This window comes from Mobula birostris, chromosome X (genome assembly GCF_030028105.1).
Source record: "Mobula birostris isolate sMobBir1 chromosome X, sMobBir1.hap1, whole genome shotgun sequence".
Taxonomy (NCBI): Eukaryota; Metazoa; Chordata; class Chondrichthyes; order Myliobatiformes; family Myliobatidae; genus Mobula; species Mobula birostris.
The window spans coordinates 69,196,130-69,268,218 of NC_092402.1; the positions used below are offsets into that span (position 1 = coordinate 69,196,130).

The following is a 72,089-nucleotide window of genomic DNA, read 5'->3' on the forward strand; positions in this document are numbered from 1 at the left end:
GCACCACACAATTATGTACTTGTAAGACTTTACAATATATACTTTTATGTATTTTTCAGTGATTACTATAAAGGATAACGTAAAGGTTACATTTATCTTCATGTTTACTAGTGTTTGTAACCCATAGAGATGAGGAAAGTAAAACAATCCTACACAACTTGAAATTGTGACAATTTTCCTCTCATGTTAATAGACAAATGTCATGTTGTGTATTTGATCCACAGCGTGTGGCAACTCACAATAATAAGAATATTCAAAGTCTGTAATAGTTTTATCCAAACACCAAAAAGGAATTTATTCACATAAAACCTTGATTTTTAAACCCTCATTCAGTACTATCTATTCCTCTTCTCCACAGCATACAACTTCATAAATAATAACTGTTGGCAAAAGAAATAACTTGCTCCTAGTCTTATTCTGTTGGAGGCATCTGATGTGATGTCCTAGGGTTTGTTTTTAATTTTTCCCAAGAGACTCTTCAAGATAATATAATCAAAAACTAAGAACCAGTTGCCCTACTATTCACTAAAGAACCACACTAACTTATCATTCCAATACCTTGCTATAGTAAAAATTTCACAATAACGCCAAGTTACAAGATTGCTGTTCTGGCTCTGATACCTCCATTTGAGTACAAATTAAAGGGAATCACCTCTATTTGTCAATTTTGGAATGCAGTGGTAGGATCTGAGCTGAAACAAATCTGACCAATTCCAAACACAAGAGATTCTGCAGATGCTGGAAATCCAGGGCAACACACACAAGGTGTTAGAGGAACTCAGCATCTATGGAAATAAATAAACAGTCAATGTTTCAGGCCGAACCCCTTCATGACTGCAAAGGAAGGGGGAAGATGCTGGAATAAGAAGGTGGGGGGGGGGGGAAGAGAAGGGTTTTCCTCCAAAGGTTATTAGAGGAGCAACACCCTATAATTCCATCTGGGTAGCCTCCAACCTGCTGGTATCAACATCGAGTTCTTCAACGTCTGTAGTTTTTTTTTCCCCCCTTTCCCTCTTCTTCATTTCCCCACTCTGGCACCCTCTTGCCTCTTCTCATCACCTGCCTATCCTTGGTACCCCTCCCATAAGACATAGGAGAATTAGGCCATTCAGCCCATCATGGTTGATCCTGGATCCCACTCAACCCCATACACCTGCCTTCTCACCATAATCTTTGGTGCCCTGACCAATCAGGAATCTATAAATTTTCACTGTAAATATACCCACATACTTGGCCTCCACAGCTGTCTGTAGCAGAGCATTCCAGATTCACTACTCTCTGGCTGAAAAAAAAATTCTTCCTTCTCTGTTCTAAAGGGTCACCCCTCAATTTTGAGGCTGTGCCCCCTAGATCTGGACCCCCCATCAAGCATCCTCTCCACATCCACCTTTTCTAGTCCTTTCAACATTCGGTAATTATCAGTGAGATCTCCCATGGTCCATTTTCCTCTATCAGAGTCCTCCTTCTGCAGCCCTTTGCCTTTTCCACCCATCACCTCCCTACTTACTTCATTCCCCTCTCCCCCACCCACCTGGTTTCATCTATTACTTTCCATCACCTTATACTCCTTCCCTCTACCACCTTATTCTAGTATCTTCCCCCTTCTTTTCCAGTCCTGATGAAGGGTCTCAGCTCAAAAAGCCCAATGTGATGGGTATGACTCAAACCAGTGAAGAGCTTCCCCTTAACTCTAACACTATGTCAGGCTTAACTGTATTTAGATACAATACACACTGTCAAGTGACCCTTCAACAAAACAGTAGTGTTACTTAAACCATTTTACCCAGCAAATTTTTAACGTGGACTTAAAAGTAAATGAGAGTTCAATAGAAAGTGCAAGCTTAAAGTTAAATGTTCTTTATTGTTGTAAACACAAGGAATTCTGCAGATGCTGGAAATTCAAGCCACACACATCAAAGTTGCTGGTGGACGCAGCAGGCCAGGCAGCATCTCTAGGAAGAGGTACAGTCGACGTTTCGGGCCAAGACCCTTCGTCAGGACTTCGTCAGACCCTTCGTTCTTTTTTGTTCTACATTGTCAGGATTCCATACAAATAAGTGCAAAGATTTATTTCCTTTTCAATTAAATAGTCACTTGAACGGTATTAAGCTCCAATGGTCAGGAAACGTGTATTAATCGAAACATTAACCTGTTTAGAAGAATTTCCCAAGGGCAATCACAGGGTAAAAACTGCCAAACACAGCATAGCAAACAATATGTACATAATACTAATCCAATCAACTTGTAAGGAAGCCGTTTGCAGCACTGGTTGATCATTTTAATAATATTCTTAAATACAACAAAGAATAAACATATCAAAATAGTCTGTGGCTTCATTCTTACATTTACAAATAAACTACATGGAAATGGTAGAATAATTGAACAAATGAACATTGAGCACTGAACTTCAGAATTTGAAAGGGACGTTAATGTGATGACCGGTCTTCTTATGAGGAGGTATCGAGTTTCAGTGTGACACCTGAGAGCAAGGGACTCGGAAAAAACAGAAAATGTTGGAAACGCTCAGCAGGTCAGGCAGTATCAGTGGAAAAAGGGAGGAAGGGTTAATGTTTTACATCTCTGATCATTCATCACAATTGAAGGGCACCACAGAACAGAGCTCATGAAGAGGAACAGAGCCAGGGAATAGGAAATGAAGAGAAAAAGTACTGTCCTTATACATAAAGATCAACTGTAGATTAATTTATCTGGAGACAGGGTGCTGACTAAAAAAAATTTTGAAGTGCAAGACAATAAGAGAAAACAATGTAAGATATTAGAAAACACAAATGAAAAATGATGTTTCTAGGACCCAGGTATGCGTAAAAAGTTAAAGCAGAATTGCAGAGAGGGAGAGAATAGAAGATCTGGCAATGCAGAAAAGGCACCCCAGTAGCTCACGAAAATAATAGAACAAAAAGGTAGGGAGTCACCCACGTTGGTCGTGTAGACACAGAGGGATTCCTTTTCCAAGAAGCTGGTCAGAGCCAACCGCATTCTTGGAGGTACCAGTATACCCACCCTAAATTACCAGCACACACCATCTGAGAGAAAATCAAAGCAGTGGTTTAGTTTTGAAATTAAGTGACAACTTTTAATGCAAAGGACTGTAAAATATGGAGTAGAAAGATGAGAATATGTTCTTGAGCTTGTATTGAGCTCAATGGAACAACGCAAGAAGCCAAGCGCATAGAGATCGAAGTTGGAGTAAGATGGAAGTTTCAACAAATGACTGTAACCCAGTTCAAGTCTTTCCAACACCCCCACCCACTGTGCAAACAAAAACTAACCATCTCCCTTGAAAATATGTTTGCAATCCTGAGCCGTAGATCAGGTTTCAAATTTCTTACAGTTGAATGGAAACACAAATGAATTCAAGCACTGTGGTTTAGAGGCCGAATGGAAATCGTTCCTTTGGAATGTGGTGAGATAATGACAAAAAAAGTGAAGATATTTTTGGTAATTTGGGGTCGGGGGAATGTGAGATCGTGTTAGAAGTGGTAAAGACTGATCTGTCAAATAGTGGTGGGATGCAAGATAAACAGTAATAGTTCTGAGATAGCTAAGTGGGTAAGTACAGGAAATAAGATGGATTTGGTTTTAAGTATTCAGTATATAACAACACAATCACTGCTGAGAAAAGTGGGAAGACACTTCAGAAGCTCTGGTACATAAGGGTGGCATCAACTGGGTGGATACAACTTTAAAAAAACAAAAGACTCAGTGGAATATATAATTGAAGTAGCTATGAGAGTCACTGGGCTCATAATAATCAATGGAAAACTATTAGTCAGATTGGAGATAAAGACATTTAGACAGAGAACATAAGTGTCAAGGATAGACTGTGTCAAAAAATGTAAGCAAAATGTAAAGGTAAATTCATTGATTTATGAATTTCTCCAGCATAGACAGAAATAGAAGAAAAATCCTGGGGATACAGTACATCAGGGCAGACCACCACTGGAGGAGTATTCAATGGGTAATTTTTAAAAATCTAACACAGTGAAAACACACGTGGGTTCTCCTGGTTACTCCTGTTATTTGGGGGAAAGTGTGAAAGAGTTCAGCCTGAAAGAGTAAATAAAGTGGGGAGTCAAGAGACTGCAGATGCTGGAAACTGAAGCAACAATCTGCAAGGAGAAACTCAGCATGTTGAACAGCATCTGTGGTAAAGGAATGCAGGTGGTGAATGGAGACCCAGGTTACTGATCAAGCAGGTAAATGGGTTATGCACAGACCATCCAAATATTTTTTTAACCATGAGAATCACACTAGTGAGGAGGTCTTTTAAGATCAATTTATTGGATAAAGGATTACAGGTGCCAATGTTATAGCATAGTTCACCAAGGTTGCAGTATGTCACATCTTTCATTGAAATTTGTAAAACAAAACACGTGAAAAAGCATGAAATTAATTTGAAAATTTCACACAAATTACATATCAATTACACATTTGTGTTGTGTTTTTGGTCTTTATATTCCAGAGAAGTCTATGTCTCATTGAAATGATACCTTAATGTTTGTAAGCTAACAAAACACTATTGGTTCATAATGACCATTTAGCAAAAGAATTCTCTCACTTTATACACAAGACTAAATAAATCTTGAGCAGAAAATTAGCTTACTTGGCAATGCTGATTTTAAGGGGTAATTCACATTTTTGTTCAGTGCATCATCCATTGCCAAATTATTGGTGAACTTCATGCCAAGGAAAATTTCAAAAATTATACAAATATCTGAAGTTATTGATACCTCCCCAACCCAACAAATGTGAAGGACAAGAATTGCCAATATTGGAGCCAAAGATTATTTTATAAAATGATAGCTCAACTGTTTTTCATAAACAGACAATATTAAAAGAAAATAATTAAGTTTTGACAGAATTTAAGACACCTCGGAATCAATTTTATAAATATGCATAAGAAAACTATAAGAAAATTATCTTAAATTTTGAATTTTTCCTGACCCAATAGTGATAAAGAGATTCCTGTTTTATGCAAATATGTCATATTCAAACACGTTACATTCACCAGGATTCTGTGACACATTAAATAATGCTTTTATTCACTCACCTAATTTAACTGAATATACAGACTAGTTTGAAAATTCCTTGAAAAGGGTCCAATATCTAGCATTTACACCATTTTAATTGGTGCTATCACCATGATATATGGTATTTACTTAGTTTACTATACTGTTGTCCATATAGCTCTTAAACAAACTGGAAAGGGCTTGGTTTTGAATGGCTCTTGAATGTTTTACAAGCATACCAACAATATTGTATGTGTTAGTTTCAGTCAAGGGAATCCTGGATGTTCATAATGGTAGCATAAGGAGCTGTGGGAGAAAGTTGTCCAGAGAAATGTATATTCCTTTCCCACCCTCACTGGCTTAATACAAATTACAGCAAAGCAGCTGAAGAGCTATTACAAATAACTAGTAGAATAATAATGGGAACATTGCAAATGAATTTGATCATTTAAGTTTCTTTCAATTGTGCAAGATTAGATCATTGGTTCTAATTTCTCGACCACACAAGAACCTGACAAGCATCACGTGCATATCTGAAAAGACTACACAGCTACTATATACAAGTTGAAGATAAGGTTAACAGAAAAGCAACAACTGAGGGTAAGTGCCCCCAATAACTAGCTAATTAAACAACAATGTAATCAAACTTCGGGTAAAATGTCACAGCCACTCCTTTAAAATTGAGCACCTGGTCCAATGAAATTGAATTGTTACAGTGACATCAGTTAAATTTCAATAGTGAATAAACAAAAGCCATTCACATTTAACTAATTAGAAGATCATTTTGGCAAATTTCAGGAAAATGAATCATGTGGTCAGAACATTGAATATAAAATCCCAATGGATTTTTACCATATCTGTGGATTTTCAAGAGTTTCAAAGTTTAAGAAAAAAGATAAACTGTGTTCAAAATGTCTTTAAGGGCATTATCTGGTTTGAAGCCAACTAGCCAGGAAAGGAATGTCCTGCTCCTAATGGAGATGGACACAAGCTTGAAAGGGAGAAAAGATATTTTCAACATGAATGTGCACATTCCCTACCTGCAACAGTTCAGCTCAGCAAACTTAAAAGACGGTGTGCAAACACTTCTATTCTGGCCCCAGGTAAGACTGTCTTTATAATTACCTTACGGTATACTGTAAATTATCAGCTCTACACAATTTATCAAAGAATTTGTACATTTCTTGAACTTGCATACAAATTACAATATTTGGATTAAATAGAATATGCATTTTCACACAAGGATTTGAAAAAGATTTGTATTGCTGACCCAAGCTGTATGCAGAGGAACTGTTTTTGACACTTGTTTTTCATCCATTTTACTCAACTATCTTTATCCAGTCCCATCCTCATTTATTGTCACCAGTCAACATTAAGAAATGTGCTTTGCTGCTGTTTTGGTGCATTCACAGCTCAAGAGAAGAGACGCCAGAGCAACAACAGCTGCAGGCTAGATCCAGAGTCACTTTCTATCTACAACACTTGACCTCATGACATCCTTCCTGAATATGTGTGTTCCCCATCCACTTCCCATTTCTACCAATAAACTAATTCAAGTAAAATGCCAAACCAAGGACATTTTTGTTTAGGGCTCTGGTATCCAGCAGAAAAAGCAATTCAAATTCTTTTAGCTCACATTGTTCTTGCAGCTAGCAAAAAGGTAAGAGTTTAATCTTATTATTGTGGATTTGTGACTTTTTCATACCTTGGGCACCCAGTGCAACAAGAATGACAAAGCTGAAAGTACACTTTAGGTTCAGTCATTCTAATAGCTTCAAAACTAATTAGACACTTTGGTAATGCAATGCATTTTTCTCATATTGTGAAGATTAAATTGTAAAATCTGATGGTTCAGAAAGTTCAAAAAAGTATTTGTATTTAAGCGAGCGCCACCTCATCTTCAAGATGCCCCAAAAATGTTTCACACTGAGAATTACTCTGTGGTGCAATGGCCACTATATGGGAAATTCAGCAGTCATTCAGCGCCAACAACAGCCACAAAAAAAGTTTTCCATTACTTCTTTTTGCTCATTACTGCCAGAAAAACTTACAATTTCGTCTGCTGCTAAACTTCAGTTTTGCGTCAAGAAAGCAAATAGACAAAGGAGAAAAGTAGATCGGAATATTTGCGCAGCATCGCAGCCCAGTGATTTGTTCTAACACAAAACCTTTATAGAAAAACTTTTGTGTCATTTGCACACATTTTAAGTTAAGTTAGACAATGGATTTACAAGAGGATGAGGTGAGCACAAATTATGAGGAGTAAAATAAGTGTTCAGAGTATGCAATGAATTGAAGAGGAATATTTAATCAACATAAAAATAAATTATGGGTCAGAATCCAATTTGGCTTTGGCGTGCATATCTATATAACACACATCATGGAAAGCAACATGGGAACAGAATCTCTTCTAAAACCTTTATGTGTTTCTTTGATCATGGCTTCTCAGTGAGGAATTGCTGTAATTCTCATACTCTGCGAAGCAATTGGATAAGTAACCATTGGAGTGGTGGCATGGCTTATGGTAATTCCTGGCAGAGCTTGTGCAATTGATACTGCCACTGGTGCAACAGAGACAGCCACCGGAGCCATGGAAACTGGAGGTGCCATTCCCTGAGCAATGGTCTGGGCAAGTGCCGCAGGGAGAGAAGCAATTTCAGGATTAAGATGCTGTGCTGTTGGTGCAGCATTGGTAGGTGCTGCAGCAGAAGCTGCAGCAGTTGCCACTAGATCTTGCTGGGTGACGGGTCGTGGTTGAAGTGCTTGGCTGCTTAAAGTAGTATGAGTCTGTGCTACACCATGGTTGTAATTGGTCAGTGTGGCCACAGTTGGTGCTGCCAGTATTTGCTCTGTTGCTGTGGGAGTGGAAGTCAGCGTCACCACCTTAGTTTGGTTGCGGAAATGTGCATTTTGCTCCAAAAGTACCTCATTAGTTGCCATCAGATTTGAGATCTGTTTTTTAAGTTCCTCAACACGTTTTCGAAGCATCAGATTCTCCTCTTCTAGAAATCTATAGTCCACTGGACGCGAATTTGAGATACTAAAATCATAACTTTCAAATCGTAAGCCATCCACTCTTCTCCTCTTTAGTATATGGTCATAATCAGTATAGCGATCAGAGTCATAAAGGTCATCAAATGGGTCATATCGCCGCACTACAGGAGAAAGCACTTGGTCTCGTGCCAATCTCTCTAAGGTTCTGTTTTCATACTCATATTCATCACGTTTTAAGTGCCGAAATTTACACTTAGATCCTCTTTGACAGTCCCCTTTCAGGTAATCTCGGCAGATTGGAACCTCGCCTTTTTTAAAGGAAAGGTCAGATGGTGAAAGGCCAAGACCCATGGCTACTGTAAGGCGCAGACGTGGGGGAAGCTCCCCTGATTTTTTGTAATGTTCCTCATCTTCCTTTGTCCCATGAATAAACTTGCAGTTGATACGAGTGCACTCCTTGTTCTGATAATCATGGCAAAAGACAAACTCATTTTTTTTAACGCCCAAGTCGGATACCTCATTAATGTCAGGGTGGTAGAACTTGCAGCGCTTGCCACGTTTGCAGACATTGCGCAGGAAGTCACGGCAAATATCATCTGAGCTGTGGCCAGCCTCGTCATTACCACTGTTAAATAAATTATCTTTATCCGGCATCTTCACAGACTATTATTGTTTCTCAGCAACTGTACATTAAAACATCTGAAAAAGAAAATCAAGGTATGTCTTTACAGAGAAGGAGGAATTAACCCACAAAGTAAACGTTACTTGAACTACTGCATTTTGAGCTCAGCAAGCTGAACAATGTTGACTGGGAACAGAGTTTGGCTGGTGTTGACATCAAATATTATAAGGTTAGTTGTAATACACTTCCCCTTGATCATACCCAAGATAAATAGGACCCATCATACCAGTGACACAGTTTCATTCCCCAATAATTTATCCCTAGGGCTTAAGACTGGGAATATATTGGGTGCTTCTCCCTAGTAAATTTCAAATTTTTGTGCAATTACTTAGGCCCATTAAGGTTCTGTTGAAAATTTGCCAAACTTATTTTGTTTTGAGGTTACAACCAAAAGAGTAAAAGAGTGCTCCCTTTATCACTGTGGGATACATTATACAACTGCTGTTAAATGAATGCCAATGTAAGATTTTTGGAAGACTAATTTTTAGGTTAAAGTTTTCCAGTGTGAACTGTTAAATATATATCACTACTAAATGTATACACATGCTTTCAAACATAGCAGGCAGCAATCACATTGTTTCTACTCACCAACCCCCACCCTCCACAACTCCGGAGATACAGGCTTGATACAGTTTTAGGAGATAACGAATCCATCTTCAGCCAACAAATATTTCCTAATATAATGGTAGCAAGTCCAATGATGGTGCAAAACTGATATAATGAAATAAAATGAAGCCAACTTGCACTGATTTAATTACAGTTGCCCTTCAGCCAAAGTAAAGGGGGAAGGAAACATAACAAGAGCTCCCATTTCTGATTTCAACACAATGATCCCTGCTGGAAAGTGTTTCTCCACAGATTTGGGCTTCCCAAAGTATTTTTGAATACTTAATTTCCAATTTAATGCTTGAAATCGACATTCATGCCACCAGGCTGGGGGCTACCCTGATGGAATATAAGGTGTGGCTCCTCCTGAGGGTGGCTTCATCTTGGCATAAGAGGCTGCCATGGACCAACATGTCAGAACGGGAATGGGAATCTGAATTAAATTGTTTGGCCATCAGAAGGTTCCACTGTGGGCGGATGGAGCAGAAGTGCTTAACAAAGCAATTTATGACGGGTCTCACCAATCTAGAGGAAGCTGCATCATGAGCACCAGGCACAATGGACAACCCCAGTAGATTTGTTGCCTCACCTGGAAGGACAGTTTGGGGCCCTGAATGGAGGTGAGGGAGGAGATGAATGGGCAGGTGTAGCACTTCTGCCACTTGCAGGGATAAGAGCCAGTTGGGAGATTAGTCAGGGGAAGTTAAGTAAAGATATGGTTAGTGGTGGGATCCCTTTGGAAATGGTGGAGGTCGCAGAGGATGTGTTGGTGGTTAGCAAGGACAAGAGGGACTCTACCACCGTTAAGGCTGTGGGAAAATGGGGTAAGCACAAATATCCAGGAAATGGAAAGATGCGGGTGAGGGCAGCATCAATGGTGGAGGAAGGGAAACCCCATTCTTTGAAGAAGGATGACACCTCTGATGTCCTGGAAAGGAAAGTCACATTCTGGGAACAGATGCGGTGGAGATGAAGGAACTGAGAAAAGAGAATAGCGTTTTTACAGGAGATAGGGTGGGAAGAAGTATAGTCAAGACAACTATGGGAATCGGTTGGTTTATAAAAGATATTGGTTGACAGCTTGTCTCCAGAGATGGAAACAGAGAGATCAAGAAAGGTGTCAGAAATGGACCAAGTGAATTTAAGAGTAGGGTGGCGGTTGGAGGCAAACTTGATGAAGTCCATGAGCTCAGCATGGGTGCATGAAGCAGCACCAATGCAGTCATCAATGTAGCAGAGGAAGAGTCGGGAAGCATTACCAGAGAAGGCTTGGAATTTGGATATTCTACCTAGCCAAAGAGGCAGGCATAGCTAAGGCCCATGCTCGTGTCCATGGCTACCTCTCAAATCTGGAGAAAGTGGGAGGAGCCAAAGGAAAAATTGTTGAGGGTGAGGATTAGTTCTGCCAGACGGAGGAGTGTGGTGGTGGAAGGGAACTGGTTGGTTCTTTTTATTGTGAAAGAACCATTACCTGCAGTTGTAACATGTCAGCAAAGTAAATCATTAGTCCTTTGCTCTCATGCCTCAAAATGAATGTAGATTATCAAGACAGCAGGAGTTACAAGGTGTAGTTTGACTGCTTCCAAAATTAGCCAAGACCACTATCGTAGGAACATGATGGACTCTATGTGGCCCATGAATCATGATTCCAACAGCTCATGCGGCAAACAATTCGGGGTCATGACACAGAATTTGGAAAACACTATGTAGAGATAGTCATACATAGGCTGTGGTCAGATGTGATGCCACCCACTGCAAAATGACCTACCAATAATTACTCATCTTGGTTCGCGTACAAGGAAACCCATCGACTGGGAAAGATGAGACAATCGGAAGTTTACCCCAGGAAGAGTCTGCACTTTTAGAAGAGACAAAATTGAGAATAGGATCCAATATTTGCAATAATGATCAAGAAGTATTAACCTAAGAAAAAAGAAAAGGTTAAAACATCATAGAACTAGAAATGCAATGAAAGGCCAAATGATTAAAATGGTGAGTAACAGAAACCCAGTAAGAAATTTTTTTAAATTACCTTTGAACATTGCTTTGATTTTTTGGTATATCATTTCTCAAAATAGTGGGCACATTTGATATTAAATAAGAAATTCACATGAAGTCCCAGTTGCTCAGCCAGACAACTGAACAAACCCATATAGCTGAAAAGCCAAAGTAATTAAAACATCCTCAGTACCAAATATATAGCTTCCTCCCTCCAATTAACTATAGACACCCAGAATGTTATAATTAATATGATTGAATCTGGACTATTAACAAAATTGCTGACTTTCTCAGAGCATTCCAAACTAGTATGATGAATAAAGTGTGACATCAGTAGCTCTCCAGATATCTACAGACATGATACATCACCTTGTAAACTGTACTGTGTGGGGGTGGGGGGTTAGGGGGTTGATTTTTGTAAATAAAATATTTTAAAATAAAAAAAGATCACACTGCTTCATAAAACAACATGATCAAAAAGTTTTATTTTGAAAAGGCTGATGGTAGGTATGGAGGTGCAGAAGGTAGCTTTACTCTGCTGACATTCAGTGCCACGAACAATTCTTGTTTAACATCCAAGTCACATGTAATTTGGCATGGGGTCAATAAGGTCAGAATTCGGAGAAAAAGAATCTTAGATCTGAAATTTAAATAGTAGTACCAGTTTGGATGGACCTGAGAAACACAAGGGGCAAGACGTTTTGATAGTTGCCTATAACCCTAAAACAGTAGGCAGAGCATGATACAAATAAGGAAATTTAGATGCTCACATAACAAGGGTAGCACATAAGTCACGTAGGACTTTAATCCACATCTGCACTAGGCAAACCAACATAGTAGTATTGATGAGGAGGATAGGTTCATGGATGCATCCAATATAACCTTCTCAATCAGTACATTCAGGGAATGGGCTATTTTAGATCTGGCATAAGAAACATACAAAATAGAAGCAGGTACATGCCATTTGGACCATTACACTTGCTCTGTAATTCATTAACATCATGGCTAATCTGTTACCTTGGCATCACTATCGTGCATAAACTCCATATCCCTTAGCATCGAAAAAAATCAATCTTTTATCTATCCTGAGTATGCTTTGCAGCCCTCTAGGTACAGAATGGCAAAAATATGGATGAATAAATTGCTTGTCATCTCAGATCTAAAGGCCTGACCTCTTATTTTGAGACTGTTGCATCCTAGCCAGGGGCCACATCAATTCTGCACTTATCCTATCAAGGCCTATAAGAATGTGAATGTTTCATTTTTATGAATTCAAAGCAAGTAAAAGCCTAATCTAGTTAAGCTCTCCTCACAGTAGGAACCTGTCATCCCAGGAATCAATCTGATAAACCTTTGGTGCACTTGTTCTGTTGCAGGTATACTTTCATTAAGTAGGCAATACTCTCGCTGCAGTCTCACGAGGACCTATATGATTTCAGTAAGAAATACTTTATTCTGAAAATGTGAAATTGTCCATTTTGTCAAGAAAAATTTGTAAAGGTATATAATTTAAATAGTTAAACACTGCAAAGCTCTTGAAATGCAGAGGGATCTGGGTGTCCTGGTACATGATTTGCAAAAGGCTAGCATGCAGGTATAGGAAGTTTCTTGGAAAATTTAACAGAATGTCATTATGTATTGTGAGGAGGATTGAACACAAAACTAACTTCAGTTATGTGGGGAATTGGTGAATGCAGAGAAGGTTTACTAGACTAATATCCAGATTGGGCAGGTTGTCCTACAAGATTGGACAGGCTAGGCTTACATTGCAATTTAGAACAGGGGAAAAAAATGACTGAAATAGATAATGTCTTAAGTAGCCTTAATGTTTCTCTCCTATGGTAATCACAGTCACTGTTTAAAAATAAGGTGCCACCTGTTTAAGGCAGAGATAAAATGAAATTATTTTCTTGCAGAGTCATGCGCAAATCTTTGAAACTTTTTTTTTTTTTTTTAACAAAGAGCAATGAAAGCAGTCTTTGAATATTTTTTCCAAGATAGACATTGACAGATCCTTGATAAGCAAGAAGACCTGGGTAGGAAGAGTGAGGAGGTCCTGAAAGGCGAGTTTAGGGAGTTAGGCACCAAGTTAAAGGCCAGGACCTCCAGGATAATGATGTTAAAAGTTCAAGCAAATCCACTAATAGAAAGGTTGTGAGTGGTGGTAAAAATCTTCTGAGGTGTATATATTTCAATGCTAGGAGTATTGCGGGGAAGGCGGATGAGTTGAGGGCATGGATTGACAAGTGGAATTATGACGTTATAGCAATTAGTGAAACTTGGCTACAGGAGGGGCAGGACTGGCAGCTTAATATTCCAGGGTTCCAATGTTTCAGATGTGATCGAGGCAGAGGAATGAAAGGTGGGGGAATAGCATTCCTTGTTAGGGAAAATATTACAGCAGTGCTCAGGCAGGACAGATTAGAGGGCTTGTCCACCGAGTCCTTATGGGTGGAGCTGAGAAACAGGAAAGGTATGGCCACATTAGTGGGATTGTATTACAGACCACCCAATAGTCAACGAGACTTGGAAGAGCAAATCTGCAGAGAGATAGCGGGCAACTGGAGGAAACATAAAGTTGTGGTGGTAGGGGATTTTAATTTTCCATATATTGATTGGGACTCCCATACTGTTAGGGGTCTAGATGGTTTAGAGTTTGTAAAATGTGTCCAGGAAAGTTTTCTAAATCAATATATAGAAGGACCAACTAGAGGGGATGCAATATTGGATCTCCTGTTAGGAAACGAGTTAGGACAAGTGACAGAAGTCTGTGTAGGGGAGCACTTTGGTTCCAGTGATCATAACACCATTAGTTTCAACTTGATCATGGACAAGGATAGATCTGGTCCTAGGGTTGAGGTTCTTAACTGGAAGAAGGCCAAATTTGAAGAAATGAGAAAGGATCTAAAAAGCATGGATTGGGACAGGTTGTTCTCTGGCAAGGATGTGATCAGTAGGTGGGAAGCCTTCAAAGGAGAAATTTTGAGAGTGCAGAATTTGTATGTTCCTGGCAGGATTAAAGGCAAAGTGAATAGGAATAAGGAACCTTGGTTCTCAAGGGATATTGCAACTCTGATAAAGAAGAAGAGAGAGTTGTATGACATGTATAGGAAGCAGGGAGTAAATCAGGTGCTTGAGGAGTATAAGAAGTGCAAGAAAATACTTAAGAAAGAAATCAGGAGGGCTAAAAGAAGACATGAGGTTGCCTTGGCAGTCAAAGTGAAGGATAATCCAAAGAGCTTTTACAGGTATATTAAGAGCAAAAGGATTCTAAGGGATAAAATTGGTCCTCTTGAAGATCAGAGTGGTCGGCTATGTGCGGAACCAAAGGAAATGGGGGAGATCTTAAATAGGTTTTTTGCGTCTGTATTTACTAAGGAAACTGGCATGAAGTCTATGGAATTAAGGGAAACAAGTAGTGAGATCATGGAAACTGTACAGATCAAAAAGGAGGAGGTCCTTGCTGTCTTGAGGAAAATTAAAGTGGATAAATCCCTGGGACCTGACAGGGTGTTCCCTCGGACCTTGAAGGAGACTAGTGTTGAAACTGCAGGGGCCCTGGCAGAAATATTTAAAATGTCGCTGTCTACAGGCGAGGTGCCGGAGGATTGGAGAGCGGCTCATGTTGTTCCGTTGTTTAAAAAAGGATCGAAAGGTAATCCGGGAAATTATAGGCCGGTAAATTTAACGTCGGTAGTAGGTAAGATATTGGAGGGAGTACTAAGAGACAGAATCTACAAGCATTTGGATAGACAGGGACTTATTAGGGAGAGTCAACATGGCTTTGTGCGTGGTAGGTCACGTTTGACCAATCTATTGGAGTTTTTCGAGGAGGTTACCAGGAAAGTGGATGAAGGGAAGGCAGTGGATATTGTCTACATTGACTTCAGTAAGGCCTTTGACAAGGTCCCGCATGGGAGGTTAGTTAGGAAAATTCAGTCGCTAGGTATACATGGAGAGGTAGTAAATTGGATTAGACATTGGCTCAATGGAAGAAGCCAAAGAGTGGTAGTGGAGGATTGCTTCTCCGAGTGGAGGCCTGTGACTAGTGGTGTGCCACAGGGATCAGTGCTGGGTCCATTGTTATTTGTCATCTATATCAATGATCTGGATGATAATGTGGTAAATTGGATCAGCAAATTTGCTGATGATACAAAGATTGGAGGTGTAGTAGACAGTGAGGAAGGTTTTCAGAGCCTGCAGAGGGACTTGGACCAGCTGGAAAAATGAGCTGAAAAATGACAGATGGAGTTTAATACAGACAAGTGTGAGGCATTGCACATTGGAAGGCCAAACCAACATAGAACATACAGGGTTAATGGTAAGGCACTGAGGAGTGCAGTGGAACAGAGGGATCTGGGAATACAGATACAAAATTCCCTAAAAGTGGCGTCACAGGTAGATAGGGTCGTAAAGAGAGCTTTTGGTACATTGGCCTTTATTAATCAAAGTATTGAGTATGGAATGTTATGATGAGGTTGTATAAGGCATTGGTGAGGCCGAATCTGGAGTATTGTGTTCAGTTTTGGTCACCAAATTACAGGAAGGATATAAATAAGGTTGAAAGAGTGCAGAGAAGGTTTACAAGGATGTTGCCGGGACTTGAGAAACTCAGTTACAGAGAAAGGTTGAATAGGTTAGGACTTTATTCCCTGGAGTGTAGAAGAATGAGGGGAGATTTGATAGAGGTATATAAAATTATGATGGGTATAGATAGAGTGAATGCAAGCAGGCTTTTTCCACTGAGGCAAGGGGAGAAAAAAACCAGAGGACATGGATTAAGGGTGAGGGGGGAAAAGTTTAAAGGGAACATTAGGGGGGGCTTCTTCACACAGAGACTGGTGGGAGTATGGAATGAGCTGCCAGACGAGGTGGTAAATGTGGGTTCTTTTTTAACATTTAAGAATAAATTGGACAGATACATGGATGGGAGGAGTATGGAGGGATATGGTCCGTGTGTGGGTCAGTGGGACTAGGCAGAAAATGGTTCGGCACAGCCAAGAAGGGCCAAAAGGCCTGTTTCTGTGCTGTAGTTTCTGTGGTTTCTATGATAGCAATCTCAGGATTGCTACCAGTGCCACGTGCAGGCGGGTTTAGAAATAGTAAGACAGCGCAGATCAACACGTGGCTGAAGACGGTGCAGGAGGGAAGGCTTCAAATTTATAGATAATTTGGCAGTTTTCCAGGGAAGATGGGACATGTTCCAGCGGGACGGTTTACATCTGAACTGGAAGGTGACTAATATTCTTGCAGGTAGGTTCGCTAGAGAGGCTCCAGTGGATTTAAAGTAGATACAAGGGGGGAGGGGAACCAGAGTGTAGGAACAGATGTAGAGGAGAAGGAAGGAATTATAAGCAAAAAAAGTTGGAAAAACAGACTTGTCAGTTTTCAAAGGAGGCAAGTAAGATGGTGCTACATAAAACACTAACTGGAATGTTAAAGATTCTTTTGAACAATGCTTTATTAAGCTATGATTCAAAAACAAGGAAAGCAAAAGTTATAAAATGATAAAAGGACTCGTGTCAGAAATCATTTGCACAGAGATCAAGAATTGAGTTCTTCAAGATATGAAGACAAACCCCTTTGTATTCATTCAAGAGGTGGTGAGATATTCTGAAGTGACTGGAATTGTGGTTTTCTACAAAACATGCTGCAAGATCTACCTTCCTTATCTGGACTTCCAAGTGCATTGCAAAAAGCCTTCCCAGAATACACAGAAGTATTCCACTCTTTAGTACTCTTCCCTTGCTGACTGTAGTCAAACAAGCCAACCATATCCAATCCTGGCACATCAATCATTAAGAATTCAATGAATCATGTAATAATATTTACAACATTTTTTGGAAATAAAAAATTAAGAAGTTGCTGTAAAGCCCCACATTTTTGTAAAAATAAACAGCACACCAGAATACAAGATCCACAAAAATGTCAAAAGCATTTGCTTGAAAATTGAAACCTGTTAGAACTTGCTGGCAGTGACAAGCTGACTGTGCACACTGCTGACCTTTGTGGCACAATTAAACTTACCCCTTCTGGAATCACTTATGGCAACTTGCGTTTTTTTTTAAATCTTATTACTTCATGGGATACAAGCATCACTGGCAAGACTAACATTTACTGCCTATACTTAATTGTCCTTGAGAAGGTAGGAAGCAAGTCTTTTTAAACTTTTGCAGTCCTTCTAGTGAAAATATTCCCACAATGTTTAGGGTAGGGAGTTCCAAGATTTAGACCCAATAACTTTGAAGGAACAAGTCATGATGGTGTGCAAAATGGAGAGAACCTACAGTCAATGGTGTTCTCATTAGCCTGCTGTCCTTTTCCCTTTCGGTATTAGAAGTCATGGATTTAAAGGTGTTGTCCAAAACTGTCCTGATCCAAAATGATGAGTTTGCATGTAGCAGAAGGGCAGTGAGCTAGGTAATGCTGTCATGTGGCCAAGGTGGGCTGATCTGCCTCCCTTGCCTGTATTATTGTCTTAATAGAGTGCATGAAGCCTTCTAACAGAAAACAAAATATATTCTTCCAGGACATGGAGTCATGAAATGGCTAAGAAATGGCAGCCAGCTAAACCACATATCCAGGCTTGGCTGACTGTCAAATCTGTCAAGAATTAAAGGCTTTTGAATGCCACTAGCATTCAGAAACATTCAAAAGCTATTAAAATAAATTAAACAACACAACACTTAGCACACCCAATTAATTCAAAATATTATAAATTACCTTATACTGCCTTGGTCCCTTGCAGCCCCATGCTGGGAAATTTACAGCAAATTTGCACTCTGCTGCTGGATTCCATGAGGAGTCGAACATTTGAGTGCAGCCACTTGAGAGGTCAGTAAATTCGGGGCCTGTGATTCTGCGCCCTCATTCCCTCACTGTGAGATTCATTGTAGCAGAAAGAAGGTGTCAGCTTTCAACGTGATGAAATGCAATCCCCATAAATTTAACAATCATGTTTTTATAATGAAGAGTTCCAATGGTAACAATAGCTTGAAACATGGAACCAAATGGTTGATTATGAATTTATCTGCATTAAAAATGCTAACATATGCAGATTTGTTTGGCGGGGGGAGAGAAGACAAATCCAAAATAATACGTGTCATCCTGTGCTAAATCAGGGTTATGAACTGATGGTTCATATGAGTGAAAATTCTATGAGCGCCCTTTAAAATTAAACTTACACGTAAGCCAATTAAATAATATATAAATTGACAATAACTATTCTACATTTTGCACTTCAGAAAGAAATTTCTCTTTAATTTTAGACCATGTCTTGATACCAAGAAAGAAATCTTATACAATTAAATCCCATAATATCAGCAGTGATTTCTAAAAAGGATCAAAGTCCATCAAGACATCACCCAACCTAAGCATCACTCAAGGAAGCAACCACAATGCCCAAGACATAGTGAATTTGCAACTTTTGACTAGTACCCACACCTTCTACATGAATATTATATTAAGAAACATTATAATTCAGAAATATACAATACTCTGCCAAGTAACTATTTAATAAATTTATTACATTTTGATATGCCATGTAAGCAAATATATATTTCCAGCAAGTAAAAGGCCTGAAATTTTGATTAAACAAGCTGGGTACAAAGACTAAGGACTCCTCCAATCTGTCTAAATCCATTGATCAGTCAAGATTTAGGATTGCTCCCTAGTTTGTTCTTTGTTAGCTGTTCCCAGCCAGGAGAACAACAAAAGTTTGGTATAACTGACCTCAGAAAATGGCAAAATCAGTTACTGATGGACATATAGAATATCAACACGTTGAACACGGAATGTACACTCAGTTCCTCATTCAAAATGTTAATGCTCCAAAAATCAAGTTTCCTGACGTATCACCAAGCAAAAGCCAGGGTCTTCCTCAGAATGAAAAGGGGTGGGGGGGAAGAAAACTCAGGACATAAATCATCATTACATCCATCAAAGCAATGAAACCTGCTAAAGTTTGGGTGTTCATAGCTTTATTGTACACTAATTTAACATACACTTCCACCTCAGACCTCTACATTTTCCATGAGGTTCCTTCAAAAACATGAAGTTACCATTTTAGAAGCAAGGAACAAAGGACAGAATTAAGCACAGAATTTCACACAGGAACTGCAATTTTATCAAAATAGAATTTTAGCTGCCAACCTTTTAAGCAGCACAAGAGGAAAATCATATGCACAAGAGATTCTGCAGATGCTGGAAATCTTGAGCAACACACACAAATGCTGGAGGAACTCAGCAGGTCAGGCAGCATCTATGGAAATGAACAAACAGTCGACACTCCAGGCTGAGATCTTTCATCAGGACTGGAAAGAAAGAGGAAAGCAGTCAGAATAAGGTGGGGGAGGGGAAGGAGTACAAGCTGGCAGATGACGGTGGGGGGGGGGGAGTAGATGAATTGAGAAACTGAGAGGTGATAGGTGAAAGAGATAAAGGGCTGAAGGAATCCAATAGGAGTGGACAGTGGACCATGGGAGAAAGGGAAAGAGCAAGGGTACCAGAGGGAGGAGATGGGCAGGCAAAGGAAAGAAAAGGGATAAGAGGGGAGCCAGAATGGGTAAATGATAAAAGAGAGAAGGGAGATCTGGTGCTCACAGTGTGGCTTCCTCTACATCTGTGAGACCCAACATAGTTTGGGGGACTGCTACATTGAGCACCTTCCTCCATCCACCAGAAAAGGTGGGATTTCTTGGTGGCCACCCATTTTAATTTGTCTTCCATTCTCATTCTGACATGTAGGTCCATGGCCACCTCTACCTCTGCCATCTTCAACAGGACCCTACCGCCAAACCCATCTTTAGCTCCCCTCACTCTCTCAAGGGATCGCTCCCTCATTCATCCCTCCCCACTAATCTCCCACCTGGCATTTATTCCTTCAAGTGGCAGAAGTGCTACACTTGCCCATTCATCGCCTCACTCACTCCCATTCCGGGCCTCAATCAGTCTTTCCAAGTGAGGCAAAATTTCACCTGCAAATCTTTTGGGATTGTCTACTGTATCTACTCCCAATGTGGCCTCCTCTACACTGGTGAGACCTGATGTAGATTAGAGAATTGCTTTGTCAATGCACCTCTGCTCCATCTGCAAAAAACGGGATTTCCTGGTGGCCAACCATTTTAATTCCCATCCCCATTCTTGTTCTGACATGTCCGTCCACGGTTTCCTCTACTGCCACAATGAGGCCATTCTCAGTTTGGAGGAGCAACACCTCATTTCGGCTGGGTGGCCTCCAACCTGATGGCATGAACATCAATTTCTAACTTTTAGTAATTTCTCCCTCTTCCCCCTTCTCTCTTCCATTCCCCATTCTGGCTCCTGTCTTAACCCTTCTCTTCTTTTCATCTGCCCATCACATCCCTCTGGTGCCCCTCCTGCTCCTCTTATGGCCCATTCTCCTCTCCTATCAGATTCCTTCTTCTTCAGCTCTTTATCCCTTCCATCTATCACCTGCCAGCTTCTTACTTCAGCACTCCTTCCCTCACCTGGTCTTACCTATCACCTGCCAGCTGGTATTTCTTTCCCCTCACCCCACATTCTGCCTTCTCACTACTTTTCCAGTCCTGATGAAGGGTCTCAACCTGAAACATCGACTGTTTATTCCTCTCTATGGATGCTGTCTGATCTGCTGAGCTCCTCCAGCATTTTGTGTGCATTGCCCTAGATCTAGAGGAAAATATCTTTCACTACTTGTGCCACAGTAGTGTAGCAGTTAGTGCAACGCTATTACAGCTCAGGGCTTCGGAGTTCAATTCCAGCATCCTCTTTACATCCTCCCTTGTAGAATGTGTGGATTTCCTCTGGGTCCTCCCATTTCTTCCCTTAGTCCATAAACATACCAGGTAGGTTAATTGGTCATTGTAAATTGTCCCACAATTAGTATGGGGTTAAATTGGCGTTGTTGGTGGGTAGTGGGACAGTGCAACTCAAAAGGCTTATTCTGTGCTGTACATCTAAATAAGTAAAATTAAAAAATTAAATAAAGTAGATGCAACACACAGACAATAATGTCCCAGTTTCAATCCTTATACTATAGTAGATAGCACCACTTCCACAATGGAGGAATTGTGTGACTAAGTTCCTACCCTTGAATATTACTCTTTTAAGCTGCTAGAAATTTGCAGATGCAGCTTCAATATGGTTCAAAGACAAAAACCTTACTGACATTCTAAGGTCAATTCACTGATGAAGAATGTCACCTTTGGTAGGACATTAAAAGGTTCCAGCCATGGAACACAGTATATCCAAATAATCCATTGCTTTAAGAATTGGGTCCCATACAAGGATAGTTATGAAGAAAGATTGTCAAAAATGGGGTTATTTTCTTTAGAATAGATGAAGCCAGGAAGAGGTAGAATCAAAATGTATAACGTGCAAGGCCCAGATAAGAAAACATGAATTTCCCCATCGGCAAGAACAGTAACCAGGGAGAGAGAAACATTCAAGGTAATGCTGAAAGGATTCTTCTGAAATCAAAGATTGCTGACAGTCTAAAACTTACTGCCTGAAAGGGTGGAAGAGACAGATTTCTTTACATTTAAAATGCACCTGGAGGTGCACTTGCAATGCTACTATCCACAGGCCAATAAACATGAAAAAAACAGATTAAAACAAACAAAAAGCTCATTTTTGGAGGGATGGCAAAGGGAGAATAAACTGCATTCTATCTTCCTGTGCTGCACTCTTCTATGGTACTATGAGGGTAAGGTAAAACAAAAGTTTCAAAAACACTTTACAAATATGCAGCATGATATTATTGTATTCCATTATTAACTTCAGGACACAAATTAAGGATCCATCTCTTTTACTATGGATACCTAATCTGCCTTAGACAGATTCTATCAATGTAATGCAGAAGAATATGATTTACTTTATGTAACTGAGAGAATACTTTATATGGATTGGTTCAACTCAACTGTATAAAATAAATGATAACATCTATCCAAATAACATCAGAATTGTTAACCCTGACATACTTAAGCTTCAAACAACTTTCCCACGGCCTACTGATCCTACTGGTACAATCAACTATAAATACTTTGTTTCAATCACATCTTCAGTCACCCACACAATTCTTCCTGAGAGACTAGTCCCCTATCTATCAAGTTTATTCAGATGCTTTGTTACATTAAAAAGGTTTTATACTAATATAAACTAAAGTACTAACAAAAAGAAAATTAAAGCATTTTGCACGGAAACAAAGTCTAAATCCACTTCTTAATAATAGATATAGAACCAAAGACAATCCAAGAATGTGAAAACAATGTCTATTACTGTAAATCATGCGATATACAGTAACAAACTTCGAAGGCTGTTACGGGATTTGTAGGCCTCAACGTTCCGTTGCATGGAACAAATCCATGTATTAACAGAACTAAATGTTGACTAAGAATATTTGAACTCTTGGCATAATTAAAAGAACGGATTGGAACTATTATAAAATTGATAGAAAATTGGGGCATATTTACATACATGGTTCGGCTCCCTTACTCGCTCCTCCAAACACAACGAGCACCGAACAGGTCCTCTTAGACAAGAGCGAATTAGAGCCAAATAACAGGTTCGAACGCTTAATTTCTTTGATCAAATTCGCAATGAGATGCAGTATTTCAAATTAAAAGTTGTGTAAACCGAATAGCCTAAATATAAATTTTGAAATTAAACATCTAAAAATATTGTATTAGAAAACAGTCCCGAACTACACACTCGTCGTCAACAGCTGAACAGATTGCCGTTCATCGACAGATGCTCGTAGAGTCGCTCCAAACAGCGTCTTCTACGGTTGCTCTTGCCTCGGAGGACCTGATTCGAAGCTGGTTGTGCTTGGAGGACCAAGTGAGGGGTGAAAGGCTAAATAGTGTAAGTAAATGTGTTTCTTGCCTTCCGTTTCTTATTTATCGAGTTTATTCCCAGTATTGGCAAAGTGAGATTATTTATTTACGTCTTTAGAAATCAAATAACGGTTTTGTTTTCCTTTGCGTGCTGGAATTTTATCAATTTGTGTAAAACACTTGAGGCCTAGGAACGCAGTCGAAGCCTCGCAGCAAGTTCGAGAACTTTCCGCCGCGACGCCACCAAAACTGTCAATAGCCCGTTTTCGACGAGTCTCTTCATGGCGGTAGGCCGAGGAACAAAAATTGTTTGTGGAGAAAGTCACGTCTAGTGGTTAGATTAAACTTATGGCCGTCTTGAAGGAATAGAATTGTGTATTCCGGATACACAAAAAGAAAATACACAATGTCAAAATGAATGAACCATAAAAGAGCGTCCAAGCTGAATTTATAGTTTTTTCAATCGTGATGCTCCTACGGGATTTTAAAGTCCTTGATTTTAAATCTCAAATTTTAAACTAATTGCCTCAGAAAGCGATTTTCTTTTGATATTACGGACCAACGGTGTGGCCCAGCTTCAACCAAGTGTGCAGCATTTTGTGCCCGTTCTGGGGGTATCGAAAGGCCGCTGAGTCTGGGGAAAGAGATAATCGCAGTTCGGTTTGATCTAGGATGCGTTGTTATCCTGGAGATTGAAGCTGAAGCCATGTCGTGCAATACTCAACCGGGTTACTTTCAACTACTAAATCAATTGATTTCAAGAGTATCTGTGCGTGTGATTTTAAAATAAGTGTGTTAACTAGTTGACTTATAAAAATAATACTGACTGCATTTTAAAATATTTTATTTCCAAATTACTGTTGCCATTATGTTATTTAACATTTTCCTCCTTAGGTCATTGCATCTTTTGTCATTCAAAAGGAATAATCAGCAAGGTGCACTTGGGCATTTACAGGTATGTGGGAGGCCAAATTATCAGATTTTCCTTTCTCTTTGCTATTCTGTGAGGGAATTATGGAATTTTTATTTTGCAATCAACTTTGAATATTGCAACATTGCAAACAATTTATGATGTAAATACCGTACTTTTAAAATTCCAGTCTTCCTCCCTTTCTGTCCTGCCCAGTTTTGTCTCCTTAACCCTCCTAGAGTTAATGATATGTGAGATGTAGTCTAGAGGTTGCACCAGCCAATTAGGAGTTTGATCCAACTGTAAATTTTGATTGCTGTGGGGGTCCACAGTTACAGTTACCCAGTGTCCATCTGGATAGCAACCTTCTAATCTATAGGATGATGATTTGTTCTTTGATAGTCAGTCACTCATCGGACATTGCTTGGTGTGGCCTAGAATTCCTCTTTCGCCTGAATATTTCTGTCACGCTTGCTGCAGATGAATGCCATGGGCTAAGGAAGTGAAAATTTGCTTATTTCTGCTTTCTCTGACTTCTGTTAGTTGAAATTTGTTTTTTTCCTTCAATGCCCTCCTGAACAGTCAAACTCTAGAGATTATGACTGTTCATGACTATTTGTTAATTGCCAGAACACACCTTCTTCAATCATACTTACAGTTGTCTTTGTTTATTGGAGATATGGGCATCCAGCTGGCTGTGACCCCTGAAGCCATTTCACCATCAAAATATCATTAGGAATGTGGCTATCGTTCATCTGATGAATTTGGTAGCTCCACTGAAGATATTAGTTATGAATGTTTGTTGATGGATTAAATGTACCCCAGGATCTCTAGAGTGACCTTGTCCAACTGGAAGGTACTGAAAGGGTATTCTTTAATCCTGTTTGAACTGGAATCCTACCATTCTAAAGATATTAATAGTCAAAGACTGTTTTTGTTCTTCTCTTCCTGAGATACAGGTAGTTGAGATCAGTTAGTAAAATGCATACTGTGGGAAGATCCTGACACTGTGCTATTCTGCATTGTTGTTTGTTGCACACTATTGCTTGAGTTTTTGGCAGGAATGAGGGTGGGAAGAGGAGAAATTTCTGTATGATTTTGATTAGGTTGTATTGCTACTTTTAAAAGCCAGTAACAAGAAAGCACAATAGTACCAAGTTCTGCTCTTATCTATATTTCTCAGGTGAGAAAATGATCCTCCCCTGCCTGGAGTGAGTTCAGCATCACAAATTGGAGCAGACATTGATTAGGATTATTTACCAAAGTACTGAAAGTTCAGAACTCAGGGCTCAACGCAACTTAAAATCGCATGATCCAATTTGCCAGTTATTGTGGCAAAACCATTCAACAAGTAAGTATACTGCTCTTGTAAGGTTGCTGAATGATATTTGAAACCATTTTTTTCTGACAATTGTCACATTTTGGTATTCTGCTTTGAGAAAATAGATCAATAACTTTTATATATTTTATTGAACTTAATTCAGATTCTGTTTTTTGGTACTGGTGGTAACAAACCTCTGACAGTTGGAAGTAGAGCAGCATATTCCTCTTAGATATGTAATCAGACTCCTCCTCCTGAGTACAAATTAGAACTAATTCAAGGTAAAAAGAAGGAGTAGGTCGCATTAGAGACCAAATAACAGCCTGAGTGTGAAGCCAGGGGATGTGTAAAGTTCTATAAGAAAATTTTGTATTTGTCTTTAAAGAAGTGGGGTATGATTATATGTATTGGCATTGTGAAGTGTCATGAGGCTGCATTAAAGAGACCTGGCATCTTTTTTTAAAAAATTGATAAATTGCTTTGGTCTAGATAAAATGTATTCCAAGCTCTCAAAAGAAGCAGGAGAGGATATAGTGCAAGCTTTGGCTATAATTTTCTTTTGTTCTTTGTCTGTGAATGTGGTGACAGAGGACTGGAAAGTTACACATGTGGTACTATTTTGAAAAAAAGGGGGAATGAGATAGTTGAATATTCACAGGCCAGTCATTTTGATAACATGGATTGTTGTTGGAAATTTGCATAAATCAGACACACTTAATTAAGCTTTTGCAGAGATGCTTGAAGGGCATTTGATGCAGTATAAATGAATTTTGGAAAGGTGTTAGATTAATGTCAATTAGCAGGTTGATCAAGAAAGTATATACTGACAGAATCAGACTCCATAGGGCTCAGTACTTAGATCTATTAAACTCATGAGAGGCATAGAGAGAGTAAACACTAGAAGGATGTGTTTCTCTTGGAGAGACCAATAACAGGAGAATGGCTTTAAGATAATAGAAAGGTTTGAGGAATATTTGTTTCCTTAATCATTAAATGACTGGTGATGGTCTAGAATTCAATGCATGAAAGGCCATTAGAAATAGGAGTAGATCATTCACCTACTTCAATAATATGGCTGATCCCACTTCTGTCAAGCCCACTTCTCCCTAGCCCTAGATTCCCTGACTGATTTTTTTTTAAATTGTCTTAGTCTTTTAATATATTCAACAATATAACCTTCACAGCTTTCTGGGATAAGGAATTTTAATAGTTTGCAACCCTTGGAGAGATTTTTCATCACAGTCTTAAATAGACACATCTTTTATCTGAAAACAAATTTCATTAACACTCATAAACAGGAAATCATTTCAAGTCTCCTAAGAACCTTAGATATTTCAATAAGTTTGGCTTTCATGCTTCTGAACTCCAATGAGTGGGCCCAATCTATTCACTCTTTTCCCCATAAAACAGTCCCTCTACTTCCAGGATCACTTTGTTGAAGCCTCTGAACTTCCTCCAATGATGTACCATTCCTTAAGTCAAGGGACCAACTGTACATGAATCTAGATGTGGTCTCACTGATGCCTTTGTACAATTGTAGTCAGATTTCTCTACTGTTATACTTAAAGCCTCTGAATTAAAAACTAGCATTCCATTATGAAGGGAATGAACTATCCTGAGGAAGGGTCTTGGCCTGAAACACCAACTGCTTATTCACTTCCATGGATGCTGCCTCGCCTGCTGAGTTCCTCCAGCATTTTGTGTGTGTTGATTCCATTAACCTTCCCTTTTACCTGCTGTCCTATACACTGATCTTCCATGTTTCATGTTCAAAAATCCTTCGTTCTCTAAGCTTTCTTCAGGCTTTCTCCATTTGAATAATCTGTTTAATTATTCTTCCTTACAAAGTGAACAATTTGCACCGTCCTCATTGTAAATACCTCTTTGTAAATTAACTGCATCTTCCTCACAGCTCATCTTTCCACGTTGCTTATCATTTACAAATTTACTTACAGTGGGTGTACTTTTCAACATGGATATGGTAGGCTGAGGAGCCTGTTTCTGAACTGTACTGTTAATCAATAACAACTGTGTTCTATGTCACTCCAATTGTTCAAGATTGCCAGCTGAAAAATGGTCCCTACTTGATGCTTCCTGTTCATTAGCCAATCCTCTATCCATGCTAGTAAATTACCTCTAATGCCATAAGGTCTTATCTGATTTTGTATGGCACCTCGTCAAACATGTTTTAAAAATTCAACCATACTATATCTTAAGGGTAATGGAGGCAGAAACCTTCCCCACATTTAAATTGTATCTGGATGAGCACTTGATGAGTAAGACTCTCGACCAAATTCGACCAAATATTGGGAACTAAGATTAACCCAATGTCCTCCTTTTGTTAGTGAGGACACAGTGGATTGAATGCTGACCTCCTACACCTTAAATTTGAATTTTCTGAACTATAATAGAGAAACTTGAATAAGTCCTTTTCTGGAGGATGACTAAAATAAATTAGGAGATCAAAAGATTGGCAAAGCTAGGAAATAATAATTCAATCAGAGAAAGTGAGGTAACAAATTCTTCAATTTTTGAGACCCTGAGAAAGAATTCATTAAAATAAGCAATAGCATAAGTTTTTCTTTATTTCAAGGAAGATATCGAAAGACTCTGGGACTCATGGAGAGGCAGGAGATTTTGCTCAGAAGAGTAATGATTATATCAATCTAAATTTTGGTGTTTATTCATTAAAAGTAAATGAGTGTCAATTCTCTTAAATAGCTAGCTTTTGCATCATTTAGAATAGTGCAGAAAGAACCAACTGCTAGTTTTGGAATACGAGATCAATACTTGGAAGTTGTTTGATACACGTTATTTTCCTAAAGATTTAAAAGGGGTAAGGACTTGAACTCAAAATGATGAAATTTCTTGGGAATCATAGAGAGAGGTTAGGTATTGTTTGAGATCAAAGGCAATAATGTAAAATGGTGCTAAAGGAGGCAATAAATGCGAGTCAACATTACAATGCCAAAGGAATGTGCATTACCACATTAGAATTCACAGCTTTAATTCCTGAGAATTACATAGTTTGCAATGAAGTTAACAATATATGTTGATGGAATTTGGTTATTTCTATAGTCTGTTTTAAAATCCATTCAAAATTGCTATTTTAGTTATCTTGACATTACTATTAAGCATATGTTTTCTTTAAAATTGGCTTTTACAAATGAAAATTTTAACCTCACATTCATGGTTGTAACTTCAATAATATTTCTTTATTTACGCATATTGCAACGACATGTCTTGATTGTGTCTGTAATATGCTAATTTGTGTATTTAGAGATATTCATATACAGTCTAAAACATACCTATTGCTTTTACTGATAAAATTGATATCAAACATTTACCTTGCAGTCTCTGGTATTGTTTACACATGGCTGGCAGAACAAAATATGTGTTGCTATTTTTAAGGTTGAATTTAAGTGACCAATTCTGGCTTAAAAAAACATGTCTGTTGCAGATAGAAAAATTCCAAAGTGGTTAACTATTCTTGTTGGAGTTCCTTGTGAAAAGTCAAAGATTGGCTTTCAGTATTCATTTACCCAATACTTATGGTATCTTTTAATTGTGGTTGAAGGATTCTGGTGAGCTAAATCAGCACTTCTCCCTAATCTTTCCTTAACCTGTTTCCCTAGTAATTATTTCTTGTGCTGATTCTATCTCACTGCATTTACAAATTTCTATTAAAACGTTTGCAGTATGCATTCTATTTTTCCTAACTGTATTATCTGGAGTATTAACATTCACAAAGGCATGCTTATGTACAATGCCAGTATTTTTTTTCAGAAAAACACAAAGCAATGGTATCTGTGGTTATAAAAGTTTTTTAAAAAACAGACAATACTACTTATTCCTTTATGATTTTAATGTAAACCTCAATGTTCTGCTCATACCTTCCAGTAAGTATTTTCTAGTGATTTGCCAATGTACATAAATCTACAATATTTTGTGAGAAAGGGATTAACCTAAATTACTTTGTAGATTAATCTCTTATTCATTGTAAAAGACCTGGCTTCTTTTTCTTTTACAGTTGTTTATTGAGAGCCTTGGCTGATTAGCGCAGAAATAATCTGGAAGCATGTCGGAGAACGACACTGATAATTTAGTCAACAGCGGCAAATATGAGCCTGGCAAGAGCAAACGGAATGTTTGCCGAGACTTTCTGCGCAATGTCTGCACCCGTGGTAAGAATTGCAGGTACTTCCACCCCGACAATATTGAGGCCTCCGACCTCGCCGACATAAGGAATGACACTGATAATATAGTCAACATTGCTAACGATGAAGCTGGTAAAAACAAACAGAACATTTGCCGAGACTTTCTGCGCAATATCTGCAGCCGTGGTAAGAATTGCAGGTACTTCCATCCAGATGACATTGAGGCTTCAGACCTTGCTGACATAAGGAATGACATTGATAATTTAGTCAACGTTGGCAATGATGAGGCTGGCAAAAACAAACTGAACATTTGCCGAGACTTTCTGCGCAATCTCTGCAATCGTGGTAAGAATTGCAGATATTTTCACCCAGATGATATTGAGGTATCCAACCATGCTGACCTAAGTGATGATGCTGATAACTTAGTCAATAATAGCAAATATGATGCTAGCAAGAACAAACGGAATGTTTGTCGTGATTTTCTGCGCAATGTCTGCAGTCGTGGTAAGAATTGCAGGTACTTTCACCCAGACAATGTTGAAGCCTATGATGTAGGTGATATGCGGCATGAGTCTATATTTTGTCAGTACTTTCAGAATAGTAAGTGTACCCGTGAAAACTGTACGTTCATTCACGGGACAAAGGCTGAAGAAAATTATTACAATAAAACAGGTAAGCTTCCTGCCCACTTGCAAAAGACAGTGGCTGTGACATTTGGGCTCTCGCCCTCCAACTTGCCCCTTATTACAAAGGAAGTCCCATTCTGCCGTGACTTTCTCAAAGGCAAATGTCGAAGAGGATCCAAGTGTAAATTTCAGCACTTGAAACGTGATGACAATGATAAGAAAAGCACAGAAAAAGTGTCGCAAAATAGAGAGGCTTCCCCTGAGATCTGCAGATATGACCGTTTGGATGACCTTTATGAGACTGAGAAATGTGCTTATGACCAAAATCCAAAAAGGAAAAGAATGGAGGGCTTGCGGTTTGAAGTATTTGATTACAGTACACCCAGTCTGCGGCCAGTTGAAAGGAGTTTCCTGGAGGAGGAAAACCATATGCTTAGAAAGCGCAATGAAGAGCTCAAGAAGCAGGTATCAAGCCTAATGATTACAAATGAGGTACTTCTGAAACAAAATGCTGATCTCCGCAAACAAGTGAAGCTAGGAATCCTGACCACAGGAACTGACCCAACACAGTCACCAGCTATGCACAATGTTACCAATTATAATCATAGCATAGTGGAGACTCATACCACCCTCAGCAACCAATCCTTGAGATCACAGCCTATTTCTCATCAAGAATTGATAGCGCAAGCGAGAGCTCACAATGCTTTGTGTTCTGAAGCTACGTCCCAAAGTCCACCCCACCTTAGTGCTGCTCTCTCTACACCTTATGCCCAAGGGATGGCTTCACCAGTTTCAGTGGCACCAATTGCCATTTCAGTTGCACCAGTGGCAGTAACGCAATCACTTCCTGGAATTGCCATGAGTTATACCACCACTCAAATGGTCAGTTATCCAAATGCATCACAGAGTATGAGGTTCCTCTGTCGTGCGGAGGAAAGTTGAGATTAGAGGACATTTCATTCAAAGCTTTACAGGAGTTTTCTATTTCTCATTGCTTCCTAGGGCAATTGTGAAAAATGAGTCAAGTATGATTCTTAAAGAGGGAGTCTCACCATCACGAACCCTTTTGCAAAAGCAAAAAAAAAAGAAATAATGAGAATTCTTTTTTTGTTTCCTGTCTCAAGTAGCAATTGCTGTTGAACTCACCAGGAGAAGTCTGCGCAGAATTGTAATTCAGTAATAGTAGCAAATGGAAGTTAAAACAATTTGCCATTACATATGTCGCAAATATTTTTGGGGGGGGACAAAGGGTTAAATAGGACTTATGTTTTTGAATTCCTTTAACATTTGGTGTCAGCAGAAACCTTGATTTTTTTTTTGATTTGCTCACATTGTAAGCTCTGGTGCTAATGAAGGCAAAGTCTTTGACAGCGCATTGCAATTCCCACACCAACTCGAGCTCTCCGACTGCTGCAGCAGTGGGAATAGGTTTTGTTTGCAAGTATGGCTGCTTTGCTTGCTCATATAAAATTGGTTTCAATCAACATCTAAAAACGCTTCCTAAAAGCACATATGTATGCGCTTAAAGAGCTTTGTGCCTTTTCAGTCATTGATGTTTTTTTATCTTTTTTTTTTAACCCAGGAATTTTTTTAAAATGAAAGTATAGTAAATTACCCTCTTTCTCTTCACCCCGCCTATCTGAAGAAGCATCCTCTGCTGCTTTGATTGTGATCAGAGCAGAAGTAAGAGTATGCGGAAAATGACACCATAGCTCCCATTTCTCCTTGTTGGTGAAACTCTTGTAGCACAAGTGAGATAAGTTAGTCAGTTTCACCCACTAATGGAGGACAATGCAAATCTATAACATAATGGCTGTTTTCCTTTAGAGTAATGAGTTGGGCAACAACATAGGGCTAACTTAGGGTGAGGGTATTTGGAAGTAAGGTCACAGAAGCACCTTGGGCTAATGATGGCAGTTACTGATTATTAAGCTCTTTCAAACTGTCTCACTCCAAAAATATTCAGATTTGAGTACTCTAAAAGTTCAAATTGTATTATGTAATAAAAAAATTAGGTTTTTTTCAGAAGGGGTGTTGATGGCAAGACTTCCTCTACTTGTATGAAATATAAAAATCTGCTGCAAGAACAGTAATGAGTATGGGTTCTGACAAAACAAACAATTAAATGGGATAATGAGCACACTTCCTCATCCCCTTAACGTTGTTAATTTATCACATTTTTTGGTTGATTACAGTGTATTTTTAAACAGTGATCCTGTGCCACAAATTTTCCTTTTTATTCAGAAATTACATTTGGGATCATTATTAGAAATTAATTAGCAATATCCCTACTTTTTGCTAAGCATAAGTATTCTGGTGTGTGAGAAAATAATTTTTGTATCCATCCCACTTTTAAGCAAATGTGTATGGAGAAAAAAATTGAGAGTCATTTTATTTAGTTCAAAGTATTTTAATAATTAAGCATGCACTCTGCCTCTTTTTTCAAGTCATCAATTAACATGTTTTCTTTTGTATTCTTAAAAACAGATTTTTCTGATAAAGCATTTGTTCATGTTCTATATTTTTCTTTCAAAACTGTAGAAGTCCTCTGAAAATGGAATACAAAAAGTGTTTTAGAAATAAAAATTAATATACTTTCACCATTAACAGTTGCTGTAACCACCAAGGATATTAAAGTGAAGCTAGAACATGCAGGTAATTGTGATGCAAGCTTGTGAAGCGAAGATAAATGAATATATAATACATATAGATTTCATTTCGTGCCTAGATATGGAAACTGGGTGTTGGTCTGTAAATAAGCATGTCAAGTATTGCAGCAGAAGATGTAAAGGAAAAATTGCTGGTTTCATATATATGCTGGTGCATTATTGGAAAGTTGATGCACAGCTCTTGTATAATACCATGCCATTTTCACACCCGACCTGGGCACTCACCAGTCAGATGCCCCACTGTGCAGTTAGTTCATTTTCAATCGGAGGGTTTTGGGGATGTCTGATGCTTTAAGTTGCAAAACCAATTGCACAAGATAAAAACACATGCAAAATGCTACTGTATACATAATATATATGTAAGTGATTTGACTAAAATACATTTTAGTCATGAATAGTATAAATGTGCATTGAAGTATATTATCTGAGTATCCCTGCTGAAAATGCTTGTGGCTGTCAAGCATAAAGTCTGACTCAGCATAATATGCTACATGGGCTCATTAATTATCAGATAGCACCTTGACCACATTGTGTCTGGACCTTTTGAGTGAGAAAGATGACAGTAAAAAAATTGGCAAAGGCAAAAGAGGAAGGGGAAGTTTTGCAATTATACATAGATTAGAAAAGTGAAATGCAGCAAGAAAGACTTGAGGACATAGAGTCCCAATGCTTGACAGTTTAAGTGTTTCTGAATGTAATTTGCATGAGTGGTACATAATTGTGCCGATTTCATTTTCCTTTACTTAAAACAAAATGCACCATTGGATGCATAAATGTCCTGCACTCTTGGGGCATCTTGAGTGAGCTGTAAAGAGGAGGTAAAAGTTAGTGACATTTGGAAGATAAACCTATGCCTGCATAGTGTCATAATGATAATTCTGCAACTTTTTACGTTAAATTTTTAATCTATTGTTTGACTGGAAGTCAATAGATTTCTAACCTACTGCAATGAACATGGGAGTTTCTTTTTGAGTCATCGTGAACAGTTTGAAAATGCACTTTGTGGGGAAGGATTTATAAGGCCAACACCAACAGTGAGAAATTTGGCACGAGTCTTCTGTAAGCCTTGGTCCTAAAATACAGCTAACACTTTACTCTTTTAAGAATCCCTGAGATTGTACAACATAGTAGCTAACTTCCAAGATTTGTTCATTGCAGCCAAAAAATATCCAAAATGTACAACAATTTGTGATATGTTTTAAAGGCCCAGAAAGCTCATTTTGTCCATTTTTTAACTAATGAGTTGTTACTGTAGATACCAAATGTCAATGCTGTCTGATGTTTATGAGAAGTTGCGATTTATTGGGAATCTGTAAATGTTTACTGTTGGTTACCCTCTAGTTAGTACGATTGGTTAAACACTATGTGTAAATACTACAAAATATATTAAAATGAATGTTCTGTAGTGTTGTTGCTTATATTGTTGGGATTAAAACTGATTCAGGACCAGAACTGGTGAGTTCATGTTCTTTTTGAAGGAGCTACTGGACTTGGAAAAAATTTATCTTTCTTGTGTTTCTCAATTGGGATGCATGTAATATTATTTTCTAATTAACTTTTATATAACCTAAACTCCCAGTTTTCTTTTGTATCTTGTCTAATTGATATATTGTGCAAATTGTAGATTTTTAAAATCATATTGTGATAAAATTTTTAAAAAGCACTTGTTCAATAGTGTATAACTTGTATATATTGTATATCGTCAGTTAATGTTTTAACTCTTGACATTAATAATTATTTTAAGTATTCACTAAGGGTTTTTAGTCTTAAGTGCTCAGAAAAATCTAGGCAGTTTAGCAAGTACTTAAAGACCTTTTGGCTGTCACTCATACATATTGGATGGCTCATAATTCGCCAGAATAACTTATACAATAGATTTTGTGCAGAGTGTGGACGTCCAACAGAAACACATATTATGGTTCATTGTTTTACCCAACAACTGTGGAAGATTTGAATTTGAATTGGGAAACAAGTATTTTGTATAAAGAGGGATATAAAGCTGCAAACTTGCTATGTCTATGAGGGAAAGAGCTGGACAGAGATCAACTACTTCCTCACATTGAAAGTATAGGGAGGGGTGGCAGAAGGAATTGTTCTGCCAGCAGCACCAGTTTCAGAGCAGTATAATGCTGGGTGAAGGACAGCCAGTTTGTTACCTATAGGTTCGGTAATGTCATGCACAGGGCAATTAGTTATAGAGGGAAAATATCTGCATCTTGCTGAACAAATGGGGGAAGTGATTGTACTGTTGGATCGTGTGGGTGCATTGTGATGTTTCTTTGTTGAACATTTTCAGTTCTTAATCACATCATTTTCACTGGATTTAAAAGATATAGTTCTAAATAATGAACTACATTTAGCAGTGTTCCTAGATAATTTTTTTGGGTTTCTGCTTTGCTTATGAAATCCACTAGTTTGTATTAACTTGCTTAAACTGACTTGTCTCGGGTCAGCTTGAATCGTAGCTTGAGCCAGAGTCAGCGTCAGAGGATTGACTCCATTTGTAGCTTGGCTTAAGGTTATAGCTCTTTCCCCATTTTGCTTGATGATGATTTCTAACATTGTTTGAATTCATCTGCTTTATGCTCTGAGCTGCATTCAGATATATACGACCAGATAGAATGGCAAAATACAGCCATGATCGAGCAGGTTTTAACTGATCCTGCTCTTGTTCATAATCTTTGCTTTCTACGTGTATAGAATTGAAATCAAAGCATCAAAAAAATCTTTGCAAGTGGTCAAGTAGGAAGTCAGAAGAGAACATCAATTCTGTTATTTATTACAGATTTAGTAATACATCATGTCAATATCTGCTCAATAAACTTCAGTTTGGAATAAAGTAAATCCAATACAAAAGACTCCAGGAGGTGTCTTTTTTCCCCTGACTTATCTGAATATGCAATGTTTATACTTTGTTTTTTGTCTTTGCACATTGGTGCATTACCTGTGTAATGTTGCCAATAGCTAACATATCAAAGCAGATTGACTTGAATTTAGCAACACACAAAAATTGCTGGAGGAAGGGTCCTGATGAAAGGTCTCGGCCCAAAATGTCAACAATACTCTTATCCATAGATGCTGCTTGGCCTGCTGAGTTACTCCAGCAATTTGTGTATGTTGCTTGGATTTCTAGCATCTGCAGATTTTCTCTTGTTTGTTGATTTGAATTTACTGCAGTTGCAAATCTGTTAAGAGCTTCAATTTTGCAGGAGAATGCATAACAGGTGGGCTTGGTAGATGATGACAACATTTTGGAGCTGCAATGCAAATCACTTTGAATCAAATTTTTTCTGAACACCTGAAGCAAAATCAGGTTATTTGAATAGCTGCCTCTGTAGAAAATGTAATTAGTGTGTGAAACTAAACTTGGCAACTGTTGGAATATGTGCTCTGACTTCGTGGCTTGTCTTCTGAGGTGGAGGCAGGGAAATCAAACCAAATTAAGATGTCATAGATAATGCTGGAGAAGACAGGAAGAAAAATATCTTTGTGTGCGATAAGTGGTTAAGCAAAGGTATTCCCTGGTTTTTGTGAAAATGGAAAAAGTTTCATTCATCCCTTTCAAAAGGGAGAAGGGTAAATACATGGAGAGAAATTGCAGATATGTGGGGAATGAGTGAGATGTCAAGCTCTTTTGAAAGACTAAATAGTGTTTTACTTTACTGTACGACTTGGATTCCATAACTGGTACATTGGAAGTTGGAGGATGTGCATAAAAGTAAGTATTGCATGGTAGGTATTGTCCCAACTAAGAAAGATTGTGTCTTGTGCAACACAGGAACATCACAGTGCTGGAAGTTAGAATGCATTTCCTTCTAAAAAGTAAATGCAGCTTGTTTAGTGTAAACTAAAATAAATGTGATAATGATCAGATAGCCTGCTTTCATTTATGATTTTGGCAGAGGTTTAAATGTTGGCCAGAACTATGGGACTAATTTTCTGTTCTTTAAAATATTGCCATGGGGACCTTTTGTGTCCATTTCCTAATCTTATTTCCATAAATTATGCATGTTTTAAACTCCTGTAACTAATGCTGTGAGGATTATGATTAAAGTAGATAAATCAAACACCAAGCACTTCCTACAGTATAATCGGCAACAAAAGAGAGCCTCCATATAGAAATTCATTAATTTGTTAAATACAAACGTTTGTAGTTTCTCTTCTGGTTTCTTAGTACAAAACATTTGTCACATATTTGGCTTTCTGTATGAACTTTTTTCCTTGATTATAAATTCCTATAGGAATCTTGGTACATTGTATCTGGCTACCAATTGTGGTGCTGTTGTGTCTCCAAGTATCTCAGACAAAACTGCAGAGAAACACCTACAATCACCTTATTTTCTGAAACATTGACTAGTTGTGACCTTTAACTATAGAAAATCCAAGTATGCATAAAAATGCACATTAATGTTTTTGTTCCAACATTCATAACTCATTCTGATTCATTTTGATTGACCAAATTATGTTGTTATCTTAACAACACAAAGTACCTTGGAGTATTTCCCAGAGGAATTAACTGGTGATATTTGTATATCAATATGGTTAATGTCCACATATGTATATACAAAATATTCTTCTATGTAGTCTATACTTAATGTTCTCAAATCAGGTAAGAGTTAAAGCGCCATTCTTAAAGATTAAGTGCACAATCTTGGCTGACTCCTGAATGTTAACAAATGCAATTCCCAAGTGTGTTGTCTTTTGGATGAAGTGTAAAACTGGGGATTTGCCTGCTCTAATGATCCCAAACTGTTTTTCATAGAAGAGCTGGGAGATCTACCTGCTGTCCTCAGCCAACCTCACAACAATGTATTTCACTGAAGAGGCACATTAAAACAACATGGTGTGATGTGTCATTTTTGCTGAGGGCTTCCCAACAGAAATTCAACTTCTATTGGTAATTGTGGAGCTACTGGAGGAAATGTGAGGGGGTTGGAGGCAGGACAGGAAAGCACAGAGAAGATTGTTGGACAAGTATTCAAGGGCTGCAGACATTGGCAGTAAAATGAGTGGGGACAGTTGCAGATGGAAGCAACATTTAAGAAACTCTAGAGGATTTTTTTTTAAATTGGATGCCTTGGGATCCATAACAGTGGACCTGATAAGTTTGGGGCCCTTTTTAATCAATGCCAACACAACTTCCTTTCTCTTCTCTCCCCCTCCCCCCAGTTAAAACCTGAATAGTGTGGGCTTTGTACATTACAATTTAGTATGTGACAGCAAAATGTACTATAGGTTGTTTATGTTGACATACCTGATAGCCTCCAAATGCACACCATAAATTCCAATGTGCTCCAGTCCACTGAATGCAATTGAATTTTTTAAATTTAAAAACTATTGTGTACTGTACAAAATCACTGCTGTTTGGATTTTTTTAAAGAACATCTGTTCATTGTTTATGATTTGAGGGATCCTGCTATGTACAAATGGGAATCTGCATTTTCTACAACAAAAATGACATTAGTATTTCATCGATTATAATGTGTTGAGGATATCCTGAAAGTTGTTGTGTATGTGCAAGTTATTGTTTGTGCCACTTTTAAAAATGAAAATGATTAACTTTAGTATTGTACTAAATACATTTTTCCATAGGAATTTGCCTACATTCCAAGCTGTGACTTGACTCTCCACTGACTAACTCATAAGAAAAAGGGGTTGTTCAACAGTTTGCTCTCTCCAATCTATTTCTATTAAACATGCCCCTCCCCTTAGGAACATAAGAAATAGGAGCAGGAGTAGGCCATCTGCCCATTGATTTAATAAGATTATGGCTGATCTGGCCATGGACTCGACTCCACCTATCTGCCTTTTCCCTATAACCCTTGAATCTATCCAACCTTGTCTTAAATATATTTACTGAGTTAGTCTTCACTGCTTCATTGGGTAGAGAATTCCATAGTTTCACCACCCTCTGGGGAAAAGCAGTTCCTCCTCATCTCCATCCTAAATCTACTCCCCTTGAATCTTGCGGCTCTGTTCCCTAGTTCCAGTTTCACTTATAAGTGGAAACAACCTTCCTGCCTCTATCTTACCCCTTTCATAATTTTATGTTTCAATAAGATCTCTTCTGAATTCCAGTGAATACAGTCCCAGGCAACTCAATCTCTCCTCATAAGCTAACCCCCCTCATCTCTGTAATCAACCTGGTGAATGGCCTCTATCTTTTACAAAGTCAGGAGACCAGAACTCCACGCAGTACTGCAGGTTTGACTTCACCAGTACCCGATACATTTGCAGCATAGCATCCCTGCTCTTAAATTCAATTCCTCAAGCAGTGAAGGCCAACATTCCATTTGTCTTCTTGATAACTCTGTTGCATCAGTAAACCAACCTTTTGCAATTAAGGCACAAGCCCCTCTACACAACAGCATGTTGCAGTATTTCATTTAAATAATATGATCTATTTTTCTTCCAAAGTGAATAAACTGTCATTTACCAACATTGTACTCCCATCTGTGAGACCTTTGCCCACTCACTTAACCCATCTCTATCCCTCTGTAGACTCTCCACATCCTTTGCACAATTTTTTCCCACTTAATTTAGTGTCATCAGCAAACCTAGATACAGTACACTCTGTCCCCTCTTCCAAAATGTTAGTGTACATTATGAACGGTTGCAGGCTGAGCACAAGCTCCTGTAACACTCTACTCACTGCTGACTGCCAGCCAGAGGAAAATACCCATTCATCCCAACTCTGTCTTCCATTGGTTAATCAATCTATTATAAATACTAAAACTTTAGCCCCAACTCCTTACCCCCTTATTTTATGGATGTCTTTCATGTGACACCTTATTGAATGTCTTCTGGAAATCCAAGTATACAACATTCACCTGCTTCTCCCTATCCACTGTCATTATATCCTCAAAGAACTCCAGTAAGTCTGTCAAACAGGACCTGCCATTCCTGAATCCATGTTGTATCTGCCTGATGGAGCTACTTCTCTCCAGGTGATTCACCATTACTTCCTTAATGTTAGCTTTTACACAGTGACATGACATTTCACTGTCTTCCAATCCTCCAGGGTCTAGAGAATTTTGGTAATTATCACAAATGCCTCTGCTACAACTTCTGCCATATTTTTCAGTACCCTGGAATCCATTCTCTCAGAACCAGCGCACTTGTCTATCTTTAGGCCCACTAGTTTGCTCAGTACTACCCCTTTAGTGATTGCAATTGCATTCGTGACATTTCTCTTTGGCACATTAGATGTGTCTTCCACCATGAAGATTGACACACAGTAGTCATTCAAACCCTCAGCAATTTCCACATTACCAAATACTTATTTACCCTTGTCATCTTCCAAGGCACCTACAATCACTTTAGCCACCCCTTTCTGCTTTATAAATAACCTACTGTTTTATATGTTGTGCTAGTTTACTTTCATAATCTATCTTCCCTTTCCTTATTGTTTGCTTGGTTATTCCTAAAGTTGCTTTTTAAAGTTTTCCAAATCTTCCAGTTTCACACTACTCTTGGTGACTTTGCATGCATGAGCTTTTAATTTGATACCTTCCTTTATTTCATTAGCCATCCAAGGCTGTCTCTGCCCACCCTTGCTACCCTTGCTTTTAATGGAAATACACTTTCAAAGTTCATAGTAAATTTACAATCACAGTATGCATATGTCACCGTATATGCCCTGTAATCCATTTTCTTGCCAGCATGCAATAACTATGCACATACACTGACAAGCAACCAATGTGCAAAAGAAGACAAACTGCAAATTCAAAATAATAATAATAAATAGTACTGAGAGCATGATTTGTAGAGTCCTTTAAAGTGAGCCCACAGATTATGTTTAGTGATTAGTTCAGTTTTGTGGTCAGTGAAGTTACCCACACTGGTATGGGAGCCTGGTAGTTGAAGGGTAATATCTGTTCCTGAACCTGGTGATAATTGAGACCTAAGACTCCTGTAGCTCCTTTCTGATGGTAGCAGTGAGAAGGGAGCATGGCCTGGATGGTGGGGATCTTGATGATAGGTGCTGTTTCCTTGTGGTAGTGCTCTTTCAAAACAAAAATATTACCATCATTTCACTCCCTACGTGACTCCCTTGTCCATTCGTCCCTCCCATCCCTTCCCACCGATCTCCCTCCTGGCACTTATCCTTGTAAGCGGAACAAGTGCTACACATGCCCTTACACTTCCTCCCTTACCACCATCCAGGGCCCCATCCAGTCCTTCCAGGTGAGGCGACACTTCACCTGCGAGTCAGCTGGGGTGATATACTGCATCCGGTGCTCCTGATGTGGCCTTCTAGAAAGTGCTGAGACCCGACACAAATTGGGAGACCCCTTCGCTGAACACCTACGCTCTGTCCACCAGAGAAAGCAGGATCTCCCAGAGGCCACACATTTTAATTCCATGTCCCATTCCCATTCCGATATGTCAATCCATGGCCTCTACTGTCGAGATGAAGCCACACTCAGGTTGGAGGAACAGCACCTTATATTCCGTCTGGGTAGCCTCCAACCTGATGGCATGAACATTGGTTTCTCTAACTTATGTTAATGCCCCTCCTCCCCTTCTTACCCCATCCCTTATTTATTTATTTATTTTCTCCCTCTCACAATAACTCCTTGCCTGTTCTCCATCTTCCTCTGGTTCTCCCCTCCCCCTTTCTTCCAAGGCCTTCTGTCCCATGATACTCCCCCTTCTCCAGCCTTGTATCCCTTTTGCCAATCAACTTCCCAGCTCTTGGCTTCATCCCTCCCCCTCCTGTCTTCTATCATTTCGGGTCTACCCCTCCCGCTTTCAAATCTCTAACTATCTCTTTTTTCGGTTAGTTCTGATGAAGGGTCTTAACCCGAAACGTCGACTGTACTTCCTATAGATGCTGCCTGGCCTTCTGCGTTCCACCAGCATTTTGTGTGTGTTACTTGAATTTCCAGCATCTGCAGTTTTCCTCATGTTTACCATCATTTCACTTTTTCCCCCCTAAACCATGACCTTTGAAGCCTTTTCTTTTCCCAGTTATATTCCTGTTTAGTCTCCTAATCATGCCATGTGAGGTATCACAGGAGTCCTCATTAATATACTAAATGTTGTATATTAACCATTTTTATGGGATATCATTGTGTGAAGGAATTTGTTCTGCCTAAACTGGTGCATGGGAAGTTTGATAAGCAGAGGAAAAATTGTTTCCTGTAATGCCACAATTGGAGTATTATGCTAGAGCAGATCATCATATAGAGAAAAATAGCACAAACCATTTTGTTATCTATGATACTATGCAAATGACTTGGGAAAAGGCCAGTTGTTTTATCAAACCAGGTTTGTACTTGTGATGCCAGGAGTATCACAACAATATAAATTCATACCCAGAAGTCATTTAATATATTGGGAAAGGTAAGAAAGCAAAATAAATAATCAGCTTCTGGAAGGCTTCTCTAACTCCACCATGTTTTTCCCGTTTGTTCTCCCACCCTGCTGATCAAAACCGGTCTATGAGATCATTGCATGTGTTGGTCACTGTTAAACTAATCTTTTACATGGTGTAATCTCTGAGTCAAGAACAGTTGACTCTTGAATTTATCCAAAGAGGCCAGACAAACTGACGACATAATTTCAAAGGCTTGACCCTCTGGGGAATGAAGACCCAATTTTCAGATCGCAGGTCCTCACCAGTTTAAGGCACCTAAGAACTGTTTGCAACCTGAACAGCTTGCAAGTCACACGGCCCCAAAACGAGCTCCCATTTGGCAGAAAATGGTTCTGGAGGAGATTCACCCCATAGAATAGATGGTCTGGAAAACCATTTTAAATCTTACCAGAATCGGGTTTAATATCACTGGCAAATTTTGTAATATTCGTTTTTTTGCGACAACAGCGCATTGCAATAAATAATAATAAAATGCTATAAATTAATAAGTAGTGCAAAAAGAGCAAAAAAATTAAGGTAGTGTACATTGGTTCATTATCCGTTCAGAAGTCTGATGGCGGAGGGAAAGAAGCTGTTCCTAAAATGTTGAGTGTATGGCTTTGGGCTGCTGTACACCACCATGATGGTAGCAATAAGAAGAAGGCATATCCTGGGTGATGGGGACCCTTAATGATGGATGCAGCCTTTTTAAGGCATTGCCTTTTGAAGATGTCCTCGAGGCTGAGGAGGCTCATACCCATAATGGAGTTGGCTGAGCTTGCAACTTGCTGCAACTTTTTCTGATCCTGTGTAGTTACCCTCCTATACCAGGTGGTGATGCAACTAGTTAGAATGCTGTTCATAGTACATCTGTAGGGATTTGCGAGAGTCTTTTGTGTCATACCAATTCTCCTCAAACTTTTAATGAAACGTAGCCACTGTCATGCCTTCTTTGTAACTGCATCAATACATCGGGGCCAGGATAGATCTTCATAGATGTTGACACCCAGGAACTTGAAACTGCTCAACCTTTCCACTGCTAGTCCTTTGATGAGGACTGGTGTGTGTTCCCTCAACTTCCCCTTTCTGAAGTCCACAATCAATTCCTTGGTCTTGTAGGGATTTGAGTGCAAGGTTGTTGTTGCATCACCACTCAACCAGTGGATCTATTTCACTCCTGTATGCCTCCTCTTCACCCTATGAAATTCTGCCAACAATAGTTGTGTCATTGGCTATTTATAGATGGTGTTTGAGCTGTGCCTAGCCACACAGTTGTGGGTGTAGTTAGAGAGAGTAGACCAGTGGGGTAAGCATGCATCTGTGAGTTGCACCGGTGTTAATTGTCAGTGTTGGTTGTCACCCAGGTCAAGCAATCTCACTGGCTTCCTATTCTGCCTTGGATCACCTGGACAATAGTAATACCCACATCAGGCTGCTGTTTGTTGATTACAGTTCAGTGTTCAACACCATCATACCCTCAGTTCAAATCAACAAGTTCCAAAACCTGGGCTATTCTCTTCCACTGCTGCTGTCAGGAAGAAGGTACGGGAGCCTCAGGACTCACACCACCAGGTTCAGGAACAGTTATTATCCCTCAACCAGGCTATTGAATCTGAGGGGATAACTTCATTTAATTTCAATTGCCGCATCACTGAACTCTTCCTACAGCCTATGGACTCACTTTCAAGGACGATTCTTCTCATGTTCTTGATATTTATTGCTTACTTATTAGTATTAATTCTTCTTTTTGTATTTGCACAGTTTGTTAATTTTATACATTGGTTGTCCACTCTGTTAATGTGGTCTTTCATTGATTCTGTTATGGTTATTGGATGTCTTAAGTATGCCCAAATATTTATTGAGTATGAAATAAACCTCAGTGTTGTATATGCTGACATATATGTATTTTGATGATAAGTTTACTTTGAACTTTGTTATTTCCAATCCACGCTGACTGTGACCTTCCAAGGAGGAAGTCAAAGATCCAGTTGCAGAGGGAGGTTCTGAGGCTCCGGTTTGGGAGCTTGTTGATTAGAACTGAGGGTATGATGGTTTTGAATGCTGAGCTGTAATCAATAAACAGCAGCCTGATGTAGTTATTGCTAGTGCGCAGGTGATCCAAGGTCAAGTAGAGAGCCAGTGAGATTGCATCTGCTGTAAATCTATCGTGGTGATAGGCAAATTGCAGTGACTCCACGTCCTTGCTTAGGCAGGAGTTGATTCTGGCTATGACCAACCTCTTAAAGCACTTCATCACAGAGGTGAGTGTAACTGGGCAATAGTTGTTGAGGCAGCTTATCCTGCTCTTGGGCACTGGTATGATTGTTGCCCTTTTGAGCAGGTGGGAACCTCTAGCTGCAGCAGTGAGAGATTGAATATGTCCTTGAACACTCCCAACAGTTTGTTGACACAAGCGTTGAGAGCCCTACCAGGTACACCATCAGAGCCTGGCATCCTGTAATGGTTCACGCTCTTGAAAAATGTTCTGAGGTTAGCCTCTGAGACAGAGATTACAGGGGTGACCAGATGTTGCAGGGATTTGCACAACTGTAGTTTTATTCTGCTTTTCAAACCCTGCATAAAAGGCATTGAGTTTATATGGGAGTCATTCACAGCCATTCATGATGTTAGGTTTCACCTTGTAGGAAGTAATGCCCTGCAAACCTCGCCAGAGCTGACGTACATCCAATTCCAACTCTAACTTCAACTGGAGTTGTTTATTTTGCAATTAAAATAGCCTTCCATTGGTTGTACCTGGACTTATAATACAGTTCTGGATCACTGGTCTTGAAATCCACAGATCTAGCCCTTAGCAGACTACAAATCTCCTGTTTCATCCATGGCTTTTGGTTTGGGTATGTCCAGTATGTTCTCTGACAATATTGGTAGATATTTACCAGTTCTACCAAATATTCTACCAGAAGGACTCACACCACCAGGTTCAGGAACAGTTATTACCCCTCAACCATCAGGCTATTGAACCAGAGGAAGGTAACTTCACTCAGCTTCACTTGCCCCATGATTAAAATGCTCCCACAACCTGTGAACTCAATTTCAAGGACTCTTCATCTCATGTTCTTGATACTTATTGCTTATACAGTTTGTTCTCTTTTGCACTTTGGTTGTCTGTCCTGTTGGCGTGGTCTTCCATTAATTCTATTATGGTTATTAGATTTATTGAGTATGCCTGCAAGAAACTGAACCTCAAGGTTGTATATGGTGACATATATGTAAATTAATAATAAATTAAATTTGAATTTTGTTCTGTGTATTTAACCACTCAGTGAGGTTTCAATTTGCTTTAGTCCTTCATTCAAATGGCTCTTCCACAGTATAAGAGAAAGCAAAAAAAGTCACTAAAATACTCTTTTATCAGTGCCATGACTATACCATGTTCTGATATGCTACTTCCTTAGGAACTTGGACTCAGCAAAACCATAAGAGTCACAGCCTCAATTTTAGTAGTGTCATCCTTAATTGAAATGTCCTGTGTAAGGTAATCCAGGGGAGCTGTTTGTGGTGTTGTAATCCCTCCACTGAAGTGTACTTGGAGGTGGTTGTTAAGCCAGTCACATTCATAGATATACAGCATACAGACAGATCCTCTAGCCCACTATCCATGCCACCCACCATACCTGCATACACTAATCTCTCTTAACATGTTGTAGTGCCAGCAAGTTCTAACAATAATCTCTCAGGCTTGAGAAGGGTGTCAAAGTTGAATTTATTTTCATTTACACAAGTACATATATATACAGATGCAATGAAAAATTTGTTTACAGAAACATCACAGGCACACAGCATCATTCAAGCAACATTTACAAGAAAAACATAAATTATACATTATTGTTTCCAAGAAAACACAATTGGAACAATAAAAGCTAAAGTCCATTTTACTACACTTTATTGGAGACTACCACCAATTAAGGTATTTATGTCACACATATGATGATGTTTTTATATCCCATAATCACATGAGTTAGTTGCATATTTACACACAAATATACTACATCTACCAGGTGCACACTTACTATGTCAGAAAACACCTTCTTTTAACTATGATGCCTAAAATATTATGGATTCTTGCCTGAGGTTTGCTTCTATTCAAATTGATTTTAAATACAATCTTAAACTTCTACTAAGATAGTGCCATGCTGTGACTTCAGATTCAGGGCTGTCAATAGGCTTTAAACTAAATAATCGGGGAGTGGGTTCAACAATTTGGATAACAGGAAAAGAGAGGGCACAGGAGGTTACTGAGATCCCCAGAATAAAGAATAAGACAAATAAGTTTGGAAAGGGATGAGAATTTAACTTCAGGCAACATGGAGATAAAATTGAAAAGGAAGGTAGTGAGTTCAGGACTGAAAGTGTTATATTTGAATGCACGCAGTATACAGAATAAAGTAGATGATCTTGTAGCACAGTTAGAGTTGAGATTGGTAGATATGAGGTTGTGGGCGTCACTGAGCTGTGGCTGAAAGAAGATCACAGTTGGGAGCTTAATATTGCAACATATTGTATCAAAAAGACAGGCAGGTAGGCAGAGGGGGTGTGCTGGTTTTGTTGGTAAAAAGAATGAAATCAAATCCATAGAAGTAAGTGATATAGGATCAGAAGATGTACAATCCTAGTGGGTAGAGTTGATAAACTGCAAGGGTAAAAGGACCCTGATGGGAGTTAAATACAGACTTCCAACGGTAGCCGGGATGCGAAGTACAAATGATAATGGGAGATTAAAAAATTGCATGTAAAAAGGGTAATGTTACAATAGTCATGGGGGATTTTAATATGCAGGTAGATTGGGAAAATCATGTTGGTGCTGGATCCCAAGAGAAGGAATTTGTGGAATGCCTACAAGATGGCTTTTTAGAAAGGCTTGTGGTTGAGCCCACTGGTGAAATGGCAATTTTGGATTGGGTTTTGTGCAATGAAGCAGATTTGCTTGGTGAGCCTAAGGTAAAGAAACCCTCAGGAGCCAGTGATTATAATCTGATAGAATTCACCCTTCACGTTGAGAGGGAGAAGCTAAATTCCAGAGTATCAGTATTACAGTCGAGTGAAGATAACTGCAAGGGGAAGCCTGTCCCTTCAGACCTCAAGGCATCCACCATCATCCTGGTGCCAAAGAGGGCCATGGTAACCTGCCTTGATGATAACCGTCCAGTGGCACTGACCTCAACAATAATGAAGTGCTTTGAGCAGCTGGTTATGGATCAGATTAAATCCCATCTTCCTGTTACATTGGACCCTTTCCATTTCGCTTATCGCTCAAATCGGTGCCCAATGATGCCGTAGTTTCTGTCCTTCCCTCCATCCTTTTCCACTTGGAAAATGGTGCCTCATACGCCGGGATGCCGTTTATCAACTTCAGCTCAGCACTTCATATGATCATTCCTTAGAAAGCTGTTGGGTAAACTGTCCTCATTGGGTCTGAACACCTCTCTCTCTAACTGAATCCTGGACTTCTTGACGGAATGGCCACAGTCAGTCCATGTTAGCAGCAACATCTCTAGCTTCATCATACAGAGCACCAGCACTCCCCACGGCTGCATGTGAAGCAATAACGCAAGAGCAGCTGGTGGAATGCTGTGAGCACAACAACTTGAGTCTTAATGTGTACAAGACAAAGAGATAAATGTGGGCTTTAGGAAGGCGCAGGGTGACCAATCCTCATTTCACATGCGTGGCTCCTCCGTGGAGAGTGTCAGGAGCACCAAGTTTCTGGAAGTGCACGTAACAGATGATCTCACCAGGTCCCTCAACCCCACCTCTTTGGTCAAGAAAGCAAAGCAGTGTCTCCACTTCTGAGGAGATTGAAGTGAGCAAAGCTCTCCCCACTCCCCACCCCCACCATTCTAACTATTTTTACAGGAGTACATCGAGAGTGTCCTGATGGTACTGTACTTGCAATGTATCTGACCGCAAGACCCTACAAAGGATTGCAAGGACTGCTAAGAGGATCGTCGGAGTCTCTCGTCCATCCATCAGAGATATTTATTAGGGCCCTCAGCATTGTCAATGATCCCTCCCATCTGTCCAACAGTTTCTTTGATCAGGCAGGAGATACCATAGCATGAGGACAAGAACTGTTTGGATGGGAAATAGCTTCTTCCCCCAGGCTGTAAGACTATTGAACTTCCTGCCACCACCCAGGTCTCATTAACCATGAGCTGCCAGTAGTGTTATACTGTTTACTTTTTAACTTATGTCATAAATGCACCTTATTATTTGTTAATTTACTTGGAGTAATATTACTTTACATGTTGCATGTGTGAGTTATATGTATTGTGTTGTGCACCTTGGTCCAGAGGAACATTGTTCCATTTGGTGGTATATATGTGTACAGTTGAATAACAATCAGAAAAAAAAAATTAGAATCATGCTTAATATCACTGGCATATGTCATGAAATTTGTCATCTTTGTGGCAGCAGTACAATGAAATACATAATAACAGGAAAAATATGAATTACAGTCAGTAAGTATATACAGTATACAGTATATTTAATAGGTAAATTATATGTAGTGCAAAATTAGAAATAAAAAAAGTATATATAGGAATCGTATGGCAGAGGGGAAGAAGCTGTTCCTGAATCACTGAGTGTGTGCCTTCAGGCTTCTGTATCTCCTTCCTGAAAGTAACCATAAGAAGAGGGCATGTCCTGGGTGATTGGGGTCCTTAATAATGGAAGACACTTTTCTGAGGCACTGCTCCTTGAAAGTGTCTTGGACACTATGGAGGCTGGTACCCAAGATGAAGCCGACTAATTTTACAACTTTCTGTAGCTTCCTTTGGTCCTGTGCAGTAGACCCCCCCCCCCCAACCAGACGGTAATGCAGCCTGTTAGAATGCTCTCCATGGTGCATCTGTAGAAATTTTTGAGTGTCTTAGGAAACTCCTAATGAAATATAGCTGCTGTCTTGCCTTCTTTATAGTTGCATCAATATAGGGACCAGGTTAGATCCTCCGAGATCTTGACAGGAACATGAAATTGCTCAATCTCTCCACTTCTCTATGAGGAATGGTTCATGTTCCCTCATCCTACACCTTCCGAAGTCCACAATCAGCTCTTTTGTCTTACTGACGTGCCCGGTTGTTGCTGCGGCACCACTCCACTAGTTGGCATATCTCACTCCTGTACACCCTCTCGTCACCACCTGAGATTCTACCAACAATGGTTGTATGATCAGCAAATTTATAGATGGTATTTAAGCAGTGCCTAGCCACACAGTCATGGGTGTAGAAAGAGTAGAGCAGTGGGCTAAGCACACACCCTGAGATGCGCCAGTGTTGATCAGTGTTGATTTGGATTATTGTGAGCAGTTTTGGGTCCCATATCTAAGGAAGGATGTGCTGGCATTGGTGAGAGTCTGGAAGTTTATGAGAATGATTCTGGGAATAAAAAGCTTAACATATGAGGAGCGCATGGGCCTTACTTGCTAAAGTTTAGAAGAATGAGGTGGGGATCTTATTGAAATCTATCAAATATTGAAAGGCAAAGATAGAATGGATGTGGAGCAGCTGTTTCCAATAGTGGGAGAGCATAGGAATTGAAGGCACAGCCTCTGAAAACAAGAATATCCCTTTAAAACAGGGATGAAGAGGAATTTCTTTAGCCAGAGAGTGGTGAATCTGTGGAATTCATTGCCACAGTCAGCTGTGGAGGCCATCATTGGGTATATTTAAAGCAGAGATTGATAGTTCTTGATTACTAAGGGCGTAAAAGGGAGAAGGCAGGAGAATGGGATTGAAAAGTAAGATAAATAGACCATGATCGAATGACGGAGTAGTCTCATGGGCCAAAGGGCCTAATTCTGCCCCTGTGTCTTATGCTTCTGCATCATCAAGATATGGATCACATTGTCAGGCCAAGAACATAATTTCAATGCATTTCCCACACTGTTAGGGCAATGTCGGCGAATTGTGAACCCCCATGGTAATTGATTATGCCTGTGCATTACCGCTACAGAAGGAATATTGAAATTTCCTTGAGCCACTAGATTTGCTTATAGATATAGTATAAAATAGTAATCTCCCCTGTTGCCTGTTTATGGATACTACTGTTTGTGGAGAATTGGAACACAATCATTATGGAACTGATCTGGTCCCTGCTACATTGTACACTTGGCCTCACTGGTTATAAGATAATCCCTTAAGAACAGATATCTTACTATAGATCACTCATGCCCACTAAAAACAAGTAGTTAAAATCTAATGTTTCTATTCTGGAATAGGTGGGGCCTTCTCCCCTCTGCTAAGACACTATTCCTTCCCACAGCTGTGAAATGAATAGACTGTCACTGAACAGGAAAATCAACACAGCGAGAAACAGAAAAGTGTATTGGGAGCTTCTTACTTAAAACCAGAACTCAAGCAGCATTAATGCTGCTTGACTTGCTGAGTATGCATTTGTATGTCTTGCTCTAGATTTACAGCATCTGCAGAATCTCTTATGTCTCCTTTGTGATTCCTGGTATGGCAGGACTGTCCTGAGGAGAAGCTACCTATGACTTATGGCCTAGCCCCCATTTAACTTATTTTAGGAATAATTTTGGGGCATTTCATTGCCAATGTTTTGACCACAATGGTAAGTAGGTAAGTCAGCCAAGGCAAAACTGTTTCTGCAGTCAGCTGCCTCTCCCAACAGTGCCACTATTATATATTCTCAATGGATTTTCCTGCTACTAACATCAGAATCATATCTTGTGATAGTGACAGAAAGAATAGTTCATAGCCAAGACGACACTTGGACCATGTATGCTGTAAGTAGGGATTTTTGCTGTATGGTTTTAAGCAATTTCGTGGTCAGAAATTTGCCCAAAGTAGAGAATGGTAATTCTAATGAAGGAAACGTTTGTGCAAGGAGTACTTGCATGAGCAGTTGATTCTGAATGATGCATGGCATGGACCTGAAAATAATTTTGATTTGAAGTAGCACAGAGTACTGATAAAATAGCAAATTTGATTGGCCAAGACAAACTTTTGCTAATTTACAATTATCCTTTCAATGGCATTCTGGTGACAATGTTGCTTATAAAAAAGCAGCAAGTTATCAGGAGCCATTATTCTGCTGAAAGTGAGAAATGAAATGTAGTAAAGCATAGTTTCTCAAAGGTATGCTTCCTTACATTGAGTGAGACCCAAATAGGGAGGAGAAGAATAGAAAATTGGGAGTGAAAGCAGGCTTCAGTTCTGAGATTTGCTTTGTTGCTGCTAGGTAAAAATAAAAAATATATATATACATAAAGTTTAAGTTCTGAGAACATGGTCATTACTGGCAAGATAAATATTTATCGCTCATCCCAATTTGTCCTCTCCCTTTGCTAGGCCAGAGAGCAATTAAGACTCAACCATGCTGAGGTGACACCGCAGATGACTAAAAGCCTAAAAGCTGTTTCCCTCCATAAGGGATCTTAATGAACACCTTGGATTTTTCAAAACGGTAACTGATTCAAAATTCTGGTATAGTCTTTTTTTCAATTTGGCTCAAATTTTCAAACAGCCATGGGAGAGAGGGCAGAGAGGGGGCAGGGGTTTGAGTATATCAGGATTATTAGTCCAATTACTCAGTCACCATATTACCATGTGTTGCAATCATAATTATTGATAACTTCAACATGATTGGTCACAGAAATACATGGAAAAATTAAATATCAGTCTTTAAATAAAAGTTTGGTGTCTTAGCTACAACCCAGAAATGACCATATAGTCTGCAAAGAAATTAAGACTTTCTGTGGTGAGAATGGAAGGTAACTAACCCAGATTCTGTCGTGGTAGCCTCCAACCTGATGGCATGAACAGTGATTTCTCAAACTTCCAGTAATTGCCCCCTCCTTCACCATTCTCCATTTCTGTTTCCCTCTCTCACCTTATCTCCTTACCTGCCCATCACTTTCCCTCTGGTGCTCCTCCCTTTCCCTTTCTTCCATGGTCTTCTATCCTCTCCCATTAGATTCCCCCTTCTCCAGCCCTTTACCTCACCAATCAACTTCCCAGCTCTTTACTTCATCCTCCCCCTCTCCTGGTTTCACCTTTCACCTGCCATCTTGTACTTCCTCCCCTCCCCCCAGCTTCTTACTCTGACCTCTCCCCTTTCTTTCCAGTCCCGATGAAGAGTCTCGGCTTGAAATGCTGAATATTCACTCTTTTCCATAGATGCTGCCTGACCTGCTGAGTTCCTCCAGTGTTTTGTGTGTGTTGCTTTGGATTTCCAGCATCTGCAGATTTTCTTGTGTTTCACATTCTCCTTGGTACTTTTTAGTGTTTGGATAGAGATTTTAAAATACAGTTATTAATTTGTTTAATACTTTGTTTCAAAGTTAATTACTGCTTGGAAAGAGTGAAAGATCTTTTTCTGTGAAATGCTAGTGCCAAATGCTATAAAAGGACAACCTGTGCAATGAGGAAAACCAGCTGAGTCATGTAATATAATTTTTGCAGGAATATTTTGATCATAATTGTCTTTGCCATTATGGTTTTACCATGGACACAATTGTTCATGTTATTGGAAATAAGAAAGACAATAAAGGTAATTATTTAGAATTTGTAAAGGTTGTTACTTATGAATTAAATATTGATTCTGTGACACTTCAACGTTGGGTTCATGTGAAGTGAATTTTATATAAAACAAATTAGCAGGTTGTTAGGCACTAAACTAAAATGATGGTGATATGTCTGAGTAGGTATGCGGGGAATTTAGCTATGGCATTTATTCTCTGAACACAGGAGATTTTACATTTTCGATGATGAGTTTAGAAGGTTATAGAAAAACATCTATAATTTAGCTTTCCTTTGGGTAATGCTTTTCTATTTCAGAGTACACATGAAGGTGGTCAAACAGTAAAAGATTGGCCTGCTGAAGAAAAACACAGTATTATCTACCCTCTCAAGGAATGATGAGGGAAGTGGGGAAGGATTTGTTTGGTGCAGAACAATATGGTGGCAGAAAAGAGCTGATGGTGATGTTTTTCAACAATAATAACTTGCATTTCTAAGACTGCACTAACATTGTAAAATGCACCAATTCTTATCAAGCAGCCTAGAACATGTGACAAATAGTTTAGTCAAACAAATAGCTCTTATGGAACATTTTAAAGGAGGATGCAGCACTAGAGAGACTGAGATATTTAGGAAGAGGGGCTTAATAACCAGGAAAGGATGTGGATACTATAGAAAGAGTGCAGAGGAGATTTACAAGGATGTTGCCTGGATTGGAGAGCTTGCCTTATGAGAATAGGTTGAGTGAACTTGACCTTTTCTCCTTGGAGCAACGGAGGATGAGAGGTGACCTGATAAAGGTGTATAAGATGATGAGACGCATTGTTTGTGTGGATAGCCAGAGGCTTTTTCCTGGGTCTGAAATGGCTAACATGAGGGGGCATAGTTTTAAGGCACTTATAAGTAGGTATAGAGGGGACATCAGGGGTAAGTTTGTCACACAGAGAGTGGTGGGTGTGTGGAATGCACTGCCAGTGATGGTGATAGAGGCAGATACAATAGAATCTCTTTTAAGAGACTCTTATAGAGGTACATGGAGCTTAGCAAAATAGAGGGCTATGCAGTAGGCTAATTCTAGGTAGCTTCTAGAGTAGGTTACATGGTCGGCACAACATTGTTCGCTGAAGGGCCTGTAAAGTGCTGTAGATTTCTATGTTCTGTGTTCTATGCCTGTATACACTAGAGTGTAAAAGAACCAGAGAAAATCTCATTGAAACATACAATCAACCTTCCCTCTAATTCGTAAACTTTTTCTCATCAGTCTTTATTACAAACCCATTGTCTATAAACACTGGCCCAGAATAATTTCACATTCAGATAAAAGGTATGTCTTATTCCTCATTAGATCATCCAAATGTTCCACTTCTACTCTGTACCTGGAATTACATTTGATTGAATTCATAAGACTGAATCCATGTTTGCAGTCACCATTAGAAGCTTAAAATGTTCCAATGATGTCAACAGGAATTGACAGTTCCTCAAATTCTTTGTTTCTAAGCACATACAGCACTTCTACATATGAGTGAATGTCTTAATTGAATCAGTCTTAACTTTCTCAGAAACGACAACTTTGAAATCACAGTATTGCTGTGATATTTTTGAGGCAACACTTCTGTTGTAGTTTGTAATAGTAGCTGAGTATATTTTTGTTGGCGATCAGCAGGTCAGCGGTTTAATAACAATGAGCTACCAACTTCTATTCTGTGTTTATTGTTACAATCTGTAACAGTGTTGTAACTTGAAACAACAATGTAAATGCGTTGAAGCTCTAAAATGTTTCAAAGTAAAGGTCGTTGTACGTTTATTATTTTGAAAATTTATGTATTTATATTAATTAACACATACTGTAATTAATTACAAGGTATTTCACAATTATATCGACATATCAAAATTATATTAACATTACATAAAAGAAAATCCCAGCTGCGCAGCAACAAAGGCTAGATACGCAGGAGCATTTCTGTTACAATATATTTAGGACTGAAACTAGGAGAAATTTCTTCACTCTGAGGGTGGTGAACCTGTGGAATTCTCTACCACAGAAGGCAACTTTTATTTCTGCTTTCATTTAGATTAGATTTTAGATTATGAGGACCCGCAGTCCTCTTTTATTGTCATTTAGTAATGCATGCATTAAGAAATGATATCATTTTTCCTCCAGAATGATATCACAGAAACACAAGACAAACCAAGACTAAAAAAACCTGACAAAAACCACATAATTATAACATATAGTTACACCAGTGCAAAGCAATACCGTAATTTGATGAAGAACAGACCATGGGCACGGTAAAAAAAAAGTCTCAAAGTCTCTCGAAAGTCCCATCATCTCACGCAGATGGTAGAAGGAAGAAAACTCTTGCTGCCATGAGCTTCCAGCGCCGCAAACTTGCCGATGCAGCATCCTGGAAGCACCCGACCACAGTCCGACTCTGAGTCTGTCCGAAAACTTCGAGCCTCCGACCAGCCCTCCGACACCGAGCACCATCTCTGTTGAGCGCTTTGACCCCGGCCCCGGCAACAGGCAATAGGCAAAACCGAGGATTTGGGGCCTTCCCCTCCGGAGATTCTCGATCGCACAGTAGCAGCGGCAGCAAACCGGGCATTTCAGAAGTTTCTCCAGATGTTCCTCCATGCTTCTCATGTCCGTCTCCATCAAATTAGGATTGTGCACGGCCCCTATTTAACAAATACAATATCTATTTGGACCGGCCGCGCGCGCTGCATCGCACCGCCATCTTCTCCTCCCCTCAATTTCAGATTTTCAATGCCTGCGATTTTTGATTTTATATTCTTCTCATTGTGGCATTCTGCACAGAGCCAAACTTATAAAATCAAAAGAACAACGAACAGGAATAGGCTTACCAGTAGTTCATCTTTGCTGTATCATTCAGATCTCAGCTCCAGTTCCCTGTACTATATTCAGTAAAATGCTGATATTCAGCACACTCAGGACTTTGGTGCTTTTTCTGGACTCGACACACAAGAGACTGCAGGTGCTGGAATCTGGAATAATACAAAAAGACAGGAGCTGCTGGAGGAATGCAGCTCAGGGAAATGAAGCATTGGTGGACATTTCAGATCAAAATCTTACATCTCAACTGAAAGATGGTATATGTCAGAGGTTCCCAGACATTTTTGGGTTACCACCCCCTTGGCTCCCATACCCATATCCCCAGTGCACCCCCTCTCCCTTTCCAGCCATTACATAAAAACTATAAAGAATTTTGATTTACGATGCACAGTGAAAGAAAATAGGAATTCAAATTCAAAGCAGTGACAAAATCAATTGCAAAATAATTCAAATCTATTTCAAGCTACAAATACAATCATTTTTAATTACAGTAAATAAAATTAAAAATTTTAGAGTGTATATTAGTAGTCCAACTATTCAGTAGTTCATTGCTTTTTCACCCTTCAGTGAGATGGATGGGCTTCGTGTAGCAATATCAGCTTCTCATCATCAGACTCAATGTACCTCAAGAGTCTCAGAACCCCAGGTTCAATAATCTGCAGTGTGTTTCGTTGCTTTGAAAGATGTTGGGCGACTGTAATGAAACCGTGCTTCACCAAATACAATGTTGGAAAGGCAATAAAGAACATGTTGAAGTTTTTCCCACAGTGCAGGATAGCATTCAGAGATTTCATTCTGCAACCAAAAGTCTTGATATGATTTTTTGAACCTTAGCTTCAGCTCAAAGTCATTTTGCAGCGAGATCAGTTCTTTCTCCATCCTTCCTGTTAATTCCTCATTACAAATAGCCAAACCATTTCTACTAACAGGAGAAGGGACTAAAGCGGGTTACTGGCACCTTAAAACCAGTCGCTTCAGGCAAATAGGGCTCATCAGCCGTGGTTGTCAGCTCATCTCGGAGAAGGAAAACGCTGATCTCAAACGTCCACTGCCTTGCAGCCTTACCCACTCATGGGAAGACTTCGGGAGTAAACCCAGAGAGAAAAATCCAGAGCTGGAGTCCCCAAAGAAGCTCTACATTGAGTTTGACACTGACTGGCAACTTCTGTGACGCCGCTGGTGCCAAACTGTATCGGTCTCTGCCATTGCTTTGGATTCATCAGCTGTGTGGAGAGGGGGAGCCTACTGCATGGGCAACAGCTTGCTCTCCATATGGTATTGCCCTGGCTTGTGTATCGAGACAGTTAGGACATAACATCCATGGTCGACCCCAATCAACGAAGCACCTACAAGTGCTCAGGAAAGGATTTATTACCTAATCTGGAATTTGGGTCGAGAGAAGATCCTGAAATCTCTTTGACATGTCTTTATGCAGCTCCCCAAGTGGATACAGTATACTTGAAAATCATCATCTGGTATCCTTTCTTTCTCTTCCAACTTCGAGAGGCTTAGAAACTAGAAAAGGTCGCGACAGCCAAATATTACACTTGGACAGAAATGTGGAAGTGACTGATTTGATTTTGATAAGATTCACATAACTACCTTGCAACTGAAGATTGATTTCTTTAAATTTTGCAAATAATTCTTACAGATAAGTAAGGTCATGCCAAATATTCTTGAGCTGATTACTGAGTGAAGCATTTGATTCTTCAAAGAATATTATCACAGTGTCAACAGTGGATAAAAGAGTCTAAGTCAGTTTCCTTTTGAGAGCCATCTGACTTTCTGTGTGCAACTACAAGCATTCAAGCTGTTCATCATTCTCAGTACAGAGCTCTCGAAATAATAACTTATGCAAAGCCGTACTCAAAACTTCCCTTACTGCTGGCAGAATCAGTCCTTTGCCAATTGTATGGGGCTTTCCAGATGTAGCAATGAGCAAAGAAATCTTGTATGAAGCACTCAAACCATCACTGTTTTGTTGTGAGATGCTAACAAACATGTTTTGAATGTTTTCCTTTTCTGAAAGTTTTCACGAGGTGACTGAAAATAAGCCAAGTTCTTGTTTGCTCTATCAGAGTGTGTTATCTCTTCAAATGTTCAAGGAATCTGGACAGTTGCATTACCTCATTTGAAAAAACTTTTTCCACACAGACACATTGGCTGCTGTTGGTTGCTTGGTGCTGGTATAAATCCATATTTTAGGTACTCCACATTATACTGTCTACACTTTTTCATTTGGTCTGCTTCTCCATTTTCATTGTGGATTAATAGCCACAGTCAATCACCTGTTGTTTAAATCCAACCTCAAGCACTGTGATCAATAAAGGGAAAAGTTATGACGTCATCGTAACTCAGGCAAAACCTGACTCTCTGCCTGAAGGTACAGAAAGTGGGGCAGCAATATCAAGATATATATGGCAAGGTAAAAGGCCAAGGGTTCATCTCAAAACTTTGCAATTAGCCAAGGAAAAGGGGGGATGGGGCCTACCTTCTCTTAGAGATTATTATTTTGCAGCACAGTTGAGAGCTGTGATATACTGGTGCAACTCATCATATGATGCTCAATGGAAAAATATTGAGGAGAGGATACTTTCCATCCCCATACAGGCAATTTTGGCTGATAACAACATACAAAGTTACATAAATAATATTGACAACCCATGGGTGAAATGGACTCTTAAAATATGGAAAACTATTATAAAAGATTATAAGCTAGAGAGAGACATTGCAATTCTAAAGTGGTGTGCATATGACTGGATTTTACACCGAATAAACTGGATGCTAGATTTAAGGACTGGACAGCTAAAGGAATAACAACTACTTGCAATATAATGAAAGAAGGAACACTGTTCAGTTTTGAAATGCTCAAAGGGAAACACTTATTAGAAAAACAAGACTTTTACCGGTATTTACAGATGCGACAGTATGTTAATAGGACGGTTAAAAATGTAACCAAGGCAAGTACATGTCTGATGATGTTGTTGTTGTTGTTCGTCCTTCGTAGTCGAAGATGACCATGGCTTCAAAGTCAAATGGGAGATTAATGGCTGTGGGTCCGGAGGTGACTGATGAGGCCAATCCGGGCCCTGAAGGCTCGCCCACATGTGGGACACAAGTGGGTGGGTGCTGTCGTGGCAGTGGATGCTGCTCGGGCCTTGCGCACAGCACGCTTTCGTTGAGCCTCGATGATGCACCTGACTTCAGCTGCACGGGCTCCTGTGGTGATCTTGCTGCGCCAAGCTGGACGGTCGAGGGCAAGCGTCTCCCACGTGTTGATGTCGACACCCAGATCTTTGAGGGACGCTTTAAGGCAGTCTTTGTAACGTTTCTTCTGCCCCCCGACTGAGCGCTTGCCCTGACACAGTTCTCCGTACAGCAGCTGCTTAGGCAATCGGCTGTCTGGCATTCTGACCACATGTCCAGCCCACCTGGCTTGGGCTTTCAGCAGGAGGGTGTAGACGCTGCAGAGCCCAGCTCGTTCCAGGATTTCCATGTCGGGGACTTTGTCCTGCCACCTGATGTGGAGGAGTCTGCGGAGACAGCTCAGGTGAAAGTAGTTGAGCTGTTTGGCGTGTCTGCTGTAGACAGTCCAGGTCTCGCTGGCGTAAGGACCACTGCACAGTAGACCTTAAGCTTGGTGGTAAGGCTGAGTCCTCTCCGCTCCCAGACGTTCTCACGGAGTCTCCCAAAGGCGGCGCTGGCTTTAGCAATCCTGTTGTTGACCTCAGCGTCTATGTTCACTACGCGAGAGAGTATGCTGCCCAGGTAGGTGAAGTTGTCGGCTGCCTGGAGGTTCTGGCACTTCACCGTGATGCGCGGCTCCTGGTATGGCTTTCCTGGGGCAGGCTGGTACATAACTTCGGTCTTTTTGGTGCTGATAGTGAGTCCGAAGTTGTCACAGGCTTGTGAGAAGCAGTCCATTTCAGGCTGCATCTTCTGCTCTGTGCTGGCGTTGAGTGCGCAGTCATCAGCAAACAACAAGTCTCTGATGACAGTCTCTCGCACCTTTGTAACTGCCTGCAGGCGCCTAAGGTTGAACAACCTGCCGTCAGTCCTGTACCGGACGTGGATTCCTTCTTCGTAGTTACGGAAGGCATCTGTCAGCATGGCAGAGAATACAGAGTCGGGGCAAGAACACAGCCTTGTTTGACGCCATTTGTCACTGGGAAGGCCTCCGACTTGTCGCCGTCATCCGGAACTTTCACCATCATACCGTCGTGGAACTGCCGGACGATTGTGATGAACTTGCTGGGGCAGCCAAACTTCTCCATGATCTTCCACAAGCCTTCTCTGCTGACCGTATCGAAAGCCTTGGTTAGATCGACAAAGGTCACGAAGAGGTCGCTGTGTTGCTCCTGGCATTTTTCCTGGAGCTGGCGCGCAGCAAAAATCATGTCCACGGTCCCACGTTCAGCACGGAAGCCGCACTGGCTTTCTGGGAGCAGACCTTGCTCTAGATGTTGGAGAAGGCGGTTGAGCAGTACGCGGGCCAGAATCTTCCCCGCAATGGACAAGAGGGAGATGCCTCGGTGGTTGTCGCAAGACTGGCGGTTGCCTTTCCTCTTGTAGATGTGGACTATGCTGGCATCTTTCAGCTGTTGTGGGACCTGTCCCTTTTTCCACATGGACTGGAAGAGTACAGCCAGCTTTTGCGTCATGACGGGGCTTCCTGCTTTGTATACCTCAGCAGGGATTGCATCGGGTCCTGGCGCTTTGGCACAGGAGAGTTGCTTCACTGCCTTCCTGACTTCATCTACTGTGGGGAGGGTGTCGAGGTTCTTGTTGATCCCTACCTGGGGCAGGCGGGCAATGGCCTCGTCGTTGATGTCGGCAGGGCGGTTAAGGACTAAGGACGTTGTTAAAGTGCTCAGCCCACCGATCCAGAATCTGCTTCTTCTCTGTCAGCAGCTGCGTCTCATCTGCGTTGAGGAGGGGTGAGGAGCCGGAGGACTGGGGTCCGTATACAGCCTTAAGCGCATCGTAGAAGCGCTTTATGTCGTGGCTGTCTGCATAGCCCTGGATTTCATCGGCCTTCTTGCTGAACCAGCTGTCCTGCATCTCGCGAAGTTTTTCCTGCACCTTTCTTCTTGCGTTGGTAAAGCTTCTTTCTTGGCTAGCGACGTGGGGTCGTTCTGATGCGCTCTGTAATGTTGATGTTTCTCCGTTAGTAGTGCCTGTATTTCTTCATCATTCTCATCGAACCAGTCTTGGTTTCTTCGGGTTGCTGGTCCGAGATGTTCGAGGGCGGTAGTGTAGACAGCGTCTCTGAAGGCCGTCCACTGTTCCTCAACGCTGGTCCCGTCTTCCTGTGGTGCGTCTGGCAGTCTGCCTTCAAGGTCATCGACGAGTTCTTCTGCAACCCTGCTGCTTTTCAGCTTGGAGACATTCAGCCTTTTTGCAGTCTTCTGCCCTTGGGGTCTTCTCATGGGCAGAATGTGAAGCCTGAACTTGGACACAATGAGGCGGTGGTCGGTCCAGCAGTCGGCACCACACATGGCTCTCGTCACTCTGACATCCATCCTGTCCCTCTTCCTGGTGATGATGTAGTCAATCAGATGCCAGTGCTTCGAGCGTGGGTGCATCCATGACGTCTTCTTACGGGTGGGTAGGCGGAACAGGGTGTTGGTGATGACAAGGTCGTGTGTGGCACATGTCTTGAGGAGCAGAAGGCCGTTGTTGTTACACTTGCCAGTGCCATGTCTTCCAATGATCCCTTCCCAGGTTTGGTAGTCTGTCCCTACTCTGGCATTGAAGTCCCCGAGAACGATGAGCTTCTCTGACTGTGGGATTGCTGAGATGAGGGCGTCGAGTTCTTCATAGAACTTGTCTTTAATGTCATCTGGGTTGGTCATAGTGGGAGCGTAGGCACTAATCAGCGTAGTACTCTTCTTGTTTGCAAGTGGGAGCTGAAGTGTCATCAGGCGGCCGTTGATGCTCTCTGGGTGCTTGGTGAGTTTACGGGCGAGGTTAGAATTGATGGCAAATCCCACGCCTGCTTCTCGTCGTTCAGCGCTGCTGTGACCGCTCCAGACCTGCCCAACAATGGGTAGGGAGGCTTGCGAGCACGCCGCAAGAACTGCCGTAGACCCACAACACTCAGGGCTTGTCTACCTAGCGTGTGAAGCCTGGATTCGGCGGACTGCGCGGAAGAAACCATCACTGGTTCAACGGGCAGAAAGGTGATTCTCAGCAATGCGTCGTGGAGCGCTAAGAGGGCACAGTGAGACACACAGAACACTGCTGGCCATCCACTGCATCCTGACCTATCTCCAGCCGTCTCTACTATGTCTTGCCACTGGGTCCAGATAGGCCGGGACGAGAGAGTGAGGCTGACGACCTGCGCAACTCTCCCTCACTTTAATCCAAGTCAAGCGCAAGTCATGACTTCAAACCCAACGCGCAACCAAAAGTCCTGTGGCGATGGGGAGTGGCGAAGCAGCAGGTACGGATACACTGGAAGCTGTAGTCACAAACCTGCACACAGGCGGCCCAGGGCATAGGGTTGCTCTCTACTGGACCGAAGCAGCAGTTGAGTTCGGCAGCCCCCTGGGTGTCTGAGCAGCCCTCTTTAGGATCGCTCTGCTCACCTCCATGGAGGAAGGGGCTGGAAAAGGTGCCTCAAACATCGTCTGCTTCACTTCACCCTGGCCAGCTTACCGCGGCTGGTGGGGATCCCTCATAGCGGTCGACCTACAACAGTGAAGAAGAAAGTGATGGTGCTCAACCTTGGCACATGGAACGTGAGAACTCTGCGAGATAACATCAAGGCAGACAGACCAGAGAGAAGAACTGCACTGGTTGCAAAAGAGCTAGCTCGCTACAACGTGGACATAGCAGCTCTCAGCGAAACGTGCCTAGCAGACAAGGGCCAGCTGACAGAACATGTCTGATAGAGCTATTTAGAAAAGCATATAATTCAGACAACTGTAGTAGAATAATTTCAAGCGTGTATAAGGGTTTGTCAAATCTTAAAATACATTCGACTTCATACATTAAAACAAAATGGGAGAAGGAAGGAGGGATAATACTATCTGAGGAAGACTGGACAATAATATGGAGGTATCAATGGAAGTGTACCAGTTCACAGAAATGGAGGGAGTTCAGGTGGAAAAACTTGATAAGATATTTTAATACCCTCTCAGAAATCCCATTATAATAGTAACCCCCCTCCCCCACTTGCTGGAGAAATTGTGGAAATCAGAAAGCAAACCATTATCATATTTTCTGGGAATGCCCTGTTATCGAAGACTATTGGAGTGGGATACATAATGCCCTACAAGGCATCTTTAAATGTGAAATATCCTTAGAGAGTAAGACCATATACTTTGGGTATACAGTATACATCAAGAATGGTTGAAAAGAGATAAATATTTAATGAATGTATTACTGGTGGCTGGTAAAAAGACCCTTACCAGGAAATGGTTATCACAGGAGAGCCCAACTTTAAACGTATGGATGGAAATTACAATGGACATTTACAAAATGGAGAAGATAACAGCATCTGTTAATCATAAGTTGGAACAATTTTATTCATACTGGAAAAAATGGTTTAACTACATAACACCTCATAGGCCTGATTTTATTCTCACAAGTCAATGAATATATTGTAAAAAAATAGATCACTCCCTACTTTGTACATAGTTTTCTTCTTTCAATTGTTCTTTCTTTCCTCTCCTTTCTATAAATATACCTCAGATAAGTATTATGTGGAGATTTGTGACAAATATGATTATGATATATATGTACAGCGTCTGAAATACATCTTGTGGAAATGTTTGTTTGATGATGAAATTCAATAAAAAATAAATTACAAAAAAAAAGAAACAATGTCTTTCTGTTTTGGCAGGTGGGGATCAGTCTCCCAGCCTTGCCTTCTCTCACAGCCTATCAGAGTGTTGCTGGGGGGCAAGACTACTGCTGCCTGAGGCCTTCACACTTTATTGGATGCCTCATTTGATTGGTGGGATGCAAGGGGCTGATCCCCAATGAGATCAGCCCCACATCTAGCCCAGGTGGAAGCCAGATTTTTACTCATTTCTCCATCTGACGCTCAAGGGATTTGTAAGAACATTTGACGTAGGAGCAGGAGTGGGTAATCTGGCCCATCAAGCCTGCTATACCATTCAATAAGATCATGGTTGATCTGACCTTTGAACTCAGCTTCACTTACCTACCTTTTCCCCATAACCCTTAATTTCTCTGTGATGCAAAAATCTGTGTCTTAAATATATTTATTGAGGTACCTCTATTGCTTCCCTGGGGAGAAAATTCCACAGATTCACTACTCTCTGGGAAAAGCAGTTTATCCCCATCTCTGTCCTAAATCTACTCCCCACAAGTCTCAAGGCTATGTTCCCTAGTGCTAGTCCCATTTACCTGTGGAAATAACTTTCCTCTCTACCTTATCAATCCCTTGCCTAATTTTACATATTTCTGTAAGTTCCCCACTCATTCTTCTGAATTCCAGTGAGTATAGTCCCAGGTAACTCAATCTCTCCTCATAGGCTAAACCCCTTAACTCTGGAATCAACCTAGTGAACCTCCTCTGCACCGCCACCAAAAACTGCACGCACTACTCTAGGTGCAGTACTGTTGTAGCAGAACCTCCCTGCTCTTAGGTTCAATCCCTATAGCAAGCAGGTTAACGAGGTTACTGTGGGATACCTACAGAACAGAGGATAGGGTGAGAGTAGAGTGTACTAATAATAAATATATAAAGCATTTGATGAAAGAATATTTAAAAGGAAAGAATTGGGTCTATTAACTTTGTGTGATTACAAATTTTGTTCATCTAAATAAATACAGTTTTACCAGCAAAGTGATATCCTTGCTTGGTTCCAGTTGGAGTATCCAAATGTTATTTTTAATGGCTGCATGGGTGTCTACCATGAAGTCTTACAGGATACATTAGAGTCATACAGCACAAAAACATTCCCACTACATTTATGCCGACCACCAAGCAATTAATCCCAATTCCCAGAATTTACTCCATAACATTAGTAATTCAAGACCAGTGATTCCCAAACTTTTTTGGGTTATCACTCGCTCGGCTCCCAGACCACATCCTCAGCACCCCCTGTCCCTTTCTAATTGTTCCACAAACACTATAAAGAATTTTGATTCATGATGCACAATGGAAGAAAATAGGAACTGTAAATTCAAAACAATGACAAATTATTCAAATTATTTCAAATTATTCAAATCTATTTAAAGCTACAAATAAAATTATTCCTATATTTAATGACAGTAAAAAAAACAATTTTCATCAACAATTTTAGAGTGTACATTAGCAGTGCAACTGTTCACTACTTCATTGCTTTCTCACGTTTCAATGAGATGAACAGGCTGGGTACAGTGATATCAGCTTCTCAACATCAGGCTGAATGTCACTCAGAGGGATTCGCAGATCCCCACGTTCAGTAATTTTCAATCTGTTTCTTGGCTTTGAAAGAAGTTGGGTGACTGCACTGAAACTGTGCTCCGCTAAATGTGATGTTGGAAAGGCAATGAAGAACATCTTGATCCTTTTCCACTGTGCAGGATAGCAAACAAAGATTTCTCTCTGCAATCAAAAGTCTTGATATGACTTTTTGACCCTTAGCTTCAGCTCAAAGTTATTTTGTAGCAAGACCGTTTCTTCCTCCATATTTCCTGTTAACTCCTTGTTACAAGAAACCATAGAAACTACAGGACAGAAACAGGCCTTTTGGCCCTTCTTGGCTGTGCCGAACCATTTAAAGCCTCTAACAACAGGAATTCTGCAGATGCTGGAAATTCAAGCAACACACATCAAAGTTGCTGGTGAACGCAGCAGGCCAGGCAGCATCTCTAGGAAGAGGTGCAGTCGACATTTCTGGCCGAGACCCTTCGTCAGGACTAACTGAAGGAAGAGTGAGTAAGGGATTTGAAAGTTGGAGGGGGAGGGGGAGATCCAAAATGATAGGAGAAGACAGGAGGGGGAGAGATGGAGCCAAGAGCTGGACAGGTGACAGGCAAAAGGGATATGAGAGGATCATGGGACAGGAGTTCCGGGAAGAAAGACAAGGGGGGGTGGGGATGGGCAAGGGGTATATTCAGAGGGACAGAGGGACAGAGGGAGAAAAAGGAGAGTGAGAGAAAGAATGTGTGTACAAAAATAAGTAACAGATGGGGTACGAGGGGGAGGTGGGGCCTTAGCGGAAGTTAGAGAAGTCGATTTTCATGCCATCAGGTTGGAGGCTACCCAGATGGAATATAAGGTGTTGTTCCTCCAACCTGAGTGTGGCTTCATCTTTACAGTAGAGGAGGCCGTGGATAGACATGTCAGAATGGGAATGGGATGTGGAATTAAAATGTGTGGCCACTGGGAGATCCTGCTTTCTCTGGCGGACAGAGCGTAGGTGTTCAGCAAAGCGGTCTCCCAGTCTGCGTCGGGTCTCGCCAATATATAAAAGGCCACATCGGGAGCACCGGACGCAGTATATCACCCCAGCCGACTCACAGGTGAAGTGTTGCCTCACCTGGAAGGACTGTTTGGGGCCCTGAATGGTGGTAAGGGAGGAAGTGTAAGGGCATGTGTAGCACTTGTTCCGCTTACACGGATAAGTGCCAGGAGGGAGATCAGTGGGGAGGGATTGGGGGAACGAATGGACAAGGTAGTTGCGTAGGGAGCGATCCCTGCGGAATGCAGAGAGAGGTGGGGGAGGGAAAGATGTGCTTAGTGGTGGTTCTGCCTAGTCCCACTGACCTGCACACGGACCATATCCCTCCATACACCTCCCATCCATGTATCTGTCCAATTTATTCTTAAATGTTAAAAAAGAACCCGCATTTACCACCTCGTCTGGTAGCTCATTCCATACTCCCACCACTCTCTGTGTGAAGAAGCCCCCCCTAATGTTCCCTTTAAACTTTTCCCCCCTCACCCTTAATCCATGTCCTCTGGTTTTTTTCTCCCCTTGCCTCAGTGGAAAAAGCCTGCTTGCATTCACTCTATCTATACCCATCATAATTTTATACACCTCTATCAAATCTCCCCTCATTCTTCTACACTCCAGGGAATAAAGTCCCAACCTATTCAACCTTTCTCTGTAACTGAGTTTCTCGAGTCCCAGCAACATCCTTGTAAACCTTCTCTGCAATCTTTCAACCTTATTTATATCCTTCCTGTAATTTGGTGACCAAAACTGAACACAATACTCCAGATTCGGCCTCACCATTGCCTTATACAACCTCATCATAACATTCCAGCTCTTATACTCAATACTTTGATTAATAAAGGCCAATGTACCAAAAGCTCTCTTTACGACCCTATCTACCTGTGACGCCACTTTTAGGGAATTTTGTATCTGTATTCCCAGATCCCTCTGTTCCACTGCACTCCTCAGTGCCTTACCATTAACCCTGTATGTTCTACGTTGGTTTGTCCTTCCAACATGCAATACCTCACTCTTGTCAGTATTAAACTCCATCTGCCATTTTTTAGCCCATTTTTCCAGCTGGTCCAAGTCCCTCTGCAGGCTCTGAAAACCTTCCTCACTGTCTACTACACCTCCAGTCTTTGTATCATCAGCAAACTTGCTGATCCAATTTACCACATTATCATCCAGATCATTGATATAGATGACAAATAACAATGGACCCAGCACTGATCCCTGTGGCACACCACTAGTCACAGGCCTCCAGTCGGAGAAGCAATTCTCTACCACCACTCTCTGGCTTCTTCCATCGAGCCAATGTCTAATCCAATTTACCACCTCTCCATGTATACCTAGGAACTGAATTTTCCTAACTAACCTCCCATGCAGGACCTTGTCAAAGGCCTTACTGAAGTCCATGTAGACAATATCCATTGCCTTCCCTTCATCCACTTTCCAGGTAACCTCCTCGAAAACCTCCAATAGATTGGTCAAACATGACCTACCACGCACAAAGCCATGTTGACTCTCCCTAATAAGTCCCTGTCTATCCAAATGCTTGTAGATTCTGTCTCTTAGTAATCCCTCCAATAACTTACCTACTACGGACGTTAAATTTACCGGCCTATAATTTCGCGGATTACTTTTCGATACTTTTTTAAACAACGGAACAACATGAGCCACTCTCCAATCCTCCGGTACCTCACCTGTAGACAGCGACATTTTAAATATTTTTGCCAGGGCCCCTGCAATTTCAACACTAGTCTCCTTCAAGGTCCGAGGGAACACCCTGTCAGATCCCAGGGATTTATCCACTTTAATTTTCCTCAAGACGGCAAGCACCTCCTCCTTTTCAATCTGTACAGATTCCATGGTCTCACTACTTGATTCCCTCAATTCCATAGATTTCATGCCAGTTTCCTTAGTAAACACAGACGCAAAAAACCCATTTAAGATCTCCCCCATTTCCTTTGGTTCCGCACATAGCCAACCACTCTGATCTTCAAGAGGGCCAATTTTATCCCTTACAATCCTTTTGCTCTTAATATACCTGTAAAAGCTCTTTGGATTATCCTTCACTTTGACTGCCAAGGCAACCTCATGTCTTCTTTTAGCCCTCCTGATTTCTTTCTTAAGTATTTTCTTGCACTTCTTATACTCCTCAAGCACCTTATTTACTCCCTGCTTCCTATACACGTCATACAACTCTCTCTTCTTCTTTATCAGAGTTGCAATATCCCTTGAGAACCAAGGTTCCTTATTCCTATTCACCTTGCCTTTAATCCTGACAGGAACATACAAATTCTGCACTCTCAAAATTTCTCCTTTGAAGGCTTCCCACCTACCGATCACATCCATGCCAGAGAACAATCTGTCCCAATCCACGCTTTTTAGATCCTTTCTCATTTCTTCAAATTTGGCCTTCTTCCAGTTAAGAACTTCAACCCTAGGACCAGATCTATCCTTGTCCATGATCAAGTTGAAACTAATGGTGTTATGATCACTGCAACCAAAGTGCTCCCCTATACAGACTTCTGTCACTTGTCCTAACTCGTTTCCTAACAGGAGATCCAATATTGCATCCCCTCTAGTTGGTCCCTCTATATATTGATTTAGAAAACTTTCCTGAACACATTTTACAAACTCTAAACCATCTAGACCCCTAACAGTATGGGAGACCCAATCAATATATGGAAAATTAAAATCCCCTACAACCACAACTTTATGTTTCCTGCAGTTGCCTGCTATCTCTCTGCAGATTTGCTCTTCCAATTCTCTTTGACTATTGGGTGGTCTGTAATACAATCCCACTAATGTGGCCATACCTTTCCTGTTTCTCAGCTCCACCCACAAGGACTCAGTAGACAAGCCCTCTAATCTGTCCTGCCTGAGCACTGCTGTAATATTTTCCCTAACAAGCAATGCCACTCCCCCACCTTTCATTCCTCTGCCTCGATCACATCTGAAACATCGGAACCCTGGAATATTAAGCTGCCAGTCCTGCCCCTCCTGTAGCCAAGTTTCACTAATTGCTATAACGTCATAATTCCACGTGTCAATCCATGCCCTCAACTCATCCGCCTTCCCCGCAATACTCCTAGCATTGAAATATATACACCTCAGAAGATTTTTACCACCACTCACAACCTTTCTATTAGTGGATTTGCTTGAACTTTTAACATCATTTATTTTCACCCCAGCTACACTGTCAGCTCTGGTACTGTGGTTCCCATCCCCCTGCAAATCTAGTTTAAAGCCCCCCCAACAGCATTAACAAACCTCCCTGAAAGGATATTGGTCCCCTTGTAGTTCAAGTGTAACCCGTCCCTCTTGTACAGGTCCCACCTGCCCCAGAAGAGGTCCCAACTATCCTGAAATCTGAAACCCTGCTCCCTACACCAGTTCCTCAGCCACTTGTTCATCCTCCAGAGCATCCTATTCCTACCCTCACTGGCACGTAGCACAGGTAGCAATCCTGAGATTACCACCCTCGAGGTCCTGCTTTTCAACTTCCTACCAAGCTCTCTATACTCACTCTCCAGGACCTCCTCACTCTTCCTTGCTATGTCATTGGTACCGATGTGCACCACGACATCTGGCTGATCACCCTCCCACTTCAGAATGTCAGGAATTTGGATTGACAGAAGATCTGAAATCTCTCTGACATGTCTTTATGCAGTTCACACAGGTGGGCACAGTATACTTGTGGATTATCATCTGGTATTCTTCCTTTTGTTTCCAAATCAGAGTGTCTCAGAAATTGTAAAAGGTCATAACAGCTAACGTTGCACTTAAATAGGCGCAGAATGTGGAGATAACAGATTTGACTTTGATAAGATTCACATCATTTCCTTGGAAATGAAGATTGATTTTATTAAACTTTGCAAATGATTCTGACATAAGTAATGTCTTCCTTAATATTCTTGAGTTGATTACTGAATGAAGCATTTGAGTCTTCAAAGAATATTATCACAGTGTCAACAGTGCATATGAGTCTAAGTCAGTTTCCTTTTGAGAGCCATCTGACTTTCTGTGTGCAACAAGAAGCATTTAAACTGTTCATCATTCTCAGTACAGAGCTCTCGAAATAGTAACTTATGCAAAGCCATACCCAGAGCCTCCCTTACTGCTGGCGGAATCAGTCCTTTGCCAATTGTATGGGGCTTTCCAGATGTAGCAGTGAGCAAAGAAATCTTGTATGAAGCACTCAAACCATCACTGTTTTGTTATGAGATGCTAGCAAACATGTTTTGAATGTTTTCCTTTTCTGAAAGTTTTCACGAGGTGACTGAAAATAAGCCAAGTTCTTGTTTGCTGTATCAGAGTGTGTTATCTCTTCAAATGTTCAAGGAATCTGGACAGTTGCATTACCTCATTTGAAAAAACTTTTTCCACACAGACACATTGGCTGCTGTTGGTTGCTTGGTGCTGGTATAAATCCATATTTTAGATACGCCACAGTATACTGCCTACACTTTTTCATTTGGTCTGCTTCTCCATTTTCATTATGGATTAATGGCCACAGTCAATCACCTAAACACGAGGAATTCTGCAGATGCTGGAAATTCAAGCAACACACATCAAAGTTGCTGGTGAACGCAGCAGGCCAGGCAGCATCTCTAGGAAGAGGTACAGTCGATGTTTCGGGCCGAGGGTCCGATGCTGCCTTGCATGCTGCGTTCACCAGCAACTTTGATGTGTGTTACAGTCAATCACCTATTGTTTAAATCCAACCTCAAGCACTGCGATCAATAATGCGTGGCTGAGGGATTAGAGCAGGAGGCAGGGATTCAAGTTTTTGGATCATTGGGACCTCTTTTGGCGCAGGCGTGACCTGTACAAAAAGAACGGGTTATACTTGAATCCTAGGGGGACCAATATCCTGGCAGAGAGATTAGCGAGGGCTACTGAGGTGACTTTAAACTAGAATGGTTGGGGGGTGGGAATCAAATTAAAGAGGCTAGGCGAGAGGAGGTTAGTTCACAACAGGGGGATGGGAACCAGTGCAGAGAGACAGAGGGGTGTAAAGTGAGGGTAGAAGCAAAAAGTGGTAAGGAGAAAAGTAAAAGTGGCAGGCTGACAAATCCAGGGCAAGCATTAAAAAGGGCCACTTTTCAACATAATTGTATAAGGGCTAAGAGAGTTGTAAAAGAGCACCCGAAGGCTTTGTGTGTCAATGCAAGGAGCATTTGTAACAAGGTGGATGAATTGAAAGTGCAGATTGTTATTAATGATTATGATATAGTTGGGATCACAGAGACATGGCTCCAGGGTGACCAAGGATGGGAGCTCAACGTTCAGGGATATTCAATATTCAGGAGGGATAGACATGAAAGAAAAGGAGGTGGGGTGGCGTTGCTGGTTAAAGAAGAGATTAACGCAATAGAAAGGAAGGACATAAGCCGGGAAGATGTGGAATTGATATGGGTAGAGCTGCGTAACACTAAGGGGCAGAAGACGCTGGTGGGAGTTGTGTACAGGCCACCTAACAGTAGTAGTGAGGTCGGAGATGGTATTAAACAGGAAATTAGAAATGTGTGCAATAAAGGAACAGCAGTTATAATGGGTGACTTCAATCTACATGTAGATTGGGTGAACCAAATTGGTAAAGGTGCTGAGGAAGAGGATTTCTTGGAATGTATGCGGGATGGTTTTTTGAACCAACATGTCGAGGAACCAACTAGAGAGCAGGCTATTCTGGACTGGGTTTTGAGCAATGAGGAAGGGTTAATTAGCAATCTTGGCGTGAGAGGCCCCTTGGGTAGGAGTGACCATAATATGGTGGAATTCTTCATTAAGATGGGGAGTGACATAGTTAATTCAGAAACAAAGGTTCTGAACTTAAAGAGGGGTAACTTTGAAGGTATGAGACGTGAATTAGCTAAGATAGACTGGCAAATGACACTTAAAGGATTGACGGTGGATATGCAATGGCAAGCATTTAAGGATTGCATGGATGAACTACAACAATTGTTCATCCCAGTTTGGCAAAAGAATAAATCAAGGAAGGTAGTGCACCCGTGGCTGACAAGAGAAATTAGGGATAGTATCAATTCCAAAGAAGAAGCATACAAATTACCCAGAAAAAGTGGCTCACCTGAGGACTGGGAGAAATTCAGAGTTCAGCAGAGGAGGGCAAAGGGCTTAA

General features: G+C 40.6%; 2 protein-coding genes across 13 annotated transcripts; one reads left to right on the plus strand and one right to left on the minus strand.

Annotated features, from left to right (window-relative positions):
- Positions 1 to 1,841: 1,841 nt before the first annotated feature.
- zc3h10 (zinc finger CCCH-type containing 10) lies at positions 1,842 to 23,057 on the minus strand. 8 transcript variants are annotated; one of them, XM_072249599.1, is made up of 5 exons: positions 22,786 to 23,057; positions 19,462 to 19,622; positions 18,034 to 18,188; positions 11,081 to 11,235; positions 1,842 to 8,723 (listed from the first exon to the last, which is right to left on the minus strand). In XM_072249599.1, the coding sequence occupies exon 5, from the start codon at positions 8,676 to 8,678 to the stop codon at positions 7,476 to 7,478; it is 1,203 nt and encodes a 400-aa protein (XP_072105700.1). In that variant the 5' UTR covers positions 8,679 to 8,723; positions 11,081 to 11,235; positions 18,034 to 18,188; positions 19,462 to 19,622; positions 22,786 to 23,057; the 3' UTR covers positions 1,842 to 7,475. The 8 variants fall into 8 exon arrangements, with proteins under 8 accessions (XP_072105700.1, XP_072105698.1, XP_072105699.1 ...); XM_072249597.1 differs by lacking the exon at positions 19,462 to 19,622 and having other exon boundaries at positions 11,081 to 11,165; XM_072249598.1 differs by lacking the exon at positions 19,462 to 19,622 and having other exon boundaries at positions 11,081 to 11,170.
- A 54-nt stretch (positions 23,058 to 23,111) lies between these two features.
- Positions 23,112 to 51,602, plus strand: LOC140191786 (zinc finger CCCH domain-containing protein 10-like). Of its 5 annotated transcripts, none has more exons than XR_011883923.1 (4): positions 23,112 to 23,172; positions 24,039 to 24,099; positions 25,238 to 25,405; positions 51,518 to 51,602. XR_011883923.1 is itself a non-coding variant. In XM_072249537.1 (4 exons), exon 4 carries the CDS (start codon positions 29,454 to 29,456, stop codon positions 31,098 to 31,100), a length of 1,647 nt encoding a protein of 548 aa, XP_072105638.1. In that variant the 5' UTR covers positions 23,112 to 23,172; positions 24,039 to 24,099; positions 25,238 to 25,405; positions 29,406 to 29,453; the 3' UTR covers positions 31,101 to 36,037. The 5 variants fall into 5 exon arrangements, 3 of the variants coding, with proteins under 3 accessions (XP_072105638.1, XP_072105640.1, XP_072105639.1); XR_011883922.1 differs by lacking the exon at positions 51,518 to 51,602 and adding an exon at positions 43,553 to 45,406; XM_072249537.1 differs by lacking the exon at positions 51,518 to 51,602 and adding an exon at positions 29,406 to 36,037.
- Positions 51,603 to 72,089: the final 20,487 nt, after the last annotated feature.

Coding starts and splice junctions, on each gene's coding strand:
- zc3h10 (XM_072249603.1), bottom strand. CDS start 8,678: ATGCCGGATAAAGATAATTTATTTAACAGTGGTAATGACGAGGCTGGC.
- LOC140191786 (XM_072249537.1), top strand. CDS start 29,454: ATGTCGGAGAACGACACTGATAATTTAGTCAACAGCGGCAAATATGAG.